The sequence below is a fragment of the Podarcis erhardii genome (assembly GCF_964252035.2).
Source record: "Podarcis erhardii genome assembly, chromosome: 14".
Taxonomy (NCBI): domain Eukaryota; kingdom Metazoa; phylum Chordata; class Lepidosauria; order Squamata; family Lacertidae; genus Podarcis; species Podarcis erhardii.
Genome location: NC_138503.1, coordinates 19,325,272 through 19,386,219, shown reverse-complemented (window position 1 = coordinate 19,386,219; position 60,948 = coordinate 19,325,272). Strand labels below are relative to the sequence as shown.

The following is a 60,948-nucleotide window of genomic DNA, read 5'->3' as shown; positions in this document are numbered from 1 at the left end:
TTTCTAAAAAACAAATAAATTCTTGACTAGAGTAGAAAGACCCTGGAGATGTGAAGACTGAGGAAAAACAAGGGGGGAAATGGAAATATTGGAGTGGGATGGGAAGAAGAGGGACAGGGATGTTTTCTCCCTTGAGAACCTATTTTTTCACACAGAAGAACAGGACATTTTGAGGAACCATGAAAAGCAGCTCCATTGAAATGTGTTCCTTTTTTAAAAAAATAATGAAATGCTTTTTAAGGCAAGGTTTTAAATATTTATGTGTAAGCCAATCTACAGCAGGGATGGGAAATTTGTGGGCCTTCAAACTCTCAGCACCCCTAGCTGGCATTGGCAATGGTCAGGGTTGATGGGAGTTGTAGTCCAAACCTAAAATATACTGTAGTGATAAATGACAACACTCAAATCCAGAAGCATTTCTGCAACTAGAGGGTGCTGCTATCTTCATGAGAAGACCATACACTTTATTTTGTTTACTTTACTACAAAATTTGTGGTTCTTATTTTCAACTTTTATTTCCCCCCTACTTCTCAGGTGGCAAAAAAGTAAGATACATGTGCATAAAGTACAGCAGTTTGCATCTCTCTCTAGAATTGGGTATATCTGCCACATGATATAGCTTTGTGTGCCAAGTTACGAATTATGCATTTTATGTTGTTAAAGCAGTAAAAATACATTTGGGTTTCATAAGAAAATAAATATTGCATATATTTCAAATGTCCTCAAAAATTACGCCACCCTCTTCCTTGCAAAACAACACACACATTACATTTTTCCAGAGCTTTAACATTTCCATAAATTTTACACCTCTACTCTGAAGTGACGAACTCTGATCCCACTGTTACAAGACTGCAGTGCGGGAAGAGGGAGAGAAGGAAAGACTAAAATCTTTGGTGTTAAAAGGAAATGGTTCCTCTGTTGTATTTTGCTCACATAGCAATGCCAATCTTTTTAAAAAACAAAACAATGCGAGGCATTATTGGAGCAGAAGTAATTTACAATATAATCTGTTTGCTTATTGAGAATGGCAGAAGGGCTGAAAGTCTGAGAAACATGAGGAAAACGATGACTTCATCTGTACTCAGGCAACGCATCAAAGCCGCACACTGTTAGATGAGATGCACATCACTCCTCTAAAGCTGTTTGGTTTCCTAGAGCATGAATGTTCAGCTTTGGTGTGCCTCTGACAAAATGCGTACACTCAGTGCCCATGGCGACCATAAGGGGAAAGTGTGCTACGTGCAGCTGTGTCTCATATGGAAGTTTACAACATATTCCGCATTAGTCCGCTGCACCGAAATAGCAAAGGGCTCGAAAGGGTGGAAGGTGAATGCAACCAGGCGTCGGACGGTGTGATTGATGGGCCGGCCCAGGAGTCCCGCTTGGATTTCAAACTTTAGAAGCCCGGAATCTCGGGCATAGAACCTGCAAGGGAGACAGACAGACAGACAGACAATGATGCTCATAGGCCAGTCTTAACTACATGAAACTGAGTAAGAGGAAATCTACTGTGACTGAGCAGGCAAAGAAAGATGCCATGTTGTTTTGACTAGTGATAAAAAGAAAAAGCAGGCATTACGACAGAATTGCGAGAAAGTTATCATAAATGCAGTTCGGAAGAAGTCAAGGCCAGCTTTTCAGAAAATGAACTGTAAGGGGCCTAAAGGACATTATGGGTTAGCTAGTGAATGGCCCATGAAATGGTGGAAACCTATAATGAATGAGACCATAAAGACGGGCTGCAGCAGGGCGAGCGCAGATTGATGCTCCCCTCCCGACAGCTAGCAGTTCTGTATCCTTTTGCTCCTTGGTCTGCAGAGCCTAACAGTATTTGCTGTTTGGCTGCCAGGCATTCAAACATGTTTGAAATGAGAGGAGCATTAAGAGGCCCATCTTGCCAACCTGATGCCCACAGGAAACGTACAAGCAGAACCTTGAAACGACTCAATAAGATCTGAGCAAACTCAGTAAACTCAGTAGACACAGAATGCTGTCTGATTTGGGGTTGTGAGGGTGAGAGGCAGGATGGGGCAGAAAAGCAGAGCGAGTGGGTGGAGGAATTCAGCAGAGTAATCTAGAAAAAGGCATGGCATTCTACACTGAAACATACTGCGGAAGGTCCCACTTATTATTATGCCAGAAGATGTGGTGATAACTACAATGGGAAAGTCTCATAAGGCAGTCCATTCCATACCTTGTAGGAATTAGGTCTTTATCGCAGCAACTAACCTCTGGAACTGCCTCTTTCTACATAGCAGGCAGGCACCCATCTCAGTTGCCTTTTTGGCCCGTAGTGGAGATCTTCCTTTCTCAACAAATTTTTGAAGTGGATGTCTTTATCCCAGTCTATATCTGCACTGGATTTGCCCCACGTTGCCCTGCCGGGCGGGCCACATACGGAATTGTTTTTACAGGTGGAATTGTTTTAATTGTTGCTGTTTTTTACTGTGAAATTGCTTTGAGGCACTTTACAGGAAGCAATTCATAAAAGAAACCAAAGAAAGGGAGAGCTGGGTTTCTGCGGCAGACACTGCAGTTTATTCCTCGGCAGATGAAATCAGTGCAGAAAGTGCTCCCCAAAGGTAGAAAGTTTGAAAATTGCAGCTGTACAATATAAGCAAAAGGCACAGGCCAACCGTGTCCTGGGGGAGTTGCGGCTGCAACTGCAACGAGTTGCTTCTCCCCTGCTTTCAGCTCATGTCTCCCTCCTATAGAAGTGAGCGCCATGTGCTTCCCCCAGCAGGATGTTGGTTCCTGGGCCAACCACTTCAGCTACTGAATGGGACCAAGGATGCTCTTTCAATAGGTAGACACCCCTCCAGGTTTGGATAAGGCAGCCAGCTGAATTCCTCACATTCTCTCTGCATTGCCATTGTTCGTTCTCTCTGTGTCTCCTCTTGAAAGCCCCAGCTAGCCTGACAATTAAAGGAAACAGACTGGGTGGAAGAGCAACAATCTTGATAGCTGGCATTCTAAAGGGTTTCCTCCTCCACAGGAGCAGCCTTCTGAACTGGGGGTGGCGGGGAGAGAAGGGGGGGAGGGAGAAGAGAAAAGGAAGTGGAGCTAGTGTTGTTTCCACCCCCCTCCCATGTAAAGCATGGGTCTGCTGCCTGCTCCTCTCATTCCAATTCAGGGCAATTTACCATACTCAAGAAGAACGCCCTGTAATCTCCAAGATGGGCTCCGTATTTTTAAATCTATTTTTGAAGAGTGCTCTGCAATCAGAGGCCATTTCCACAGACTCACATGCGGTGGTTAAATTAGATGCTGAAATGCAAGATGCGTGTCAATAAGAACAGTAATATTGAGCATCTCCCCCACCCCACCCCCAAGCCAATTGTTAAGAAAATGGAAAGTTGTTTTGCTTCTTAAAAGAAATTCTCCCAAGTAGGTTGCCTATTAAACTTTCCTTTATGTCTCCCAAGCTTTCTAACGGTGACAGTGGCTGAAGACGGGGAAGCCACACCATTGCTTGTGCCCCTATTCCCTCTGTGTCCCCACCTCAAAGCTTCATCCTTGAACTAGGGAACTCCTGAAAAACAACACTTCAAGTGGGGCAGTCTGGGAGGGGCCAGAATCTCTCCAGTCATCCCACCACCTGGCACAGGTGTTAGAAGAAGCAAAATGTGGTCGTTCTGCCAGCTGCAGCCTGGTATAAGAGAAACACTGTGTGGTCATGGGAGGGCAGGGGGAGAAACCAACGGCACAGTGGCCGCGTGGCATGGAGCAATCCCACAATGCAGAAGAGCAAGAACAGCAGCAATTCTCTTTGTGGAGGAAAAAGAGGGGGGGGGGGAGGCCAGTGTGTGATGGGAGAGGGTACAAAGCTGCCAGCCTGTTAATTTGATTAACTGGCCCCTGTGAAGGGGCCGAGATGGCACAGCTGAAGGCAAAAGGTTGACGCTGGCACAGTGGCGATGTTGTCATCACAGCCCACCAGCATCAAGAGCGTGCAAAAGAAAAAAGAGTAGATTCAGGCAAGCTGAAAGTGGCCAGGGATAAGTTTCTCTCTCTCTCATAACTAGATCTCGGCAATATCCAACAAAAGTGAATGCTGGCATATGCAGGTCAGGTGAAAGAAAGTGGGGTGGGGGGTGGGTTTCACATACAGCATAGTTAAAACTAAGGAATTTGTTGCCACAAGAACAAATGATGGCCATCAACTTGGATGGCCTTAAAAGAAGATTGGACAAATCCATGGAGGACAAGACTATCAATGTCCACTAGCCACAATGGCTTTGTTCTCCCTCTGCTGTGGGAGGCAGAATGTCCCTGAGCTGCGGGGAATCATAGGTGGGGAAAGGGCTGTGATGCTCAGGTCCATGGGCTTCTGGTTGACCACTGTGAGAACTGGGTGCTGAATGGCCCAATGGCTTTGGCCCAATTCAGCAGGGCTCTTTTTATGTCAGTTTCTCACTCAAGAGCACAACAGTAGCTCCCCTGAAGTCTGCTGTTGCCTGTGAGCCCTACTTTTCTGGCTCCCAGGATGCATTTGGTTGGCCTCCGGGGGGAAACAGGATGCCTGGTGAGATGACCTTTGGTGTGATGCAGCTGGACTCTTTCTATGTCCTGCGTCTGGAATTTTCATCACCCGTTTGAAGCTCCATTAGAATGCACATCTTTGATTCTCAAGTTAAAGCTGAAAGGGTGGAATTCATCTTCTTTGCAAACATGTTTCATTTGGGATCGGCCCTCCAAAGAGGAATGCCTTGAGAAGTATTATACATCCCCTTCAGTTTGGGCCAGTCACTCTTCCTGCCGGTATAACTCCCTGAGGACCAGAAGGTCCCAAGATTAATCTCTAGAATCTCTAGAGTCGAAATGTTTCTTTAGCAGCACCTCCAGGATCTAGGGAGAGCTGAAGCCAGTAAGAACAGGCAGTACTGGGCTAGGTGAGAATAAAGCAACTCCACAGCTCAGGAGTAGCAGACAGGCTTCTCAAGTTCAATTGCCAGCATCTCCAGGTTACAAAGGTAGGAAAGACCTCTGCGAAAGACGTCTGGAGAGCCATTCTCAGTCTGTGTAGACTATTCTGGGCTAGCTGGATCTGTCATGTGTTCACAGGTGTTAATTTAAGGGAAATCCACAAGCAAATCCTCCTAATTTAGAGGCATCAGCAAAGTCAGCTGATTTTGGGGTACCGTGAAAGGGCAGCAATACCAACCAATTATGTAGCAATTGATCATTACTACTGAGAGTACCCCATCTGTAAATTCTGTCTCAGGCACCAAACTTGCTTGGTTAGGCAAGTCTCTCAAAGACTCAGGGTGCATTTTTCTGTCCCCTCTCTGCCCCTCCAACTGAAGGTTCTTCTGTGTGGTCAGCAACTCCCGAAGACACAAGAACCACTCAAGAGCTCCAAAATGCTACATATTGCCTCTAGCCCTATACAACACCAGCTGACAAACTATGTGAAAATGGCTAACTGCTTTGTTTACAGAAGCTCATTAGTGAGAATATCTGCATTTTGTCGGGAGAAAAAATATGTTGCCACCTACAGCCCAGTGGAGCCTTCCTATAGCATCAAGGACAGCAGCAGAAAAACTGAAAAGAAAGATGGGATGACTCATATACATTAAGTGCTCTTATGACTGGGAGGCACACTGAACAGGGTTAGATGGTTCAAACACTCCCCCAAAACTGCAGAGAGAGCAAAGGAGGCACTATCATATCGTGGACAGGAAGGAAATCAATTTGATAAAAATTCCCAAAAAATTCATTGGATGGCTTTCAAACCACTATCCACCTCTCCAGATCACAGAGTGTGGTTGGGGACATGCCAACTCCTGTATGCAGGTCACATCTGGCCAAAATTTCATATTGCCCTCTGGGGGGCCTAGTTGTCCAGGGGAGCAGAAAGGGCATTGATGTCCTATGCAAGGCATCTGAGTGGGAAATGTCTCAGTAGAGTTGTGATCCTGGCAAATATCCAAAAAGTAGCCTATGCATTTTGCAACTGCATGCATGAAGTTTTGGGGATGCAATTGCTTTTTTTAAATCTGAAAATTTAAGGAGCTGCAAGGCAGAGCTTGCAGTTCAGCTGCGCGTTGACTGAGTGGTGGTTGCTGATTTTCCTTTTGCACAGAGGGTGCTGGAAAACTCTTTCTTTTCAAGCATTATAAAAAATAAAATCTATGAAGAAAAATGGAAGGTAAAACGAGTGGCTTTTCTAAGGATGCCTCTGTTTCCATGGGAAATAGCTTTGCGGGTATGTTGGCGCATAATTCTGTGTTTGCTAAGGGAGTGTTTGTATGTGGATTTGACCCTGCTCACTTTGGGAATGTGGCCCGGGCAACTTTCCACCATGGTAACGTAGCCCCCAAAAACATTATCCTACTTCCGGTTTGGATCGCCAGCAGGATGGGAGCGCGGTGAAGTTGCAGCGCAACTCCGCTGAACTGCACGGGGCTATTGAGGGGCAACGCAAAGGCACTGCGACCCCAAAAACCTCAAGGGGGGCCCCCTTGAGGGAAGCGCAAACGGCAGCGTCGGAGGGGTCCTGGAGTTCTTCTGGGTTTTTCCTGCTTCGTGGAGGAAACCTGGGTATGACGGGACCGAGCGACGCATATTCGGTAAGTCCTGCGGGCCCCGTGCAGCGATGCCTCTAGCTCTCACTGAGAGTGGCGACAAATCTCCGTAACCTTAAGAACAGTCGCCCTCGGGACTGAGTGTTAAATATTGGAGCTATTTCGGACAATAGAGCCCAAGGAGCGATGGATGTTAACAGATTAAGTTAAGGAGCCCGACCTGTATTTCGGATCTAAGATGGCGCTGGGACTAGCACCGGAGGAGTGAAACAAAGAAACTTTTACTCACCCGCTGTATAACGTGGAAGGGATAGTCCCCGCTGGAAGTGTCACGGGGCAAAAGTAACCAAGCAGAAAAGTAACTGATTTAGAAAGAAATCTTAGAGACTTTGCATCGATAGAGACTCTGTATCGTTATCGGCAGTTCAGGGGGGCATTAGAAAGGACGGTTTATAAAGAAAGCTGGCAAGAGTGTAAGGAAGCGATATTTTGGAAGCTGAAAAAAGTAGAAGGGGAGAGGAAGGGGAGAGGAAAAAGTGGATAAGAACGAAGGGGTGACTCCCCCTCCCATTGCTTCGCTAGCGGTTCCGGCTTTCTTCCGCCCCGTTTTCATATTCGGCAAACTGCGGGAGGACAGTCACTCGTAAAAACTTGCACATAAACAACACCCCAGTATCTATTCTCGCTGGGCAGCTATTTCGCCGGACTTTAAGTACCCCCGCTGAACGATAAAGGACACAGCAACATATTGAGAATTAATCCGCGTAGTGAAGACCAGCACGCGCAGTGAAGACCTAGTTCTCCTTTTTTTTTTCTCCCCATGGCGGATCGTCATACCTCGAGAGACTGAACTCTCTCCTCCTCCTCGGCCATCCCCCTCCCCCCCCCTGACGTGCTTAAAAATCGGAAAAAAGACGTTTTATTTTTCCTTCCCCCCCCCTTGGTCTTTTCCTCTCTTCTCTCTCCCCCTTTTTGCCCCCTGTCTTCTTTTTCTTCTTCTTCTTTTCTTTTTCTTTTTTTTTTTTTTTCCCTCCAGGTTTCCCCTCTCTTAATTACAGTACCTCTACATATATGTACGATTATAAACTGTGATTGTATGCTTTAACCTCAAAAAGGGAATTGAATTAGAGCCGGTTGGGACAGGCTACCATACATAAGATTTAGTAACGATATTTTGCCCTGCCCAAAGGGCAGTTTAGTATCTCCCACCGAGATTATTAAGTATCCAAGATTGTACGCCCCCTAGGGGAGAGCCAAAAGACTATCAAATTTCTGTACAATTGAAAGTGTGAGGGAGGGAGGATGTGGGCTGGGCAGATGGCGGGAAAGGATGGGAAGAAGTCAACAGGAACACCAATAGAGAGGAAATCCTCAAAACAAGAGGAAATCAGAGATCTAGATGCTCTGTGGCTGAAAATAAAAGAGGAATTTAGACAGAATGAGACACACATAGAAAAAAAGTTAGGAGAGATGCAGGAATCTTTTGATAAGAAGTTAGAGGGGATCGTAGGGGAAATGTCAAACAGAATAAATGAACTCACGACTCGAACAAAATCCCTAGAAGACTCAAATAAAAAAATACAAAAGGAGATGAAGGACCAGAGAAAAGAAGCTGTGAGATTGAAGGAAAATTTCGGAGAGTTAAGTAAGAGCCAAGACCAAGTTTTGGATAATTTAGCAATGATGGAAATGAAACAAAAACAGTTAAATCTAAAATTCAGAGGAGTGGGAGAAGAGACGGAGGAAGATATCGGAAAGAAAATGATCCAAGAACTGGCGAAATGGCTTGCACTGAGTGAAGAGGAAGTTGCCCAATCGATAGAAAATGTATTCAGGATAAAAATAAGACCCAAACATAACAGACTGAAAAAGGCCCCAGGGGATTGCTTAGTGATTTTTAAATCAATAGAGATGAGAAACATAATCTTAAGGGAAAGTTACCAGAAGAAATTGGTAATTGATGGAAGACCAATCATCATCTTCAAAGAAATACCAATTAGACTCCTCCGTAAGAGAGAGGGTTACAAACAGATAGTCAACATTTTAAAAAGGAATGGTATACAACACAGATGGGAATTCCCTGAAGGGATTTCCTTTTTCTACAAGGGGAAAAGATTCAGGATAACGGACAATCAGGAAATCAGTAAATTTCTACGCAGATATGATAAGGATCTCGGGGGGGTGGAGGAGAAGGTCGGAGGGAGGAGTGGAGAAGGAGAAGTGACGGCCGGTGCAGGAATGGAGGGAAGGGAGAGGGAGGGTGGGGGGTTGGGGGGAGGGGGGGAGGGGGAGGGGGAGGAGACAGAGGGGGAAGAAGCAGGCCAGGAGGAAGAAGAAACAGAGGACAAAACCACCCGAATCTAATTTGATAATTTACTACTGTTAGATTACTGACTTATTGTTAGTTAAAAGGGACAATGAATCTTAAGATTCTAACATGGAATGTAAACGGTCTGAACGAAAAAACCAAAAGGAATAAAATTGTAAATGTGTTGAAAAAGAAAAAATTGGATGTAATCTGTATTCAAGAGACCCATGTAGCCAAAAGGCACAAGCATGTTCTAGTAAATAAGAGATTAGGAATAGAATTTATAAATTCTACGGCAGAGAAAAAAAAAGGAGTAATAACATATGTCAATGAAAAATGGGAACCTAAACTGATCTATAAGGATGAAGAGGGAAGGATTTTGGGGATCCAAATTAACTTTCAGGGGGAAAAGATTAATGTGATAAACATATATGCTCCAAACTCAAATAGGTCAGAATGTTTTAGGAAATTAGAACAAGTGATCTTAGATTTAGGAAATGACAAGATAATATTGTCGGGAGACCTCAACGCGGTGCCGGTTCCAGAAATAGATAGGCAATCAGATAAGGGAAAGCGAAACCAAGGAAAGTTACCTAAATCATTTCAGGACTTGGAAGAAAATATGGATTTAATAGATATATGGAGGCACAAGCATCCAACAGAAAAGCAATTTACCTTTTTCTCAGAAGTACACAAAAGCTGGGGTAGAATAGATCAAGTCTGGATCTCGAGGGAACTCACCTTAAGGACCACGAAATGTGAAATCCAACCGAGAACTCTCTCGGACCACAATTCTATAACATTGGAAATAAAAGGTACACTACAGGGGGGCTTTAGATGGAGGTTGAACGAATATTTATTAGACAATGATGAGATCATCGAAAAAGCCAAAGCCACCTTAAAAGAATATTTCGACTTAAACCTTAATACAGGAACAAACATGGAAGTGGTGTGGGACGCCAGCAAAGCGGTTTTAAGAGGTTTCTTTATCCAGCAAAATAACTATAGGAAGAAAATAAGACAGCAAAAGAAGGAGGAAGTTCTCAAACAGCTAAGGGAGTGTGAGAAAAAATTAATAGAAAATCCGAAAGACGAACATAGCCTACAAACAATGAAACTACTACAAACACAATACTCGATGTTAACGAATCAAGAAATCGAATGGAAAATCAAGTCAATGAGGCAAAGATACTTTGAATCGGCAAATAAAACAGGGAAATTTTTGGCCTGGCAGCTGAGAAAAAGACAAAAGCAAAATGTGATAAACAAAATAATGGTGGAGGAAGAACTGATAGTAGATCCAAAAAGAATACAAAATAACTTTCTTAAATTTTATGAGGAGCTGTACAAGAAAGGGGAAGAGGACCCAATTAAAATAGAAAGATACTTAGCGAACTGCAAAGGGAAGATTGTCACAGAAGAAGAAAGAGCCCAATTAAATAGACCCATAAATATAGAAGAGATACAGAATGCAATAAAAAAAATGAAATTAGGTAAGGCACCAGGACCGGATGGTCTCTCGGCCAAATATTATAAAGTTTTGGGAAATCAATTGACATCTGCGCTCTGTGATACTATGAATAACATCTTGAGAGGAGGGAAAATACCCGAATCTTGGAGGGAAGCCTTTATAACATTAATTCATAAAGCAGACACAGATAAATTGAATATGAAGAACTATAGGCCAATATCTTTGCTTAACAATGACTATAAAATTTACGCGGATATTATGGCAAACAGACTGAAAAAATGTTTAACAAACTTAATTCAAAAAGATCAATCGGGCTTCCTGCCAAATAGGCTCTTGAAAGACAACGTGAGACAGGTCATAAACATAATCGAACACCTGGAGATCAATAATGACATCCCAGCGGCTTTGGTTTTCATAGATGCTGAGAAGGCGTTTGACAACGTCTCCTGGTCATTCCTATTAAAATCTATAGAAAAGGTAGGGATAGAGGGTGAATTTATGAAAGGAATACAGGCAGTATACTCGACTCAATCCGCCAAACTGGTAATAAATAATAATCTTACAAATACATTCAAAATTGAGAAAGGAACTAGGCAGGGGTGCCCCCTCTCCCCGCTCCTATTTATTATAGTGTTAGAAGTTTTGGCAAATAAAATAAGATCAACGCCTGAGATACAAGGGATAAAAATAGGGTCTAAGGAGTATAAACTGAAAGCTTATGCGGACGACCTGATGTTATCCCTGGAAGAGCCGCAAGGAAGTTTGGGCAGAGCACTGGAGGTCATAGATGAGTATGGCAGGCTATCTGGTTTTAAATTGAATAAATCCAAAACTAGAATGATGATAAAGAACCTGGGCAGAGACACAAAAGAAAATCTGGAGAGACAGTATGGAATCAAAGTGACAAAAAAAATAAAGTATTTAGGAATATGGCTCACACCAAAAAATATAAATTTAATTGAAGATAACTATTCGGCAACGTGGAACAAAATCAAAAAAGACCTGGATGTTTGGAGTAGAGTTAACCTTTCATGGCTGGGCAGGATGGAAGCTATAAAAATGAATACACTCCCTAAGATGCTGTTTTTGTTTCAAAATATTCCTGTTATTAGAGGATCCAAAATATTCAAAGACTGGCAGAAAACCCTCTCGAGATTTATATGGCGGGGAAGAAGACCAAGGATTAGGTTTAAACTACTCACGGACCGAAAAGAGAGAGGAGGGCTGGCTGTCCCTAACATGAAACTATATTACGAAGCGGCTAGTTTGTGCTGGGTTAAAGATTGGATAACCTTGGAAAACACAGACTTATTAGACCTCGAAGGGGCAGACAATAGGTTTGGCTGGCATGCCTACCTTTGGTCGAATAAAGAGAAAGCTCATAAAGGTTTCTCGAACCACATCATCAGAGGACCCCTGTATGAAGTCTGGGAAAAAAACAAAAAATTGCTCGAAGGGAAAACACCCTGGTGGCTATCCCCAACAAATATCTTGACAATTAAAAAAATAAATCAGGAAGATCAGAGACTGACATATGAAGACCTACTAGTCAAATCCCAAAACGGCTGGAAACTAAGACCATATGAGGAGTTAAAAGAGAAGCTGACGGGTTGGATACAGTACCATCAGATCAACGCAAGATGGACGCAGGATAAAAAAGCAGGAATGAGTGAAAAGAAATCAAAATTCCAGATTGAAATAATTGAAAGTAATTCTAAATTATTGTCTAAAATGTACAATATATTACTAGAGTGGGATACAAAAGACGAAGAAATTAAGGAAGTCATGGTCAAGTGGGCGATAGATCTGGGGCATAACATAGAATACGAGAAGTGGACAAAATTGTGGAGTGAGGGTATAAAATTCACGGCAAGCGCTGCAATTAGAGAAAATATAGAAAAGATGATTTACCGATGGTACTTAACACCAGAAAAATTAAGTAGAATGTACAAGACTGGAAACAAGGCCTGTTGGAGATGTAAAATAAAAGAAGGTAATTTCATACATATGTGGTGGGCATGTGAGGTAACGAAAAAATTTTGGAATCAGATATATGACGAGTTAAAAAAAATACTCAGATACACATTCCCAAAAAGACCAGAGGCCTTTTTACTTGGGATGGTTGGAGATGAGATAAAAAATGAAGACAAAACCCTATTCCAATATTCAACAGCAGCGGCCAGAATGCTAATCGCCCAAAATTGGAAAGGTACAAACATACCAACAGTGAGGGATTGGCAAACTAAACTATATGACTTCATCGAATTAGCAAAAATGACGCAAAGAATTAGAAATCAAAAAAATGCAAAGTTAAATGACGATTGGAACAAATTTATGGTTTATATTGAAAGTAATTTTAGAAACTTACCAACTATAGCAGGTTCAGTTTAAAACTTCCGGTGTACAAGATAGATACCAACACCAGCGGTTAAAAGGAATCTAGTAAAACTGGGAACCCGAATTCAGTAGGGAAGGAGGTCAGGCGATATGTGTCAATTGTTGTATATTCTATGTTTCTTTTCCACACCTTTTTGTATTTTTCTAGGCCTTTTTGCCTTTTTTCTTTGTGCTTGTTTTTCTTTTTAAACTCACTTGTTATTGGGATAGTGAGTAGTTGCACTATGTGTTCTTTTTTTTCCTTTTTTTCTTTTTGTTTTTCCTTTAAATGTTTTTTCGTCTTTTCTGTTTTGATGAAGTTTGTGTTATGTTAAAAGTTACTTAATAAAAAGAATTTAAAAAAAAAAAAAACATTATCCTACCCACCCAAGAGAGTCTGGGTAAGAGGAGGGAATCAATGCTGGCATGGGTGAGTAACAATGGTTCTTATAAGACACCTAGTAGCATCACAACAAGCAACATCTGAATGTAAGTGAACAGTGAAAGCTAGATCAGACTAAGGCTCATGTAAGCCAGCAGCCAGCCTTCCCCTTCACAATGCGCTAGATATACAAAGGTCTTGTGTAGTAGACATAAAAACATGGACCGTCATGGGGGCACACCACATACCTGATAGGGTGGTCCCCACACGTCTTGGGGCGCTCCATGACAGACACCCACTTGTCGTCGTAACTGAAGAGGGAGAGGTCGAGGTAGGGGCTGCCACTGTAGGACTGAGCGCTGATGGGAAGCTGCCCCAGCAGCCGCCGCACGGCTTCCGTGTGCCCACCGTACTTTGCATTCACAATGGTGTCCTTGAATCTGAAGGCAACAGGCAGGTTGGCGGTATAGAGATAAAAGGCACGGAACAAAAATCACCACCACCCACAACACTAAGTCTTAGCCTTGGAAGAAGCAGAGATAGAAAGATACAAAAGGAAGGGAGGGATCCATGTTTCAGTGGAGCATATCCCTGCCACATCAAGCTAAAAATATCTGAGGAAGCAGCAATGGGAAGAACCTCTGCCCAAGGCATTAGAAAGTTGCTGCCAGTTGCTGTACAGAGCACTGTCGCATCCAAATCATACATTTAAAGAAATATGATGCCCCTTTGACAGCCCTGGCTTCCCCCAAAGAATCCTGGGGACTGCAGTTTCTTCAGAGTGTTTAAAGCAGGGGTTGGCAAGGTTTATCTTGCCTGGACCGGATCAGTCCCACGGAGATCCCTCTGTGGGCCAGATCGCACGTGCGGAATTTTCAGTGTCTGCATGTGAACAGACGCAATTTTTGGCATCTGTGTCCGTGGAGACGCAATTTTGGGTGCCGCAGAAGTGAGTTCCTGTGCCGTGCTGCTTTAGCATAGCACATGAGCGGGCAGCTCGGTTCAGAAGGGGCTCGGGAGCCGGTCAAACGACCTCCACGGGCCGCTTCTGGCTTCTGGACCTTAGGTTACTGACCCCTGGCTTAGAGTTTATAGAAGACCCCTTGCTGAGCCACAATTCTCAGCACTTCTACTGCAATTTCAAGGATTTCTTTTTTGGCGGGTGTGTGTGAAAAGCTAGCAGTTTCATATGCCAGTTACAGTGGTACCTTGGTTGTCGAACTGAATCCATTCTGGGAGTCTGTTCGACTCCCAAAACAGTTAAAAAACCAAGGTGTGGCTTCCAATTGGCTGCAGAAGCATCTTGTACTCAAGTAGAAGATGCGCTAGACATTCGGCTTCCAAAAAATATTTGCAAACCGGAACACTTACTTCCAGGTTTGTGGCGTTCGGGAGCCAATTTGTTTGGTAACTAAGCCGTTCGAGAAGAAAGGTACGACTGTATAGCAGGAGTTGGGGACCCCGTGACCCTCTAGATGCTGTTAGACTCCCAAGTCCCAGCAGCCCCAGTCAGTGAAGCCAATGGTCAGGGATGATGGAAGATGTAATCCAACAACATCTGGCGAGCCAAGGATTCTCCACTCGAGTTACACAGTATTTTTTTTTTCCTGACAAACAACCCGCATTTTAAGCAGCAATTGTTTGGTGCAACTGTGTTCAAAGTGTGCTCGTTCCCTGGAAGTACATTATGGGGTCCTCAGTGAGAAGATGAGCAATGGAGAAGATTCCCTGAAAGACAGTGAGCCTATCCTTATGGCTCATTTCCCTGCAACAGCTCACCACAGGCGTACTACTCTGGCCAAGTTCTAAGGTGCAGACTCACTTTACACAGGGCAACAATAAGACGCAACGTGTTCAGGCAGGATGCCAAACAAAGTGAGTGGGAGTCCTAAAGCACTATCCAAAATCCTCTGCAACAGACCTGAGGTTCCATGTCAATGCAGATGTCTCCAGGGAGGGACCCCAACAGATAAAATCAAGGTGGAAGGAGGTTCCTGATGCTACTGCATGAGCCAATCACTTAAATGCATATGCATTCAATTTAGGTGCCTTTTTTATTTTGCTTCTTCACAACAAGATAAAAGCACATAAAAAAAGCAGCACAGCCACTGCACATTGTTGAAAGGAGAAGCAACCTTTAATATATTCTTTTGCAGATTCCATTAAAGTAACACATGCAACCCAAAGCTGTTTTTAAAGAAATCCTAAGAGCTAGCAAAAATGGGGCCCTGCACCTATGATGGTAGCATACAAGAGTCAGAGGATTACTCTGCAGTCTTGCTGAAGGCAGAGTTAAGTTTGGATACTTGAGGAAGGCTCACTCCCCTTCTGACTGGCCATCATTATTGCACCCCCCTAAAAGTTTGATCCTGCCTCTAGAAGAGTTAACCCTTGCTAGTATGCTCCACTCTGATGAGCATGAGGTCAAAGACCTGTCATCAACCTACAGCTTTACTGATCTACACTGACTCCCACCAATTAATCAACTAAAGCTTTAGCTGATTAATCTAAAAGTCAAAGCTTTCAGCCTTGCAATAATTAAAAGCCTTTATAACAAACTGGCTGCCTTATTCCCCTTAAACAGCACTCATATTTTGCTTTCTGGAGGTAGCCTTGAATTTAACGGATACAGATTGGCTCCTTCCCAGGTTCAAGAGCTCCTAAGATACATAATACAGCAGAAACTAGAAATGTGGGAGGAAAGGGATGGATTAGGAACCCATCAAATTAATACAGGTTTTCTCTAAGAGCTACATGAAAGTGGAAAAGTTTAAAGCTACAGATGGCTCCTCCAAGGTCGAAAGATGATGGGGAAAACCACCCTCAGATGCTGTTTAGATTATGTAAAGATGAGGGACAGGCAGGTGGAGGCAAAGAAGACCTTGTTCTTGTTGAGCTGCCTAGAAAATGCTTTCCAGTACACAGTCTAAAGTAGTTTTCTTGCCTTGGAGATAGAAGAGAGTGTTATGCTCTCGTCACTGGACTCAAGTGTACAATTCACAAATAATCATTATTTGCCTTATTGTGCCATATGCATGGACTTTGCTGGCTCTCATGCCACCCACCCTTCTTATATAGACTCCCAGCTAGAACATCTCTCTTCCAGAATTCCTTTGGTATACCCCGGTCTTCCTCAAGCCAGACAAAGGGCCATAATAATGCAGTGGCTAGAGTAGAGGCTAGCAGAAAGTAGATCTGCTAGTCCTCTGGGCGATCTGCAGGACAGCAGGAGTTTCTCACTCTCAATAGTTGAATAGTGTGTGTGTGTGTGTGTGTGTATGTGTATGTGTATGTGTATGGCCTGGCTGGCCGTTTGCTAATTGCTTCTGTCTCAGCCTCAGTGTTCCTCACTTGTAAAACAGGAGTCTTAATTGGTTCCCTTTGATCTCATCTTTGTGTAGTTCTGCTGTCTGATTTTATTCTAATCCATCCCCCCTCAAATCTACAGAGTTGCTATAAAATAACAAAACAGGTCAACACCAGTCATGTTAAGCAATTATCATAAAGCAATTCTAAGCATAAAACGAACCTTTTAAAAGTAATTCATATACAATGTAAAAGGCAGCAGGTGAAACATAATCAGCAACAGGCCACAACTCATCCAAAAGCGTGAATAAAAATATTAATCTTAAACTGGCACTAAAGCCAGGTAGAGTTGGCACCGATGCATCTTTGTGGGGAGGGTATTCCAGAGGCAGGGATGCACCACAGAGAAGGCCATTTCCCACATCACCACACCTTCCACTTCACCTGGCAGTGCAACCACAAGAGGGCCTGCCATGCTGATCTTTAAGCCTGGGCAGGTTGGTACAGATAAAGGTATTATGGCCCAAGTCATTCAGGGGGTCCAGAGTCAATGTTAACACTGTGAACTGGGATCAGAAACACACAGGCAACCTTTTCAGGTTCTTTGGAACTAGTGCTATGTGGTCCCAATGGGTTGTGCCACTCAGCTAACCACATTCTGGATGAGCTGCAGTTTCCAGTCAGTCTTCAAGAACAGCCCCAAGTAGTGTATGTTACAGTTATCCAGTCAGGTGGCTACTGCAACATGAAACAGTGTTTTTGTGCTACAATTAATAAGTAAATTTCAGTTGCATATACATGTTATCCCAATATTTGCCTCTTGGGGTACAGGAGGTAATCAGCTCCACCCTAGGCCACCATTTGCCCATGGCTCCACTCCCGTTGTACACACTATGGTTCTGGTTGAGGGACCTCAGTCTGGTAAAAAGCAACAATGAACAAACCCTTGCCTCTGCCATGAACTTACAAGCTGGCCTTAGGTAACCCAGCATCCCCAGCCTCACTTTCCGCAATATGAGGACAAAACTACTGGCTTACCCTATAAAGCTGTTTAAGGATGACTGATAATGTATGTAAAGCACTTGGAACATGTTAAAGCACTACACTGAGGGTATCTAATGTGCTGACAGACTACAACTCCCATTATCCCTGACCACTGGCCACATTAGTTGGGGTAATGGGAGCTGAAGTCCAGCAACATCTGGGGGGCACCATGTTGGTTATCCCAGCACTACATAAATGCTTGCTATCATCATCATCATTCCTATTAAACCCATGTACACCAATGGCACTATAGCAATAAATTTAGTTGAGCCAGAGAGCTCGATATGAAGCCAGTTTTTAGCCTCTCCAGCTTCACTGGCTTTGCAAACTGACTGGGCAACCATGCACGGTCCAAAGGGCTCACCGGCGTTGGATTTGCCTGGCGAAATTGTTGCTTGAGGCCGAGCAGGGGAACTGGACCGCCTCGCTGTGCAGTGTGGCATTCCGGAAAAGGTCGCAGAAGTTCTCGAAGAGTTCCAGCAGCTCGTCCGACGTGTTCTCAAATACAGCAATCACCTCGGTGGTCACCATGTTGTACACAACAAAAAACGAAGGCTGAGCAGGAGGAAGCAGAATTGACGTCAGCCAGCTGAGCCCAGGTGGAAGACACAAAGGCCATGTTAAGCGAGCAACTTGCACCACCAAGCCATTAAACCAACCAAGATACGACGCTGTTTTGTGGCTGGATGGGAGGATTCTGCATTTCACCTGCCAAGTTCATTGTAACTTCCAGCCATCGCAATGGGCGACAGATTAACTATGCTATTAACTACCGTCAAATTATTAACAAAGCAATGTGAAATTCCTCCAATTCTTGTTTTGTTTATTTCAAACTGGACACATCAATGTTGCTCTTTCCTTTCTCTGCCAAACATAAAATGTTTTTTCAGAGTGGCAGATTTAATTTTAGCTCCTGCTGCGAAGTGATTTTTAAGCCAGGTGGTGGCTGGCAATGAATTATTTCCCCCTGTATATGCAGAAAGGTGAGAGTTGGTAGGCTTTATTTGGGGAGGGGCTGGGGGGGACACTTATTTTCTTTCCCTGTCTTAATATTTCCAACATGCCGAGAGGAACCTTTTAAAGCGCATTGTGCTCCACTGTTGCCTGTAAATGGTGTACCCTTCAGGGTCCCCCGCTGCTGGGGAAATGAAAGACTGAGCGCCATTAACTATTTCTTTTGAATTACTTGCGTTCTTATCCAAGAATGTCCAAAAGCTGCATTTTGGTTTTGCAATCAGTCACCTAGGTACTTGTGAAGAAATCTTTCCCTAGGTAACATGCTATGGACAAAAGATCAGGTCTATGTTTATTTCTGCATGTCTACAGACCGATTACTCAAGTCTGCACTGAGTTTGGCATCTCCAGAATCCTTGCATCCGCTTTTCTTTTTATAAAGGAAAAGTTTCAAGTCCATGAAAAGTCATGGAGGGAGGAAGGAATGCAGCTTGTTGTTGTAGCCACCATGCCAGGGTCAATTGCCTGCTACTGGCAATCTAAGCCCTACCCTCCACATCCTCTCTTGCTGTTTCTCTGCTACTCCAATCACTGTCAAAGATTGGGGGGGGGGGGGTTTGCAGGGAGGTGGAGAGTGAAATCCTGAAAGCACCATCTAGCTTTCCTGGACCTGCATATTCAACCTTTAGTGGAACCAGTGACATCTCAGATATAATACAACAGATAAGGTATGGGGAACCTTTGACCCTCTAGATATTGCTGAACTGAAACACTGATAAGTCTCTGGCCATGCCTGATATGGCGGATGTGAGTTGTACTTCAACAACACCTGAAGGCTCAAAGGTTCCCCACCCTTACAATAGGTGCTTGCAACTTTTGGACGACCAACTTTCACTTAGCACTCTTTATCATAATAAATGTGAAAGACCACTAATGGATCCCACACAACAACGAAGACCAACACTTCACATTGATTACTCAACAAAATGTATCTGGAAGTGCCCAAGAACCCTATTGATTTCCCCTTGGGAAAACTCAAATCTTGCAGGGAAGTGCTAGGTCCAACCCAGTGTCTTACAGATGCAGCTTATTGACCTCAAAAAGGCAGGATTCTGGAGAGTGCAGAAGAAGCCCCAATAAATACCTCTCCCTTCTTTCCTGGAAAACCACAACTTTTCAGCCAGCTTATTCCACTGATTCTAAAGAACCTTACATTGAGCCTACCAATAAGTTGCTTCTTGTCCTGTGTATAACAGAGCTCACATTCTCCAATAGCCTTTCCAACAAATATGTTAAATTTAATCAGCATGCGCTTCCATTAGCAATTTTAATCTGGCATCCAGGTTACATATATCCAGGCCTTTTTACGGCCTTTCCACCCAACCACCACCCACAGCTTGCATACTAGACTTTGTCTCATTCTTGCAATATTCCTATGAATCCCTACACAAAGCCAGTCCTGTCAACCAGTACTATACACAGCAGCAGAGATATTAATTGATCTCAGTAGAGTTGTAGGTTGAAAAAAGAAAGTGACAAGTCCACGCAAAGCGTTGTGGCTAAAGAGGCATTTGAACCCATGTCTCAACCTAACCCTGACCACTGCACCATACCAGCCCTCTCTCTAAGGGAAACATTTGTATACCAAGAACTGTGGGCCTTTGGTGACCCATTGCCACACTACTAACTTGCATTCATCTTGTAGGCCTATGCACACTTTACCAGGAAGCAAGCCACATAGCACTTACTTCCAGGTAAAGGTGGACAAAATCAGACTGTATGGTTGTCATTCATGGAAACTCTTACACCAGTCATTTATCTGAAAAGGTCAATCAGTGGACTCAACGGTCAAATTTAACGACTGAAGAGCAAGGTGACTGACTGCAAGATAACAACCCAAATTGATCAACCAGCACAAAGATCAACCTTTTCAATCCCCTGACCCATTTTTAAGTCTAACCTGCAACACAGGCCTACTTTCAATGTCCATGTTTCCCTGTGCCCACTTTTCTTCCTCCTCTCTCACTCGCTGCCCTTCTCCTCTCCCTGTCTCTTAAAAACACTTCAGTAAAAAAAAAGAAAATTGTCTATCTGCTGGGACCCATTGCACAACTGAGTGAGTCACAACCAAACTAATGACTAATGAACCTAAACCCCTAAGCCCCTATAACAGATCGTAAAATGATAGAACCATGGTAATCAATGAAGCAACTGTTAAAGGTAGCACTTTAAAACAATTTTAGCAGGAGTTTAAACCCACCAGAGATTAAAGAGAGAACAGTGCTGGTGCTAAGCCAGCCTCCCTGGAAAATGAATTGCACAAGTGGGGTGCCACAAGGCCCTGAGAAAGCCCAGCCATGGCTCAGCCTACCAGATGTTAGGTTGACAAGAAGACAGTGTTCCTCAATCTTAGGTCCCCAGATGTTGCTAGCTTCCAGATCAAATCATGCCCAGCCAGCTTAACCAATGGTCAGGGATGGTGGGGACCCAAGATATTTTTTTATTTTTTTTTAAGTCTTAAGTCTCAGTGGCAAACAACCACATACAGTGGTGCCCCGCAAGATGAACGCCTCGCAAGACGGAAAACCCGCTAGACGAAAGGGTTTTCCGTTTTGGAGGCACTTCGCAAAACGAATTTCCCTAAGGGCTTGCTTTGCAAGACGAAAATGTCTTGCGAGTTCCTGCGGGTTTTTTCCCCTTTTTTCCCCCTTTTCCTAAGCCCTAAGCCGCTTATCAGCTGATCCGCTAAAAGCCGCTAAGCCACTAATAGCGCTAATCCGCTAATAGGGATGCTTCGCAAGACGAAAAAACCGCTATACGAAGAGCCTCACGGAACGGATTAATTTCGTCTTGCGAGGCACCACTGTAGTACAATTCTGTTCTGTGTTTTTTTTCTTACATTTATACCCCACCTTCCATCCATCGTGGGACCCAAGGCAACATACATGTGGCTCCCAGGTGCTCATGCACCCACCACTGAACAAACCCAGACCTGAATAGCTTCTGCAAGGTGGCAGCCCCATGTGCCCTCAGATCATGCCCTATATTAGAACATTAATGCTGCCATTTGACTTGCAGCTAATAAGAGTTTCTTAGCTCCGCTGACATCTTTCCACTTTGCAACCTACTGCAGTTCTGTTTCATGTTGTATCCCTCATCGCTCATTGTGCATGGGTGAGGGTATGAAGAAAGTATCAGTGCCGAGCAGGTTGATGTGGGGGAACAGACCCCATTCCCGGACACCTGGGTCCCAGGTCGTGTAGGGCTTGAAACACAAGCTCCAGCACTTTGATTTGTGCTTGGAAATGGAAAAAGGACCCTCGTGCAACTATTCCAACAGGCAGCAAAGAGTGGAGTAGCCAGGAAGGACTGTAATTCAGTGGCTTTGCATACAGAAGGTCCAAGGTTCATTCCCCAGCCTCACCAGGTAGAACTGGTAGAGACTCCTGCTAGAAACCAGCCTCTGCCAGTCAGTGTAGATAATACTGAGTTAGATGGGCCAATCGTCAGACTTGGCATAAGTAGCTTTGTATGTTTCTGTGAAGCACTGTTTCAACCCATTCTTGGCTTGGCTGGGAAGGGAAAAAGAGCTCCAGATGAATCAAAGTAACAGGCCATCAATCTTGCCTAATGGAAGGAGAGGCATGACTCACAATTGGCTAGGCTGATTTAAAGTAATAATAATAAAGGAGCAAGGGGGGGAAATCAAAATTTTAACCTTTCTACACCAATCAACATCACAAACAGGAAAGAAAAGAAAGAAACTAAAACCAGCCCACCCAGCAGCATGAACATGCATGCCTCCTTTCTTCAGCTGTTTCCCACTCTATTTAATAGTACAGGGCTCTTGCTCCATTTTGGAAAGGAAGCTGCTGCAGATTTCATAAGAGACAGTTGTGAAAGAGTCACCATCAGAATGCTACAGCATAGGCTCCCCAGCTGAGTGGTTGCAATGAGAAGCCACATTTTTATAGGTAGCCTTTTTGGCTAAAAAGCAGGGTACAAATGTTTTCACTAAATAATATATACGATTGCAGGTTTCCCCCCTTTTCACAGACTAGTGAAATTTACATTTGAGGACACTATTTCCTTTAGTTCCAGCAGCCAAACAGTATCACTTGGTCCATATAGGATTCAAGTTTATATGTTTCTAGAACCTTTGTTCAATGAGCGTTCAGGAACACAATAGTAACTATAAATACACAAACACACAACACGGCCATTGAAGCAAAGTGGAGAGATGCAATAGGAACAGGGCTCCAGGAATATGAATTATATTGAGTGCAGGTTAAATGACAACTTTAATTTAAATTCTTGTAACTGAAGGAAGGAGAAATGTCATTTTTATTTCAAATATCCTGGACTGGTTCTAAGGGTTAGGAACCTGACTAGGAACTTGACTATATAAAATACAGTGGCTGGAGGGATAAGCAACATGGGAGGGCTATTGCCTTTGTCCCTGGATGCTTCCCAGAAGCATCTTGCCAGCTACTATTGGAAATAGAATGGTGGAATAGAATGACCCTCAACCTGATCCAGGAGCTCTCTCCTTGTCAGGTAAAGGTAAAGGGACCCCTGACCATTAGGTCCAGTCATGGCTGACTCTGGGGTTGCGGCGCTCATCTCGCTTTATTGGCTGAGGGAGCAGGCGTACAGCTTCCGGGTTATGTGGCCAGCATGACTAAGCCTCTTCTGGCAAACCAGAGCAGTGCACAGAAATGCCATTTACCTTCCCGCTGGAGAGGTACCTATTTATCTACTTGCACTTTGACGTGCTTTCGAACTGCTAGGTTGGCAGGAGCAGGGACTGAGCAACGGGAGCTCACCCCATCGTGGGGATCTGAACCGCCGACCTTCTGATCGGCAAGTCCTAGGCTCTGTGGTTTAACCCACAGCGCCACCCGCGTCTCTCTCCTTGTTACTCACACACAAAAACTCAAAACAGCCTGGTCGACAGGATTTCTTAGAACAATATCAGAGTTTCAATATCCTGCCAGAATAGCTCCCACAAAGGCAAGCTCCATACCTGTGAAGGGTCTGTCACCCGTAATGTGACCACATCTTCACTTGTGTATTTGATGAAGAGATGGTTCTCATCCAAGAGCTGCATCTTCCACATGCGAAGCTGCCTCAGCTGGTCAAAATACTGGAAGAACCTCCTTTTAGCTATAGCACTCCCATCCTGCTCTGCCCTTCGCCACAAGTAGACCAGCAGCCTGTGCTTCAGAGAATTTATGAATGGTTCTTTGTATGGGTTCGCCATGCCTGTCTGAGAATCCCGCTGAACCTCTGGATAGACAGCAGAGAGTGTGAGGAGGTCATCTTCATAGCAAAAGCGGCCTATCGTTCGTACATCAATAAAGGTGCCCTCAGGTGTTACCTGAAATACATGGATGGTTTGCTGCTGTACAGACAGAATGGCCAGGATATTTTTATAAAGGTAGAGCCCTTGGTTGTGGGACAATATGACTTTATCACATTTGAACGTCCTGGTATCGCAAAGCCTGCCTGTGTGAAGGTCTATGATGTGCAAAGAGTAATCTTCCAAAGGTGACCTGGGGTTAGGAGTCACTGATTCACTGTTGCGGTAAACCTCAAAAAAGGGAGGGTGGGGCTCCTCAGGCAAATAGGCAGCAGAGCCAACAATGACATAGCGACAATCATCTGTGAACAAGCTACATTCACGGTTCAAGTGCTCGCCATTAGAGGCCACGTTGGTAATGTGAAGGAGAACAAAGAAACGTTCAAAGAGTCGCCCACGGATGTTGATGGACCGCTGGTCATTGCCGTTAGCCAAGATCTCCCCATCGTAGCCCTGGAGGAGGTCCTCTGCTGCCTGGCACCCTTGATACTCATAGATCTCCAGTGAAGTCTGATCTGAGGAGAAGGCAATGAAGTACCTTCCATCAGGGGAGAACTTCCGTAAGAAGCAGGGTGGTTTTTCAACATTAACCACGGTAAAATTGGGGAAGACATTTTGGTGGAAGATGCGCACCTGGTGCCAGTGGGTGCCAGTCTTGCCAGAGGTGATCCTTCGACGTTCTAGACGGTAGATGACGTTCTGGTTCTGGATCCGACGAGGCCTGATAGTTGGGGCCTCATGATCCATAATATCTTCAAGTGGAAAAAGTCCCAGGGTGGCTAGAATCTGACAGAGTCAAAAGGCATATCATGCTGTCCAAGAAAAGAAGGGTGTGGTTGCTGTGAGAATCAAATTGTAGAGATCAAAGGAAATAGAAGTCAGTGTTAGATTCACACACAGCATCTCTTTAAGAATAAATATATCATGGTTCATATAACAACAATAAATACTATAGGTAAATCTAGTATGTCAAATGGGGTGAGGTAGGACTCTGGCCCATGAAAGCTTATGAAACAATACCTCTGTTAGCTTAAAGGTGGCATAACACTCTGTCCCATGGATGGAAAACCTATGGCTCTTGAGATGTTGCTGGACTCCAATTCTCATCAGTTCCAGCAAGCACAGCCAATGGTCTGGGATAATGGGATTTGTAGCCACATCTCAAAGTTCCCCATCAATGTTCTGCCCAGTTCTTTGTATTGAGTGCCAAAGGAATGTCTGCCTACGCACTGGCCAGCAGCTGTTTACATGTATTCAATATACAAAGCCTGAAGGGGATACCTGGGCTTTAACAAAACACATATGAGAACTGATCATTGCCTTATTCTTTCTGGGAAAGCCAGAATTGTAATAATACATTTGTTACAAACATTTAAAATTTTGCAAGAAGGAATTGGCGAGTAAGAAAACTTCTTCCCACTTCAATATTTCTATGCACTCTTGCAGTAAAGTAACAGATGATCTGGCCCAACAGAACAGCTAGGCAGCTATATCTATTAATACAGTGTCTCAGGAAATACGAGCTGAAATGAAACATGAAGATTCTCTGGAGTGACATGTATGTATCATGAAAATGAATGCCTGCTATTATACAACAAAAAGTACTCTAGAAACAACAGCAGCACAGAACCAAATTACATCATTCTAACATATTACACTAGAAGCAAGCTTTAACAAAAAAATATCTTCATGGTGCCATGCAAGAGATGCTGAGGTTAGAGATGACAGCAAAACTGCAGAAGCATGGATTTCCAATGCTTTTCAGAGTTCAGGACCCCCTCTTTTACAACTTGACCACTAGAGAAAGGATTAGGCTGAGTCTAGTGAGTGGCCCAAGGTCACCCAGCCAGATTCAGGGTTCAATGGGGATTTAAATCCTGGTCACCTGGCTCCAAGTCCAAATACTCTTATCTAGTGTTCCCCAAAGATCTGACAGAAAAGTGTGCCTTGGTAGAACTAAACTTGTGTGTGTGTGTGTGTAGCATTTATGGAAAATAGCCATAGCACCGTGGCAGTGCACATCCTTTGAATTCAAAGAGTCCCGGACTCAAACACTCACATCTGAAGATAGGTTTGGAAAGATCTGTCTGCAACCTTGGCGAACCAATGGTTTGACTCAGTATAGGGCACCTTCCTAGGTAATCAGCCACCCTCAATGACGCTCAACCCACCTTGGTTTCTACAAAAAGTCACTGTTCCAGGCCAGCCAAAGGATTAGAAGGAGGAAATGAAGGCACAGCAACTCCTGCAGAGATGTAACACGCAGCCTCCTCTAAGGATGGGCGGTTCTGCGCATCTCTATATTGTGAAGCAGACATGGGCAAGCAGCAGATGCTGGTTCGAAGGAAACACGGGCTGAGGACAGCCAAGCCTGAACAGAGACAGTGGGCATCCTCCTCCTCCACGGGTAGCTGTGCGACTTCTGGGAACTTTCAAGCATTAGATTTATTTATGAATTGTTTTTTTGGGGGGGCACCCTCGACACGATACTGGCTAAATTGCTCAAAGATGGTCTTTCAAAGGGATTTCTAGGTGCTGCTTCCCCGGGTAGACACTGAACGTTTCAACTTCCTTGCTATTTTGGGCAGGTGCGGACCCGAGGCCACGGCGAGGGGCGAGGGGAGCAGCGCCAACTCTCCCCTCCCAGCCAACCCTTCCCGCCCCCAAACTCGGGCTTCCGCGGGTGCGACGGAAGGGTCGAGCAGGGAGAGGTCCCGCCTCGCCGCTTCCCACCCAGGCCTCCCCTGACGGGGGAAGAACAGCAGCCCGCCTCCACAACTCACTCCGCGGAGGCCGCCGCCATGTTTCCGCCGAAGAAAGAGGAGGAGGAGGAGAGGGTGAGTGACGTCAGGCACTACCAACGAGTCCCCATAGCCTACCGCACCGCGAGCGGAAGGAGCGTAGCCGCAGTAAAGCGGAGACTTACCCAGGAACCACCGAGCGACAAGCGTCAGAGGACAGAGTGTCGACCGCTCTGGTTTGGTTTTCGGCGGCTGCTGTTCTCTGTGTTTCCGCAGCGGCCCCTGGCGGACGGAGGTCGCGAGGCTGGCGCCTCGGTACCCCGCTGCCTCCGCCTCCTCCCGCTTGGCTGCCATGGCAACCGCATCCTCGCCTAAGGCGGCGCCATGGCAACCAGCTTCCTAGGAGGGAGGGCTCCTCGCGGCAAACGTGGAGCATCCCTCTCTCCTCCCCATGGCGACTTAGTCATGACGCCTGCTCCGCCATACCCTAGCAGGGGGCATGAGCACCACCATGTTCTCCACTGACGTGGCCACCATCAGAACTGGGGCTGCGTACGGTACCCGCCCCATAAAGGAGCCTTTGGTGGGCCATTTCTGCCCCACCTCCCGGTGCAGCATGGGGAGGAGGAAGCCTGATGCCAGTCCCCCCCCCCGAGGTTGCCATGCCAACTGCTCTCACCAGTTGGGTGCCTTACCACAGCCTAGTAGGGTGCCATGGCAACCTTAGGTACCATGGCAACGTCTCTCCCCACAACCAACCACAAAGCACACACATCTCCACAAACAGGTCATGAGGGCAACAATGACTCTACTGCACCCCAAAAAAAGGCACTGGGACACCCCAGATGCACAGTGGGACTACTACTAACCCGGTGGGAGCCTCCAGGCACTGTGACAACTTGTTTCTCCGGAAAAGCTTCAGCATGCATGTCAGAAATAATTTCTGATGTCCAAATGTCGTCCCTGTGGGAACAGTACAAAAACTGATTTTCTCCCTCAGGATGAAAAAATACATACTTACATATCTTCTGAGAGGCCCCTGGCTTTGAAGCTTGAGAGAATACACAGACTATTCTATTTTCCACTGAGGAAACTCCTAAACAAATACTGCAAGCTCTTTGCACTGCAAAAATTTTGGGGGCTTGTTCTAAGGCAAGAGTGGGCAACTTCAGGCCCAGGGCCAAATGCGGCCCTCGGGGCTTGAATATCTGGCCCTCTCCCTAGCCACACCTTTCACCGGTCCTGCTTGGCGTTCTCCTCAGGTGTTTTTTCTGCTGGCTGGACTATGTCCTTGAACTCAGCTAATGCCTCTTACTTGTCTAGATGGAAGGAGAAAGTGTAGAAACTGGCTTACTGTAAAATGTCCACACATTGCTTTGGCTATTTTTGCCTCTGGCCACACCTGCCAGAAGGCTGCACTGCAGGAAAAGTAGCCCTCAAACTGAAACAGGTTACCCATCCCTCTTCTAAGGTGTGCACACTGCCTTCACATGGGGCATTGAACTGACGTCTTGGGCCCCATTATTGTTCCACCTGCATGTACCCTGGGACATACCCAACACTGTGTATCAAAGGGAAATTGTAAGCTGAGGATGGTAAGGTGCCTTTTCACTTCTCTGTCATGACCAGTGTTATCTTGAGAAGTCCTTGTTTAGTTTTCTGGGAACTCCAGGGTTACTGGAAGTGGAACACAGTTTGAAAACCATGTTGACCCTTGCTTCTGGATAGATCTCAGTTTTTACTAACCATTTGAGTTGTTGGGCAGTTGCCCCTTTTGTCGTCGCTGCGGCTTTGTGATGGGAAACATAGCTTCAGTTCTATCGGCTGAACATCTTCCAGTTCTTAAAAGAATGAAATAGCCTTGGCCATGGCCAAATTTTAGACCTTAACAAACAGCACCCATTCCAAAGGCGTATAGTAACTGGCAATGTAAGCAATACATTATATCGGTGATAGAGAGCCTGTGGTCCGCCAGATGGTGACACAGAGAGAAGCAGAGAGAAAATATGATGGCACAGTGAGTGTTAGCCAAACAGGTTACTGATTACCAATTACTGTTTTTTATATATTTTTAGAAATTTTTGTGGTTGAAATGCCTGACCGAACGAAAATGGTATGTTTATCCAGTTGTCAGTTACCACCAGTATTGGTAACAAGAGACAAGGACATAGAATGCCTTTTCAATGCTTTATTCACACTTTGATTAATACACTTCTCATATGGAATACATTACTTCAATGTACACAACCTATGCTAAAAATAATCCAACATATTAAGCAAACAGCAGAAATCTACACTATTTGGTTGATGAAGTCAACTAATAGGTAGGAGGAGTCTTACCAAGCCAGAAGGTGTTGTGTGATCAGATGCAATAAAGTCTCCTCTTAAATGGTCAGTTGTGACTAAATGCTCCTCAAAGCCCCAATACTTGCCATTTTAGGTTTTTGCTCCTCCCTTTCTTGCTCTGGGAATCTCCCACCCTTTTGCTACCATATGGCATACAAGAGACTTGTGCCCAACTTGTGTTTTCCCCAATGTGTCAAGTCTTCATACTATCTTGTTTTGACTAAATGTATGACTAAACTTGTTTTTTTACTATTTAATTTGTTTTTCTATCACCCTTCTACATATCTTTCCACTAGCAGCCCTAATATCTTTCCTGTTTCCTGCTGTCATCTGCTCATAAATGGCCATGCTTCAGTTGACCTGACCCATCCCAACTATTTCATCATCTATATCCTTAACTTACCCCACAATTACGGTACTTTCGCTGGAAGCCTTTCCCATAGCTGGTATCTTTCTAATATCATTTTTAAAGGCTTCCTATCAAAAGCATATTTCTGAAGTCTTTCTTTTGAAGTCCTCCCTAATATCATGCATATGAAGCATCACAATGGATCAGTTACCCTCTCAAAAGCTGCTAAGGACTTTCTTGATGGCTTTTGCAAACAACATGACCCAGCACTCCTCAATCAAAGATGGCCACATGTTCTTGATTAACGGAGCTTCAAGTTCATCTGCTAGTCTTTTATCTGTCTGATTTTCTTCTTAATCCAGCATGTTAGGGAAATAAAGGCTATAATGAGTCCTATTTCAAGGACACAAATCAAAATCACTCAGGGAGAATGGCGTGGTGTGTGCGCGCACACACACCAATACACACCCACACCCACACCCACACACAGAGAGAGAGAGAGAGAGAGAGAGAGAGAGAGAGTGTTCTATGCAATCTTGTAAATTCTGCCCACTTTTGGCTCTGGCCCTACCTACTGCATGTGCCCTCCGCCCCCCCCCCCAAAAAAAAGTATCCCCAAGGGAATGTGGCCCTCAGCAGATAAGAAAAGGTTCCCCTAGCATTGCATAGGCTACAAAGGCTTTTACAAACAGTTCTTACAAACTGTTCCACCCGTGCACATGCAAGTGATGGAATATAAGAGCTACTACACGTGCATGATATCATTTTGGATATTTTTCTATTTAAGTGGTCAATAAACACTTGCAGAGGGTGAGAAAAGAAGTATCTCTGATTCTGTGCTTTTAAATAGGCATATATTCCCCAGAATCAAGCACCATCCACCTAGGAAAATATTGCTTTCATGATTTGTCTAGTTAGACAAATTGCAGGAACAAAGACTGTTATCCAAATAGGCATGCTGAACCAAAGGATCGGGATATGGTGTTTAGGGTACAATCCTATGCTCCAGATATGGCAGCTGGGGAACTTTAGGATCTGGAAGAAGCTGCTACACTGGTGTATCCAGAGATATGCCTCTACTAGGGAAAATACACCATTGCAATTTCAGAAATAAAGCAGCTGAATGTTACACCTGCATATCCTTACCACTCAGGCAGTTCTGCTGTGAAGGACCCAAAACAGTGGTAATGTGTGTGATAGGAACATAGGAAGCTGCCTTGTACCGTTGAGTCATTGGTCCATCTAGCTCAGTATTGTCCACTCTGACTGGCAGCAGCTCTTCAAGATTTCAGACTATGGTCTCTCCCACAGAGAGCAGAGCGAAGCAGAGACACAGCCCTTCCCAGTCAAATCCAGGCTGTGCTCTAGACTCTTCCAACTACAATGGCATTATGTTCTGCTGCACTGTTGCAGTGGGACAGGGTTGGGCACAAATGGAGCACCACTGTTTAATGGAGAGCCAGTAACATCACTTCCCAGGGCACACCTCTGAGTCCACCAGAACTCTTCAACAGACTGCATTGTAAACAAAGCAGAAGACGCACACATGCAGGAGTGTGGTTTGGAGGCTGACTTGGAGCTGAAGCCACAATGTCTTCATTGGTCAAAAATTCAAAATGACCTACAACACTTGGGTGTGTGTGTTAAGGATCTGGACAACTGGCTAGAAAAGGTTAATCACTGTTGGTCTAAAGCTCTCCAAGAAATGGTTCGCTGCAATATTTGGGCATTTTAAAAGAGATGTGATCTGGACTTACCAAGGTTCCCAAAATTTATGTTTGCGATTCATGTAGGGCCCACTTTGTAGACTATTGGGATTTCATGCCTTGTGAAAACAGAACAGCAAAAGCCACTTTGCTGTCTGTTCTGTCAACAGATCGAGATTTTCCATAAGTTTGGGAATAAGTGTTGCAACTTGAATTCTTCTTTCAGTGCTTGGGAAATATGTTTTAGTGGGAGGTTAGACAAATCAATATCCCTGCTGTTTCCTGAGTGTTTGGATCCAACTTAAAACTCCATGGGTTCCCCTGCATTGACTGAAAGTAGCTGAAATCAAAGAGTTCCATTTTTGGAATGTTATGAAATAAGACAACCATGGGACCCAGTATGGTGTTAGCAACCCTAGGAACAACCAGTTCGAGATCTGCCTTGCTGTCACAGTAAATAACCAGCAAACTTTTCTCCATCCCATCCCATTCCTCCCGAGCCTTTTCAATTATTGGTGGGAGGCCTATTTACTCTTGACCTCATGCCTAGCGTTGTTGACATGAAATGAGATTTCCTACATCTGCACACACACACAACCATATCTTGTTGTTAGGATCAGTGGCGTAGCGTGGGTTGTCAGCACCCGGGGCAAGGCAAGTAATTTGTGCCCCCTAACCTGTGGATTTGCGCCCCCTAACCCTAACCCCCAGATGTTGCGCCCGGTGCGCCCGGCCCCCCCTGCACCCCCCACGCTACGCCACTGGTTAGGGTTCCTATCCTCAGTTGTGTGTGTCAGTGCAGAGTGCTGACCTTGGAAAGAAGAAAGCTGTTTTCAGTTCAGCAAGCGGGCATGAGGAAGATGTAATTTTCTGTTGTGGCACCAAGGATGTAGAACGCCTGAGATCTTCCTTTTCATTGGGCAGTGAAAACATTTATTGCAGCAGGCTTTGAGGGTGGCTTTTAATTTGCTCACATTGTACCATATTGGGGCTGCATTGAAAGGTGGGTGCAGAAATAAATGCTAATTCTGCTTTTGTACAAAAGGTAAATTTGCAAACACACACAGAGAGAGGCACTATCCACCTTCAAGACAAGCAAAAGTATCAGTATTCAAGGACACATTCCAGCCTGGAAAAATGTGTGAAGCCATTGGTGTAGATGTAGAAAAGGTGTGTTCTGGGGAGAGTCCCAAGGGCCAGACTGAGGGGAGAGTCCATCCCAGGACTGAGGTTCCCCATCGCTGTCTCATATTGTTGATTTGTGCATTTGTAAAAAAAAAATGTTGGATGTTTTGAATAGAATAGAGTTGATGCACGAACAATACCTTCTTACGACAGTTTCACAGCTCTCTGCATCCTTGAGTGGCTGCAGGGTGAGCTTATTTGAGTTAGAATCTCATTGCGGATCTGTATTATGTGCTTATTTTCAGATATTCATGGGTAGCAAAGAGGAACTCACGTTGCCATGGGCGTAGCCAGGGGGGCAGGGGGGCAGCTGATTAAGAATTGACATAGGGTGTTTTTTCAGATGTAACTCACTAGAACTCAGTTCCAGCAACTCTCCGATGGTGGCCATTGCCATTATAAGAGAACAAGAAAGGCACTGACGGTGAGCTCTGGCACCTCTTTTTCTAGAAAAATAGCACTGAATGGATGGATCTGTTAATTCGGTTCTCTCAGTTTCTACTTTTCCCAGCATTAAATTCAGTTATCCATATTTCTGTAGCGATTTATTATTTTGTAAAAATACATATGAGAATCAGTATTTTAGTGCAAATGTCTGGTACTAAACATATTTCTGTAGGCAGTTTTGACTATTGTACACATTTTTGCAAGCAATTTCCCCAATTATTTATTCAAGGCGTTTTTATATTGCTTCACCATTAGCATTTCTAATGGTATAGTGTGTTATATTTCACAAATATATTCATGGTTGTTCACAATTTCCCTTAATGTATAATTTTTTGAAAGCATTCGTTAGAGATCTGTATCTGAAAATTCTGATAACTGCACATTTTGAAGGGCGCCTGTGTTTCAGTTAATCCCCTTCCCCATTTGCTAATTTGGTAGATTCACCTTCAAATGTCAGCTGAATCAAATTTTCCCCTCTTTGTTACTCCAGATAGTATCTTCAGTTACAGTAGATCCACAGACATCTGTTCCCCCCTGAATTTTGAAATAAGAGACAAGCACTCTCGATAAACGACTGCCGGAACACCTTGAAACAAAGAACACCAGCCCTCAGTGCCAAAGGAAATGATGGAGAGATGTGAGATTTTGCGGAAGGGAGATGATGTGGGGAGATCATAAGCAAAGCCTCTCTGGTTATGTACTTAATTTGTTCCGGAGGTCCGTTCTTAACCTGAAACTGTTCTTAACCTGAAGCCCCACTTTAGCTAATGGGGCCTCCTGCTGCTGCCGCGCCGCCACCACATGATTTCTGTTCTCATCCTGAAGCAAAGTTCTTAACCCGAGGTACTATTTCTGGGTTAGCGGAGTCTGTAACCTGAAGCGTATGTAACCCGAGGTAGCACTGTAGCATTAATGTCGGAAGGCCTGGAAATATCCATGTGGAAGATGTTGCAGGCGGAGGAAACACTGTTCCTCGCCCGTCTGCGGCTTCATTTCATTCTGCTATTCATGCACTGCTCAACCAAGGACAGTGAAGTACTTCTCTAGTATAGCTGCAGTTGACCTCGCTCATTTACCCTGACATGCGCTACCCTCATGCCGTAAACCACAGGGTGCGCCATGCTTGTTTGAAGCTGCTTTCTCCATCCCCTACCAAAGCAAGCTTCTTCCATGAGAGCAGAGTGAGAGGGTGAAAACCAGCCTAGGGCCCCTGTTACTGAGGAATTCACCCAGCGACAGATATATTATTCCCCAGGTTCCGTGGCCTGATGGTAAGAGGGCCTGGTTTCGTCCTCAGCTCAATCTCTCTTGTTCAAAAAAGGTTTCTCAGGAAGGGAAACAGCAGCCAGCTCCCCAACAAATGATATCCGAGAGCTATGAAAAAGGGGAAAAAGGGTTCTTTCCTCAAACAGATGTGGCAGGTTCAGGGACAAACAAGCAGCAAAAGGTCAGGCCTCTTACACCTCTGACAATTTTCTTCCTCCTCTCCCATCTCTGGCACTGGGAGAGAGGGTCCATGCAAAGCAATGCAGCTCCCAGCCAATTTCTATCGCAATCATTATGAGGGTCTGACCTGTCTTTTCTTCAGCCACCCCCAATTATAAGGCTGCTGCAAGCTAGACTAAAGCTTATGCCATCTTGCAGTACTCCAGGTAAGACATTATGAGCTTGTGGGGTGGAAGGGGGGCAGGGAGAGGTTGTATATGGATTAGCACTGGTCTGGAGGAGTGCTTTATTCATTGCATTTATATTCTGCTTTTCTTCCAAGGCATTCAAGGTGGTGCACATGTTTCCTATGCTCCCCTTTGCAGACCCTCCAAGTGTCCCTATTTTCCAGGGATAGCCCCGGATTTAAAGAAGCTGTCCCGGTCTCTGATTTGATCCTGGAATGTCCCCCTTTTCCTTGTTGTTGTTGTTGTTTAGTCGTTAAGTCGTGCCTGACTCTTCGTGACCCCATGGACCAGAGCACGCCAGGCACTCCTGTCTTCCACTGCCTCCCGCAGCTTGGTCAAACTCAGGCTGGTAGCTTCAAGAACTCAGGCTGGTAGCTTTGAGAACACTGTCCAACCATCTCATCCTCTGTCATCCCCCTCTCCTTGTGCCCTCAATCTTTCCCAACATCAGAGTCTTTTCCAGGGAGTCTTCTCTTCTCATGAGGTGGCCAAAGTATTGGAGCCTCAGCTCACGATCTGTCCTTCCAGTGAGAACTCAGGGCTGATTTCTTTAAGAATGGATAGGTTTGATCTTCTTGCAAACCCTTTTCCTTAAGACATCCCTATTTTCATCAGAGAAATGTTGGAAGGTACAGACTTATGCAATCCCCAAGCCAAGGAGAAAAGTAACTATACAGCCTTTAGAAGACATCTGAAGGCAGCAGAAGTTTCTTTAATGTTTAATGTTTTGCTGTGTTTTTATATATGTTGGAAGCCTCCCAGAGTGACTTGGGCAACCCAATCAGATGGGAAGGTTACAAATAAATTGTTGTTGTTGTTGTTTTTATTATTTTCGATGTCCCTATTTTCATCAGAGAAATGTTGGAGGGTGTGTCTCACTCTCCCCACAATAATTCTGTGAGGTAGGTCAGGCTGAGAGACTGTGGCTGGCCCAAGGTCTCCGAGTGAGCTTTGTGGCTGAATGGGGATTTGAACCTAACTCTCTAACCACTACACCACAAAGGCTATATAGCAGCTGTGAATATAAAGAACCTCCTTATACAACCACCTTAATTTCCAAAATGGGGGGAAACAGGAACCACACTAGGAGATTCAAGCTGGACTCCATCCCATGCTGACCTTGAGCAGAAGCAGACAGGGTGTGATGGAGCAAAGCAGGCCTCAGCTGCAGAACTTCAGAGAATACCAAGGAAGCAACTGATTCTGCCGTCGGAGGCTAAACCGAGATCCTTTATTCTTGTGCATCCAGCCTACTTGTCCCAAATTTCTGCACCTCCTCAGGTGCAGTGTTAACTGGTAGCCATTGGTGGGGCAGAAAGCAGGGAAGTCAAGGATAGGTGGAGGAAGAGCCAAGGACACAGCCAGCTAATTCTAGTTTAGCTCCATCCTTCTCCCTGCTGAGTTCTGCAAGGGACTTAGGAGGAAGGAGTCGGCAGGCAGTGACAACCTGTGGGCAGGTTGTAAGCAAGAAGGCAGGTGGGTTGGGGGCTGGCTTAAGGCTAACTGAGCTTGGTGGGGTGCTGCCCCATTCACTCTAATGGGCCCAGCCTTCACTAAGGACTTGGAGCCTACTCAGGATTGTGACTCCTCATTGTCTCCTCATTGTCAGTCTCTTTAGTTAACAAGTAGTCTAATGGGCTTGTGAAGTGTGGTGTGTTTTGTGGGGTTTGCGTTCTGCAGGGCAGGGTACAGCTTTAAGAGTCAGTGCCTCTGAAGGTCTCAGTTCAGCAGGGCTTGGCTCAAGGGTACAGCTGCCACTTGCCTTACTTTAACAAAGGCCACCTGGTCGCAATCTACCCCACTATGGTGTAATGTCTTGCATATTCCTGTTTAAATCATAGTAATTCTTTCCGAATGGCCACCGACAAATATAAATCAGTAAAGGCAAACTTATGCCAATGGGTGCCCTCTGTGCTTGATGGTACGTAAGATGCTAACCCTACCTGGCCAACAAGCTCACCTAGGATGCTGCAGCCCGGATTGGTACCCAACACCTCGGCTTCTGGTGCTGCTGGTCCAACTAATCTGGCTGGCTTTTCCTCATGTGGTTGAGAGCCAGTGTCTGAGCTGCTGCTCAAGATGAGCTCCTGAAGCACTTGTTCATTCCCAACCTAACCTATTGTTGGTAGATGCTGAGTTTTCAAAGCTTCCACGGCCAGGAGTAGCCAGGGCCTAATTTAAGAGCTGAGCCTTACTCAAAGAGCTTTGGTTCCTCATGCCGGAGTTTTATTTCTCCATAGATAATAGAGCAGATTCTTTGTTTGGCTGTAAGAAGCTGCAGCTGCCTTTTGACACAATTCAACCCCAGTCTCTCTTTTTTGCGTCCTTCAGTAAATCAAAACAGGCACTGAGAGTCTCCGTTCTCTTAGTGTGGAGAGCTGAGGGTAAAAGCTACAATGGATTCCATCTAGCCACCGTCAACAGCCTCTCCTCAAAACATGTGCTTACAGGAGTCTTTGTCAACCTGGCACAACTCTGAGGTTTCAGACTGCAGCTGCCGCCAGCCCCAGCCTGCATGGGACACAGCCTGATTTACCACTCCAGGGCTCTAGCACTTCATTTCCATCTGTTGCATGTGTAGTTGCAGTTTGACACTGAGCTGGTCTGATTATAGAAGCAGGAGACACAATCTGCTCCTTGCTGGATCCAAAGCCGTGACTTGGGGGCTTGCCTGGAATCCGAATAGAGAAGCAAAATGTTGTGGGGTTCATGCTGTGAGCCCGCCCCCCCCCCCCCCCCCGGTCTTCAAGTTGCATAATATATGTGTAAATAAAGTCATTCATGTGAAAGACACCACAGTTTTCTTTGACCCTCACTCCAAGGAAACTGAAAGCCAGGAATGTAAGAAAGTGAAATGCTTCTGGGAAATGATTTATAATGAGATGAAAAAGATGTTGAAATATACATTTGTAAAAAAAAACCAGAAGCATTTCTACTTGGTATTGTGGGCACTGATATTAATAGACAAGATAAAAAAATGTTTTTATATGCAACAACTGCAGCAAGAGTATTATTGGCACAGAAATGGAAGCAGGAAGAACTACCGACGAAAGAGGAAAAGCAGACAAAATTAATGGACTATGCAAAATTGGGTAAGATTGAAAGATTGGAGTAAATATGCAAGATATTTGAAAGACAATTGTAATCAATTGACTACTTGTAGGATTACAAGAAGTTTTGTAAGGAGAACTACAGTATATGAAATATTGCAGAAAAGACTTATGAGAATGGATTTTAAGTTACTGATTATTAAAAGTAATAGTTATGATAACAAATGTAAGATTAAGAGAGGAGGTTTGAAAATCGTAAGACGTGGTTGATGGAAGTCTCAGGCTAAAATAGCAAAAATGATGTATAAGATGAGATGAGATGATTTTTTCTGTTTGGAAAATATATGTAAAAACCAATAGATAGATAAATAGATAGATGATAGATAGATAGATAGATAGATAGATAGATAGATAGATAGGAAACTGAAAGCCTGGAGAAAGTGCTTAGAATCCCTGAAGTCTCTTACCATGCAGAGATTGGAACAACGTGTAACAACAACAATGTCCAGCGTGAGGGTGCACTCCAAACCTTCTCCGTGCTGAGTTGGGGTTGGGGGCTAGATTGTTCTAGGATGTCTCATTATGGCGTTGGGCCTGACTTGGGCCTGGTACAGTGATTTCTCCTTAGCCCAGGCTGCTGTTCATGGCACAACTGTGGATGCCCTGCCAAGCAACATCCGGGGTGGAATCTACACACATATAAAAAAAAATTGCGAAAATGCTTTAAAAAAAAACATTTTGAAAAATATATTGAATTCGCCATAGCTCACCATCGCCATCTAGTGCCACGTTTGCATAATTCACTCTACAACACGCTTAAAACGTTTAATTTACAGCTGTGTAGCTGAGTCCCAGGTTTGGCTTGTGTGTCCTTAGCAACTCACCCTGTGTTGTTGTTGTTTTTGCTTTGCTTTGGCACCCGAGCCCTCAGTAGATCAGACAGTAATTAAAAAGCCCAATGCGGTCCTAATTGTTAGCACACGTAAGGGTCCAACACTGCCGATCTGTCCATTAAAAGTTCTCCGTACCGTTTCACCGACGCATGCACTTTGAAGGTCAGAAGGGACCACTAGGCGCGTCAGGGCTTGCGCCTTGTGTAATGTAGGCAATTGAATTGCTTCCAATTGTTACAATATCAAGGCCACTAAATTGTGTTTGGCTAACAATGTGTCTGTTGGCTCAAGTCCTGTGAGTCAATAGCATCGGTGGGAGTTAGGGCAGCGTAAGCCGTGTTGTTAGAACAGGTGCACAAAACAATGAGCCACAGACTGGGATGAATTTGTCACAGAGGGAGATACATTCCTGGCCCTGTGGCAACCGATATTATACCACCAAAGGTCCCTTTCTTGCCTCTCTGATTGTCTGTCTCTAGTGCATCCTTATTGCATTGCAAGCCGTGCTTTTCGTCAGAATCGTTTCCAGATGAGCGCAACCTGCGGGTCCTCCATTGTCACAGGATCATTCTAGGAAGGCACCTCCTCATTCTTAATAGTTTCTAAGCCCACAAATGGCTCCATCAAATACAGTAGTTATTATTTTTAAGATAATGCTCCTTGGCTCAATTCCCTCCTCCTGGAATATCAATGAGAAGGATACGCATTAAGCACGAAGAAGGCTCCTCTAATGCTTTGCGTCCTGTTCTTATAGCTATAAAATGGCAATGGGGAACCTTGGGCTTAGGGAACAGAATGAGGCCCCCTATGCCTCTTTGTCAGGCCCTTGGGACCTTTCCCATGCCACATACCTAGTGATGGGGGAGAAGTTCGATTCAGTTTGCTTTTAAAGACAAACTTACAGAATTTAGCCTTTTCCAAACTACACATGAGCCCAAACTCAGCCAGCCTTTGAAATCTGCACTTCTCTGAATTTTGCAAAGCAATTCTCCAGCTGCATAATGTATACACAAAATTCATGTGCTAGGGTAAAGTATACCCTCCAACATTTCTCTGAAGAAAATCGGGACATCTTAAGGAAAAGCAGGATATCCCAGGATCAAATCAGAAACTGGAACGGCTTCAGTAAATCCAGGGCTGTCCACGGAAAATAAGGACACTTATAGGGTCTGGTATGAGTACATGAAGAACTCCTTAAAGAATGCTTCTTTGTGCAAAAATGTGCATATTAGCCAAAAATGCATACAAAAATGTGTATGTTAGGAGAAATTTGTATGAAAATGCTGAGGACTTTAAAAAAAAGCATTCACAAACAGAGGTGGAGATTGGGATGAACTGAACTTGAGACTGGAATAGGGGTCTCATAAGAACTTTAAACATCTTTATCAAGCTGCATCTCACAGAATTATTTGGGGGAAGCCACGACTGTTTAAAGTGGTACAACAGTTATTTATGTGTATTGTATGAATGTAGCCCTAGTCTTTGTTGTTTAGTCATTTAGTCGTGTCCGACTCTTCAGGACCCTATGGACCAGAGCACGCCAGGCAGTCCTGTCTTCCACTGCCTCCTGCAGTTTGGTCAAACTCATGCTGGTAGCTTCGAGAACACTGTCCAACCATCTCGTCCTCTGTCGTCCCCTTCTCCTTGTGCCCTCCATCTTTCCCAACATCAGGGTCTTTTCCAGGGAGTCTTCTCTTCTCATGAGGTGGCCAAAGTATTGGAGTCTCAGCTTCAGGATCTGTCCTTCCAGTGAGCACTCAGGGCTGATTTCCTTAAGAATGGAGAGGTTTGATCTTCTTGCAGTCCATGGGACTCTCAAGAGTCTCCTCCAGCACCATAATTCAAAAGCATCAATTCTTTGGCGATCAGCCTTCATTATGGTCCAGCTCTCACTTCCATACATCACTGCTGGGAAAACCATAGCTTTAACTGTACGGACCTTTGTTGGCAAGATGATGTCTCTGCTTTTTAAGATGCTGTCTAGGTTTGTCGTAGCCCTAGTCTAACCACCGCTAAAGCATATCAGGACGAATGCTCAGTAAACAGGTCATCTGGGAGAGCCCTTAGCCTACTGCATGGAGGTCACAGCCGCAGCTGTGTCTGAGTGTGCATGCATGTGCACTGTAGCAGGGCACATGTGCATGGTTGCAGCCTCTGCATGTTGCCCCCAACATCCTCTCCAGGTTGCAGATGTGCCCTGAAAGGTTGGTGACCCTTGACAGAAAAATATGGCAGATGGAACTGCTTTGCCTCCACCCACTATAAACAGAGAAATGTGTGGGAACTATGGCAACAGAAAGGGGAAACAATAAGAAGAAGAAAGGAGGAGACTAATCAGTCAGAAAGGGAGCAAGGGGCAGGGGATGTTCCTCCAAATTTCCCCCCACTACCCCATTTGCTTCCCCAGGTTTCAGACAAATATATTAACATCTAAAGATACATAAAGGTATTTGAGATAGTTTTAAATTCCAAGTGCATCTCCCATTTTTCCACTCTTGATTAGGGACAGGAAGAAATTCGATTCAGTTCACATTGAAAGGTGAAGCTATCTAAATCACATTTTCTGAAAAATGTGAGACTTGAAACGCAGCCCTCCTTAGAAATTTGCACTTGTCTGAATTTTGTGGGGCTACCTTTGAAGTTGTCCCGGAAAATGCAACTAATCCAGAATGCGGCAACTAGACTGGTGACTGGGAGTGGCTGCCAACACCATATAACGCTGGTCCTGAATGACCTTCATTGGCTCCCTGTATGTTTCTGAGCACAATTCAAAGTGTTGGTGCTGACCTTTAAAGCTCTAAATGGCCTTGGCCCAGTATACCCCCATCATCCAGTCCGGACACTGAGGTCCAGCTCCAAGGGCCTTCTGCCAGTTCCCTCACTGTGAGAAGTGAAGCTACAGGGAACCAGGCAGAGGGCCTTCTTGGTAGTGGTGCCCACCCTGTGGAATGCCCTCCCACCAGATGTCAAAAAAATAAACAACTACAGTCATGCCTCATGTTACGTCCGCTTCAGGTTGCGTGTTTTCATCTTGTGTCCGGTGGCAACCTGGAAGTACTGGAATAGGTTACTTCTGGGTTTCGCCGCTCACGCATGTGCAGAAGCACCAAATTGCGCTGTGCACCTGTGCAGATGTGGCGCTTTGAGTTGTGGGCTTTTTATGTTACGGATGGGCCTTCAGAACGGATCCCATCCATAACATGAGGTACCACTGTATCTGACTTTTAGAAGACATCTGAAGGCAGCCCTGTTTCGGGAAGTTTTTAATGTTTGATGTTTCATTGTGCTTTTAATTCTGTTGGGAGCTGCCCATAGTGGCTGGGGAAACCCAGCCAGATGGGTTGAGTATAAATACATTATTATTATCATTTTCTCCAGCCAAACGAAAATGTGACTCTGGCCATTTGACTGGGCTCTGCTGACCCCTAATTGTGGATGGGCAACTTCAAGGACCCTCCTCAAGGCCTCTCTCTTCTGATGGCTCATACCTTCTGTTCCGTAGGACACAGCCAGATCTTTTGAGAGCCAGTGTTCCCAGTCCTATTACCTCTGAACATGAGCTTTCCATGCAGAAAGACAGTTGGGTTTGCCCTGTGCAGAAAGGGGTGGGCATGAGGGAGCAATGAGCGCATTTCATAGAGGGTGAGTTTGGAAAAGCTCTTTTCAGATTTGCCCTGAAATCCAGAGCTGGCATGCAGCAGGGCTTTTAGCTGCACTTTCTTCTCCGTCCTTTTGCATTAACAACATAGGAGAGAGAGGGAGGAGAGAGAGAAATGGGAGCCAAGAGGGGTGCTGGAGGCAGAGGTGCTCGCCATCTCCCCTTCAGTTCCTCCTTTCTCCCTCTTCCCCCCTTTAAAAGGGAGAATGTCAGGGGTCTCTCGAGTTCCATTTACTGGCTGCTGGCCTGTCCATTTTCTCTCCCAGGCTCGAGTGGCTTATTATGCATTCCCAGCACCAGCCATCCAGGCACTCAATGCTCCTTTATAAGTGGAGTAAATACAAAAGAGATGGGGGCCGGCGGCATTGTGGTGCGGGGAGAAAAATCCAAGGATTGGATTTTATTTAATTATTTTTATTGACTGGTAAGTGGGACTGGAGTGCCTGTTCCCTCTTCGGAGGATGGTGCGAGGGAGATATCGCTGTGTGTATAGATCTTCACCACCATAGGTGATGGCTCATGGCTTTCAGAAGAGAAATCTGACCACTTAAGGTGAGCTCCATCATGTCCAGAAGACATCAGCTTTTGGAAATCAGCTGCCTGGGCAGGAGGGATGGGCTACTGTTTTCACATCCAGCTTGGGTATGGGGCTTCCTGGAGGTATCTGATTGGCTACTGTGGGAAGCACTAGGACCACACCCAGTGGCATAGCGGGGGTTGCCAACACCCAGGGCTGTGCAGAGGGCAGGGGGTAAGAGGAAGGGAAATGGATGGAGTATGCATGCACATTCAACTGCCTAACAGCATCTGTGTTACACAAGAGATGGCATCCACAGAAATAAGAAAAGAAGAGTTGTTCCATTGTCTGCAGAGGTCACTTCCTGGTTCACATGGAGAAGCTGTCTTCAACAGAGCCTAGTAATGGAACTGTGCAGCTGTATTGAGTCAGCACCAGGTGTTGAAATTATGCACCCCTAACAATTTTGTGCCCAGGGAAGCTGCCCCTGTGACCCCACCCCATGCCATGCCACTGTCCACACCATATGTTTAAGCTCTGTGTTGCTACTTTAAACAGTCACAGGTTCCAAAGAGCATTCTGGCAGCAGTAGTTTGTTGAGGGTGACTATTTGAAGTGGTATCATTGTGCTTTCAATCCATGTTGTGACTGTGACCTAGATGGACCTTTGACCTGATCCATCAAGGTTCCTGTCACAGAGTGGGTGCCTTGAAGATCATCTAGTTCAAGCAAGGGAACCTTGGGCCCTCCAGTTCTCACTGAACTACAACCCCCATCACCTCATGTTTGCTAGGGCTGATGGGAGTTTGCAGTAGAGCAAAACTCCAGAGGTCCAAAGGTTCCCCCTTCCTGATCTAATTCAACCGAACTGTTCAATGCAGGACCACAATTCAGAATCCAACTAGAGCATGAGCATAGCAGCCATTCAAGACTGCAGTGGCCATCACTTGGGAACGCAGCTCAGTAAAAGCCTTTCTTGAGGAAACTGGTAGGAGTTTGATCAGATAACTAGCTCTAAAATGCTAGGCCCTCCAACTGTCCCTATTTTCCTTTACATAAGCTGCCCTGGTTTCTGATGTGATCCCAGAATGTCTCCCTTTTCCTTAGGACGTCCCTATTTTCATCTTAGAAATACCGGAGGGTATGGAGTTATCCAAACCCCGAGCCATCTGAAGGCAGCCCTGCATAGGGAAGTTTTTCAATGTTTAATGTTTTATTACGTTTGTATATATGTTGCAAGGTGCCCAGAGTGGCTGCGGCAACCCAGTCAGATGGGTGGGGTATAAATAGTAACATTACTATTATGGATTAGTAAAGGGACCCCTGACCATTAGGTCCAGTCGTGACCGACTCTGGGGTTGCAGTGCTCATCTTGCTTTATTGGCCGAGGGAGCCAGCGTTTGCCTGCAGACAGCTTCCGGGTCTTGTGGCCAGCATGACTAAGCCGCTTCTAGCAAACCAGAGCAGTACATGGAAACGCCGTTTACCTTCCCGCCAGAGCGGTACCTATTTATCTACTTGCACTTTGCTGTGCTTTCAAACTGCTAGGTTGGCAGGAGACTATTATGGATTAAAGGTAAAGGTAAAGGTACCTGCTGGTAAGCGGTCCCTATTTATCTACTTGCACCCGGAGGTGCTTTCGAACTGCTAGGTTGGGGCATCCCTATTTTCATGGGAGAAATATAGGAGGGTATGGCACGCTCTGTTCTCCAGAGTGGATACCAAGTGGGAAATTGGGTGTTTCTAGTTAGTTGCAGGTCCCTTCTGTGCAATAAATAAAAAAATTTAATGTACACTTTGATGCCAGGTCTGGATGAGCCTTCAGAAGCCCACTGTCTCTGAGTGAGGAGGTCTAGCTTAGCTGCCTTGACTAATGGTCATCACCACTAGCGGCTTTCTCTGCATGAATCGGTCTAATCCTTTTGTAGTTGGTCCTTCATGACACAGGAGCCTTTGTAGAGGAAGATCTTTGGGTCCCTCTTAAGGGTGCCCAAAAGACACAGACCACAGCCGTGCTTTGAGACAAATGCCGGGGAGACGCCTCGGCTGCGTCTGTTGCCTCGCGTGTCCAATAAAGGGCAGAGGAGGAAGGGAATTGGCCATCAACGCTTGTGCCTTGCTGGGGCTCCGGGGGAAAGTGCTTTTCTTCACACAAGGCCGGCAATGAAATTAGAGGTAATTGTGAGGCCTGAAGATTCAATAAAACCCAGGGAGGATGTCAGGTGAGAGAAGGGGGCTGTGCAGCCATTTCTGTAAATTGAACAGATGTTCCCTGCCTGTGCCAATAATCAGTTACTGATGACGCTGTTAAACAAACAACACCGAGGCAGCCTCGGGTGCTCTGATGCTGATAGGGGACATCTGTTAGCACCACCTTTGAACTTTTTTTCGCGGCAAGGAGGGGGAGCCGTGCAGGCTTCGCTCGCTCGAACTGGGTTTAATGAGGCCTGGCACCATTAAGTAAAGCTACCCAGCCGCTACCTCGGCTGGGGCGGGGGGGGGGAGAGAAGGAGAAAAGGGCTGCCGTTGTGGGGCTGGCGTCACACCTCTGTTGACACTCATCTGGGGCAGGAAAAGTTAAGGGCAGCCTCAGAGCAGTGGGGAAGGGGGAGGAAAAGGGGAGGCTGGAAACAGTGGGCCTTGCATGCTTGAAATGCATGAGACTCTTCCAGCCTCAGCTTCCCAAAGAGAAAGATGTTGCCAGCAAGAGCTGCAGGTCTTTCTGGTTAAGGTGCAAAGAGCTGAGGGGAGTTTGGAAATGGGACACAGTAGTCAGGGCAGAGAAGAGAGCGAGTCATTTCCCTCTACTTCCAGTGTTCAGGGGGCAAGTGGAGGGAAATGACTCGCTCTCTTCTTTGCCCTATTGTGTCCCATTTCCAAACTCCCCTACTTGGAGATGCTGGGAACTGGAACTGGGACCTTCCGCTCCACCAATGACGTCCTTCCTTTGCTGCCAAAGTAGGGAGCTGTTTGCTGAAGACCTACACTGGCTCCCAATACATTCCCGAGCACAGTTCAAAGTGTTGGTGCTGACCTTTAAAGCTCTAAACAGCCTTGGACCTGTATACCTGAAGGAGAATCTCCACCCCCATCGTTCAGCCTGGACACTGTGATCAAACTCCAAGGGCCTCACTGTGAGATTTGAAGTTACAGGAAACCAGGTAGAGGGCCTTCTCGGTAGCGGCACCCACCCTGTGGAACACCCTCCCAGAAGATGTCAAGGAAATAAGAAACTATACAACCTTTAGAAGACATCTGAAGGCAGCCCTGTACTGGGAAGTTTTTAATGTTTGATGTTTTATTATGTTTCTGTGTATGCTGAAAGCTGCTCAGAGTGGCTGGGACAACCCAGTCAAATGGGCAGGGAGGAGGAGGAGGAGGAGGAGGAGGAGGAGGAAGAAGAAGAAGAAGAAGAAGAAGAAGAAGAAGAAGAAGAAGAAGAAGATCTGAGGAGACAGTGCAGCCCCACAGCTCCATTAGAAACACAGGGAGCTGACAAGACCAGACAATCAGTCCATTTAGTGCAGCGCTGTCGACACTGGCTGGAAGCAGCTCCGCAGGCTTTCAAACAGGGGTCTCCTCATGCCATAAACTCATCAATTGGCTTTAGTCATAACTTTCTCCTGCTCTTGGGCACTGCCAGACAGTCATCATTTTGTAGGTGGGGTTCAGTTGCCTACCAGCAGGTTCAGGTGGTACAATTAAAGTGGATTCTTGCTTACCAAAGTGCTTCAGAAAAACAACAACCCACCATCTTTCTTGCAGTAAGGAAAGCGATAGGGGAGAGTTGCTGGAAAGTGTGGGGTTACATTTGCTCAAGGAGGCATGTAGCAGAGGTGGTTTTAGGGTAGCGAGACTAGTTGGCCAGTGCCATAGGGGATGCTGCAACAGTGATGTCGAATGGAGCACAAGAGGCAGGTATCTGCATGCACCAAATTTCAGTGTCGCACACGTCACTGCTGAAATTTGAGAGCCCAAAGGCTGCCACTGCCTGTAGCAGCCATCTTGCAATATATTTTAAAGCCAAGCTAGTGGCCATCACTGTCTCTTGTGGGAGTGAGTTCCACAGTCCTGAATCGTCCAACATTCAGTTTCATTGGGTGTCCATGAGTTCTAGTATTAAAAGAGTTGGAGAAAAACTTTTCTGTATTGGCTTTCTTCATGTCCTGCACCAATTTTATAAGCTTCTAGCATGCAACCTCTCACTCGCCTTTCCTGTAAACTAAAAATTCTGAAGTGCTGCAATCTTTCCATGTACGGGAGTCGCTCCATCGCCTTGATCACTTTGACTGCCCTTTTCTGATGCCTTTTTCCAACTCTGCAGTTTCCTTTTTGAGGTGAGGTAAGTGGAATTTGGGTCTGATGCAACGGAGCTCATTTTTCTGTCCTTCAGTCTTCAGCCAATCACAGCCGAGTGATTCATATTCAACCACAGATGCGTATCAAGAGACCACGGGCAATACTTCAACAGAAATGTTCCTCTCATAAAAAAACAAGATTTCATTCTGTAAATGGAAGCTGTCAACTCACAAATGTAAAAGCTTGTTTTCCAAGAAATCCTAAGATGGTGTCAATCAGTGCTTCAGGTTGGATGATGTCTGCCTGGCTCAATTGTTGTTATAGCCTGTGTGTGAGTGTGAGTGTGTGTGTGTGTGTGTGTGTGTGAGAGAGAGAGAGAGAGAGAGAGAGAGAGAGAGAGAGAGAGAATATATTGGTAAAGAGAGAGGAGGAGACACTGTTCATCATCTAGAGCTATTAATTATTAAATCAAATTTTATTTGTTTTAGCCATCGGTTATAACAAAGTTTCATTTGGAAATGATGCACAGCAGGGTATAAAAAGAGCAAGAGAGAGAGAGATAGAAAGAGAGAACAAATGACACAGAGCTCCAAAATAAATAGCCAAACAAACCATATGGCAATCAAACATTAAATGCAAGAAAATTGAGCACATTTGGTTAGAAAGAGAAAGAAAGAGAGAGAGAGATCCATTGTACCAGCCTCCCGTGACTGAAAGATGGATAGTTTGATGGTCTGGTTTTGCATATGTCGTGACTGGCAGGGAGAACGTATCATGAATGATTAAAAACAACGACTATCCTTAAAGCAGCAGTGGCCGTTGCCCATTGAGACTAGTAGGTGGAAGGAAGAGAGGCCAGCGGTTAGATGAAGCTACGGCCAATGACAGGCAGGGATAACTAATTCTAGTGTTGTCTCCATCCTCACCACTGTCTAGGGCAAAAAAGGAGGCTAAAAGCCACAGTCACACTATGCATTTAAAGCACTATGGTACCACTTTAAACAGTCATGGCTCCCCCCTCACCAATAATTTTGGGAGCTGTACTTTAAGGGTGTTAAGAGTTGCCAAGATGCCCTTATCCTGCTCCCAATGCTACAGTTCCCAGAACCACATACAAGCAGGGATAGACTGTTGAACCACTCTGGGAATTGTAGCTCTGTGAGGGAGTCTCCTAATAACTCTCAGCTCCCAGAATTGGCCTAAGGAGTGGGAAGGTGGTGCTGGCTAAGGTCATTGGCTGAAGCAAGTGGTTCCCATTTGCCCTGTGCCAACAGGAATAAAATATGGGGTTGATAACATTACATGGTGCATACACACCATTTGAATGGCAATGCCCATCAACCTGGGGGGGGGGCAGGCCCCTCAAATATTTTATGGAGTGGTGAGGGGGCTTTGAGGCTTAGGAGTTGGCACCTATTCTCTGCCTTAAAGCTGTCTGCCCCACACTTAGAATGGATGTAAGCTTTACAGTCAAGAATTTCGTGTAGTAGGAAATAAACAAAATGCAACCATTAACTGAGGCTAAATGGTTATAGCAGAGTAAGTCTTGACAAATTTAAGTCTGGACTTACTCATGAGTAAACATGCAAAGAGCTTGCACTTTAACAATGGAAAAGAGGAGGGGAAACACTGGTGATTATTTCATTTATGTAAAAGATTTTGCTACTTCTTGTCAGGCAATTGTCCCCCAAAGTGCTTTACAATAAAACAGACATACAAGTCAATAATAACAAAAACCACCACCACCACCACAAGATTTTGCTTCCAACAAAAATACAAATAAAACAAAGCAAAAAACAAACAAACCATCACAGATTAAAAGCTTCCCAAAACAGGGCTGCCTTCAGATGTCTACGGAAATTTATATAGTTGTTTAACTCTTATAAAACACAACAGAAACCACCAGGCACTAAAAGAATCAGTTTCATAATCCTAAAAATAAATGGAAAAATGAAATCGCCGCATGCACATACCCCTCCCTTTAACCAGTACTTGATTTCTCTGGTAATGGATTCAGAAGCTGACGTATTAACCTGGGACACCTCAGGGCTTGAGAGATTTTCCCAGCACAGCAGTTGCAACCTGATGACAGAATTAAGACAAACAGGCCTTGCGTTCCCGTTTTCTTCCTCGTAATTAATTGGGATCCACCTTAGCGATATCAGTTTAACTACTGAAGAGCATCTGCTAAATGCATAGTATGTGGATGGAAAACAAACAATCACTGCCAGGTTTAGAGAGGAAAAGAGGGAAATGAATGAAGAGAGAGCACATGGACTCACGAGCTTTAGCGAGGTTCACAAAGAGAACCTAGTCTTAACTTTCTGAACCTAGGCTGAATAGTTCACACATTTAGTCTCGCCCATGCCAGGAAAGCACGGACCTGTGTCTAGAAATGCGAAGGAAAAGGTAAGTGTAGATAAGCCCTAACAGTCTCCTTCTGGTCAAAGCAAGAGAGTTGCTTTGACCAGAGAACTGGGGAAGGTGGTGGTAGAACAAGCAGAAGTTCTTAGCTTCAAGCCCCAGAATCTTCAGGTAGAACTAGCAATGTCAACTTCCTGAAATCTCGATCAAAAAATCTACCTTTCTTTCAGGTGATGGTGGTGCAGAGGTAGTTATGCAGCCAACCTTAATCCTTTGTTTTGGACTCCCTAGAAACAAGCCTTTGATTTTGGGGCGATCATTTTATGGTAGCTTCAGTGAGTACATTGCTGCTTTCAGATGTATGTCTTCTTCATCGTAGGTGTTACTTATCCAAAGTAGTCCTCTGCAATGTTCTCCCCCCTGGAAAAAAAAGGTGAATCCAGAATAAACCACAGAAATCAAAGCAGCTTTCCTCAAATTGCTTTAGTTTTCTGATAGAATACCTAAATATTCCTATCCACAGGGCACAGCTACACCACAGAGTGAATGTTGTTTAACATTCCTTCTCCATAGAGAACTCTGAAGCAGGTCAGGGAGGTCTAACTAGATTCTTAGCACCTTCAATGAACTACATTTCCCAGCATTACTGAGGGGTGGGAAAGAAGCCATGGCAGTTAAACTAATGAAAAACTGATAGAAGCTGGTCGTGAAGATGTGCCTACAGAATCTTTACTGCTCTTTACTGCTAGACTCCCGACACCCTGTCTCGAGTCAGAAATATACTGCAAAGATAATCAAAACCTACCAGGCAAGAGGAAGGACTTCAGAATGCCACAAAAGCATTGATCTAGTTATAGGTAGGTAGCTGTGTTGGTCTGCCGTAGTCGGGGGGGGGGGGATTCCTTCCAGTAGCAACTTAGTTGGTCTCTGAGGTGCTACTGGAAGGATTTTTGTTTGTTTGTTTCAACTACAGCAGACCAACACAGCTACCTACCTGTAACTAACTTAGTTGGTCTCTAAGGTGCTACTGGAAGGAAATTTTTTTGTTTTGTTTCGACAAAAGCATTGAGTGTGTCTTCCGCACCGTAGCAGAGAAAATATAGCTTTCACTGAGATTTGCCCAGAAAGACGTTTGGACAAACACCATCAAGCAGCTGAGATCACTTCATTGGGGAAATGGCAGTTTCCTTGCCAAAATCTTAGGCTGTCTGCCTCCCAAGGATCACATTCTCAGAACAGGGCTCAGCTTTCTAAATTACATTTCTACCAGATGCTGCAAATCTTAACCACCTGAAGGAGTGCCCAACAGGCTTAAGAAAACTTTTGATTCCTCTGCCTACTGAGTCATCTGCCATTCTGTTCTGTCACATCCTTTCTTTACCCAGGCAAGTTGCAGAAGTGCACGTGGTCCCACAGGTAACAGAGCATACATGGCATGCACCCTCTCAAGAAAGGATGTAACTGAGTGGTACAGCAGCTGCTTTCTATACACAAGCCCTCAGGTTCCATTCCCAGCATCTCCAGGCAGGGCCGAGGATGTTGCCTGCCAATGACACCACAAAGCCACTGCCAGAATAGACAAGAGTGAACTTGATGGACCAATGCTCTGATTCAATATAAAGCAGCTTCTTTGGTCCCTATGAGCATGACCAGAAGCAGTAATCAGGACTCCAACACAAGCAGGGTCCGAATGGTTTTCCTCTTGATCAGTATATCCTCCAACATTTCTCCAATGAAAATAGAGGCATCCTATTCTATTATTATTATTATTATTCCCCTCCCATCTTATGTGGGTGGTGCTGTGGTCTAAACCACTGAGCCTCTTGGGCTTGCTGATTGGAAGGTCAGCAGGTTCGAATCTCTGCTCCTGTTGCTCTGTCCCAACTCCTGCCAACCTAGCAGTTCGAAAGTAAGCCAGTGCAAGTAGATAAATAGGTACTGCTGCGGTGGGATGGTAAACAGTGTTTCAATGAGCTTTGGCTTCCATCACAGTGTTCCATCGAGCCAGAAGAAGTTTAGTCATCTTGGCCACATGACCCGGAAAGCTGTCTGTGGACAAACGCTGGCTCCCTTGGCCTGAAAGCGAGATGAGCGCCTCACCTTTGACTGGACTTAACCATCCAGGGGTCCTTTACTTTTACCTTTTACCTATCTTACTGGGCTGCCCCAGCCACTCTAGGCAGCTTTTAACTTATAATTTTTTAAAATAAAACATTAAACATTAAAGAAACGTTCCTATACAGGGCTGCCTTCAGATGTCTTCTAGAGGTTGCATAGCTACTTATCTCCTTGGCTTGGAGGTCATGTAACTCCATATACCATCCAATATTTCTCCAATGAAAATAGGGACGTCCTAAGGGAAAGCGGGACATTCCAGGATCCAATCAGAAACTGGGATGACTTCCGGGTTAGTGCCATCGGCAATGGCGGAATTCCTCTGACTGAGAGGAATTTGCTTCGTGAAAATTTGGGTCTGGCCGCCACGGCGAAGGCGGAGACCCACTATAAATCACAGGCGGGTGAAGCCTGTGAACGTGGGATTCGGCTGGCACCTTCTGCGCCCCCCCCTACTCGCAGGGAAACCCAGTTTCAGGGATCCAGAGCGACGTAGGGTGAGTGGCACGGTACTTCGAACCGACTGCTTCCTTCACGGAGCGAAGCCGCACAGCTGTTGCCAGAGAGCGCTGACTTTTTCCTGTGGACAATTTGACTTTAAAGCAACTACCCGTGAGTAGAGTGGAGAATTGGACTTTTAAAAACGTCTTAATTTGGCATCGAACGGGGGAGGTTCAAAACAGGAAGTCCGCCTTCCCCTTTTGTAAATAGACTGAAGCAAAGAGACTGTAAGCTAAAGTCTTGGAAAGCCTATCTTAAAAGACTAAATTTCCATCAGTAAAAACCATCTAAACCCCCCCCCCCCTTGGAAGCAGGAGAAGAGGGGGGAAGTGTGGATCGTATATGCCTGCAGGAGAGAGCGAAGGAAGTTAGAATACTACCGCTCTGAACCTGGTCTGGGGCTGACATCAAGACTGACGTGCTTTGAAATGTTTACGCACTGCAAATAGAACGTTTTTTGACAGCTTGCTAAATAAGAGAGATACTTTGTTTAGACTGTCTCTGTCTGACTTAAAAAAAAAAAGTAACTGAAACTGTAACTAATTAACTTTACTGCTTGAACTGCATTTTAAAAGGGGACATTACGGACTGTTACAAATTGCAACTGTTTCCCTCTAGAGGAAGTTTAAACTCAATATGGAGGCCAAATGGCCGAAATATTGGGAAATTTTGGAACAAGATGGAGACAGGGTAAAATTGCAGAGTTTTGAAAATTAAAAAACAAAGTGCGAGATTGGCATCATTATTACCAAATAATGGAGGCATATAATTTGGATAAAAAAGTTGGCTTCCAGGTGGAAAAATCAAAATTGGAAACAGAATTGTTAGATCCCAAAACTAAGAATTTGTCAAGAATGTATAATTTGCTGTTGAAATGGAACACTCAGGATGAAACGGTGAAATCTGCTATGATTAAATGGGCACAAGATGTTGGACATAACATTATGATGGCTGACTGGGAACAGTTATGGACCACAGGTATGAAATTTACGGCATGTAATGCCCTAAGAGAGAATTTAATGAAAATGATTTACAGGTGGTACATGACACCAGTCAAGCTTGCAAAAATTTACCATTTGCCCGAAAATAAATGTTGGAAATGTAATGAGACTGAAGGTACTTTCTTTCACCTTTGGTGGACATGCCCAAGGATTAAGACATTCTGGGAGATGATTTACAATGAAATGAAAAAGGTATTTAAATATACCTTTCTGAAGAAACCAGAGGCCTTTCTCCTGGGCATGGTCGGCCAATTGGTGCCAAAGAAGGACAGAACTTTCTTTATGTATGCAACAACAGCAGCAAGAATACTCATCGCGAAGTATTGGAAGACACAAGATTTACCCACCTGGGAAGAATGGCAGATGAAGTTGATGGACTATATGGAATTGGCGGAAATGACTGGCAGAATCCGAGACCAGGGAGAAGAGTCGGTGGAAGAAGATTGGAAAAAATTTAAAGATTATTTACAGAAATATTGTAAAATTAATGAGCTATAGAAAAATGGTGGAATGAAGTTATATGGCTTTGGCAGAAATGTTATAAGGAGCTAGGTACAGATAGATTGTTAATGGGGAAAAACAAGGTTAGAATATGTTAAGATTAATTACAGGACAGAAAATAGAATATGTTAAGATTAATTACAGGACAGAAAATAGATGAAGATGGAAAGGAATTGCTGAAACAGTTAATTGAAGTGGAATACAAAAAGGGAGGCATGAGGAAGTCAATGAAACAAGTGAATGAAAGTTAAGATTGAAAATATTGGAAGTGTTTTTAATTGTTGTTGTTTTGTTTTGTTAATTTAATGTTTTATGTAGTGTTTTTGTTTCTGTTTTTGTATTTTATTATGTTGATTTGTTTAATTCTTTTTCTTTCTTTTTGTAATCTTTAAACTCTTAATAAATATTATTATTATTTAAAAAAAAAAACAATCAGAAACTGGGATGGCTTCTGTCCCTGGAAAATAGGGACACCTGGAGGGTCTGGGTGTCCCACCTGCCCTGCTCCTTTCCCAGGTAAAACCTGCTCTTTAGTGCTAAATTGGAGTAAACATCAATCTGGAGAAAAAGCACATTGCTGATTGCTCTGATTGAGCGCTAAAGAGCTGTTTTCCCCAGGAGAAAGCAATAGATCAAGAGGAAGTATGGATAAGCCCTGGATCTGGAGGTGAAAGCCATGGAGTTGCAAAGCTCCTCACCCAACACTGAGCCTGTTAGGCAAGAGTCCCTTGAGCCTTAGGTACACATTCCACCCCTGCAAAGAATCTGGGGACTCCAGGGCCTGCTTGCCCCCAAAGCAGGGCCCAGAGCAGATGCTAACAGAGGGAGGATGGAGTGTTTGGCTCCAGACTTGGACGGGCTACCCTTTTAAGGCTCTCCACTCATCAGGAAGGCTGCAGGACCCAAGAGAGAGAAAAGGCTCTAGATCTCAAGAGTATTCAGATAACCTCAGAGGTAAAATTCAGAGTTCCTAGTGAGGAGCGATTGATCATTAAACCAATCTGAAAATTGTAGCTTTGGGAGGGCGGCGGGGTCTCCGAACAACTCTCAGCACCCTATAGAAGCTACAGCTCCCAGGATGCTTTGGGGCAAGCCATGACTATTAAAATGGTATCTTACTGCTTTAAATGTAAGGTGCAAACATGGCCCTGCTTTGGGTTTATATTAGAACTCCAGAAACTACAAGCGAGAGAGACACTGATAGATTTGAAGAACAGAGGCAGGGTGCCTCTGAGCACATGCTAAGCCTAGGAAATTGCTTTCAGTAACAGAACTCAGCTACATTCACATTCCATTTAAAACACATCGAGAGGGTCACAGGTTTCTCCACACCTGCTTTGTGGGCTGTCTGCTTTGCACTCTGTTCCATAGCTTCCAGGCTGGCCCTCCCACTAGCTGCTGGGCGAAGGGGAATAAGTCATCTCTGTTCATCTGCTCTGCTTTCTTGGGGTACCTTAGCTCCTATTGAGACACACTGTTTGAATGTCAAGGGTTATCAATCATTTAAAATACAACACCAAACAGGCCATTAGAAGCATTGCCTCCAGATAACCCATACCATTATCTCTACTCAAGGAGAACTTAAGAGCCAAGAATCACAGCAGCGGGTGTGATCACAGCAGTGATCCCAAGGGTACCAGTGTGGTGTACTGGTTAGGGCAGGGGTTAGCAAACTTTTTCAGCAGGGGGCTGGTCCACTGTCCCTCAGATCTTTGGAAAAAATAAGGAACGAATTCCTATGCCCCACAAATAACCCAGAGATGCATTTTAAATAAAAGGGCACATTCTACTCATGTAAAAACACGCTGATTCCCGGACCGTCAGTGGACCGGATTGAGAAGGCGATTGGGCCAGATCCAGCCCCCAGGCCTTAGTTTGCCTACCCATGGGTTAGGGTGCCATGCTAGGACCTGGGAGAGCAGGATTCAAATCCCCACTTGACTTGATCCAGAATCATAAAACTGAAGAGCTGGAAGGGATCACAAGGGTAATCCAGTCTACCCCCTTGCAATGCAGGAATATGCATCTCTCCCATACGGGGATTGAACCTGCAACCTTGGCGTTAACAGCACCACGCTCCAACCAACTGAGCTATCCACTATGCATGGGTAGTGGAGAATTGTGTGCTCCACCTTGAGCTACTTGGAGAAAAAGGTGGGCTACAAATGCAATAAATAAATCAGACAGGCCAGCCCCTGCCCCCACAACTTATGTCATATACAGTGGTACCTCGGGTTAAGTACTTAATTCGTTCCGGAGGTCCGTTCTTAACCTGAAACTGTTTTTCACCCGAAGCACCACTTTAGCTAATGGGGCCTCCTGCTGCCACTGCGCTGCCGGAGCACAATTTCTGTTCTCATCCTGAAGCAAAGTTCTTAACCCGAGGTACTATTTCTGGGTTAGTGGAGTCTGTAACCTGAAGCGTATGTAACCCGAGGTACCACTGTACTTTGGACTCAGCTACATTAGTAAAAAAAAGTGTTTTGAATGTGTTATAAATATGCAACACCAGATGGCGCTGGTTGTAAAAAAAAATCGATTTGATTTTCCATAACGTTTTTTTTTTTTTGTTATAACGATTTAATTTCTGACTTTTTTATAGAATTTCCGTGTAGATCCACCCAATGTTGATGCATTTGGCATTCCCCTATTCCTGTCAGCTGTTATGCAGATTACATCAGGGCATTCCACTGCATCCTTACTCACTTACTCTCAAGACAAGAAGGAATAAAGGAAGTTGTCTTAAACAGACTTTTGGTCCGTCTACTATTGTGGATGCTGACTGACAGTGGCAGCCCAGTTACTGAGACAGGGGCCATTTCTGGCCCTACCTGGAGATGCTGTGAAATGGACCTGGAACCTTCTACACCCAAAGCATGTGCTCTGCTGCTGAGCTACAGCTCCCTCCCCTGACCCACCCTACCCCTAAATGCTAGGAAGCTGCCTTACATAGTTAGACTGTTGGTCCATCTAGGTTAGCACCGTTAACACTGACCGGCAGCAGCTTTCTAGGATTTCGGGAAGGGAATATTTGCCAGCTCTACCTTGAGATGCCAGGGCTTGAAGCTGGAACCTTCTGCACGCCTAGCAGATGCTCCACCAATGAGCTGCTGCCTTTCCCATTGAAATAAACACTGCCAGCTGCCAACATTAATGTGAATATGCTAATCACATGTTGGCAGAGCAGGGAGGGGGGGAAATCAAGGTTTCCCGGGGGCCTCCTTGCATCGAATGGCATCAGCAGCCAACGTGACAGTTTGATTATCAAAAGCACCCTCCAGTCCTCTTTCCAGGGCACTAGTGTACCCTGGAACACCATTTAAGAACATAAGAAGAGCCTGCTGGATCAGGCCAATGGCCCACCTAGTCCAACATCCTGTTCTCTCAGCAGATGCCTGAGGGGAACCAGCAGGCAGGATTCAAGCGCAAGAACACTCTCCCCGCCTGTGGTTTCTAGCAACTGGCATTCAGAAGCCTTGCTGCCCCTAAATGTGGAGGCAGAGCACTGGCATTATGGTTAGTAGCCTCCAGTAGCTCTCTCCTCCACGAATTTGTCTAATCCAGTGGCATAGTGTGGGGTGGTCCACAGGGGTGGTTGCCATGGGTGCAAAATTTGTGAGAGGTGCAAAATTTCAACACCCAGTGCTGCCTCAATGCAGCTACGCGCTTCCATCGCTGGGCTCCATGCGAACCAAAAGGTGACCTCTCCAGACAACGGAAAAGCTCTTCCTTTCTTATCCCCGTGGTTGCAATCTCCTTGGTAACACAGATGCCTTAGGCAGTTGAATGTGCATATGTACTCTGTCCGTTTCCCCCCCTTCCACCCACTCTATCTCTACGTGGCCACAGGTGCTAGCAACCCATGTTATGCCACTGGTCTAATCCTCTTTTAAAGCCATCCAAGACAGAGGCCATCATTGCCTCCTGTAGGAGGGAGTTCCGTACTTCATGAAGAAATAAGGGCAGCCCCTTTTATGCTGCTCTTGTATGTCCTGGGTGGGAACATACCCAGCATGTCCAATGGGTGAACTAGCCTGTTTTGCTGTTGCTTCATAGAAGCAGGACAGGTTGATGGGGAAAGAGAGAAGCAGAGAGTGTTTGGAGTATCCACTTACTACCTAATGCTTCACAGAGACATAAGTGATGAAGGTCAAGTGCTTGGAGCTTCTGAAATGTGAAGTGCAGCGGTGGCTGTTGGCCATTGGAACTGGAAGGGCGGAAAACAGGGAAGCCAACTGTAGGTGGAGCTAGAGCCAATGACAGGTAAAGTCATAGAATCATAGAACTGTAGAATTGGAAGGTACACCAAGGGTCATCTACTTCAACCCCCTGCAATGCAGGAATCTCAGCTAACACGTCCATCACAGACGGCCACCCAATCTCTGCTTGAAAACCTCCAATGAAGGGGAGTCCACAACTTCCTGAGGGAGACACCTTCCACTGTTCCAACAGCTCTTACTGTTTGAAAGTCGTCGTCCCCCATATGTTTGGTTGGAATCTCCTTTCTTGTAACTTGAAGCCCTTGGTCCAAGTCTACCATTCAGAGCAGGAGAAAACAAGCTTGCTCCCTCTTCTGTGTGACAGCCCTTGAGATATTTGAAGGTGACTATTGTATGGGATGCGGGTGGCGCTGTGAGTTAAACCACAGAGCCTAGGACTTGCTGATCAGAAGGTTGGCGGTTTGAATCCCCGTGACGGGGTGAGCTCCCGTTGCTCGGTCCCTGCTCCTGCCAACGTAGCAGTTCAAAAGCACATCAAAGTGCAAGTAGATAAATAGGTACCACTCCAGCGGGAAGGTAAGCGGCATTTCCGTGCGCTGCTCTGGTTTGCCAGAAGCGGCTTAGTCATGCTGGCCACATGACCCAGAAGCTGTACGCCGGCTCCCTCGGCCAGTAAAGCGAGATGAGTGCCGCAACCCCAGAGTCGGCCACGACTGGACCTGATGGTCAGGGGTCCCTTTACCTTTACCTATTGTATCTCCTCTCAGTCCTTCTTTTGCAGGCTAAACGTATAGAGCTCCTTCAACCATTCCTCATAAGGTATGGTTTGGTCAACTATTAGTCAACCAATTCTAGGTTTGTTCTCATCCTGTTGAGTTCCACAACAGCAACTGAGACTAAGGAGAAGGAAGCAGTGGCACCCACTGGTGTGACTGTACAGGTAGGCAAGTGGAAGCTGCCTGAAGTTGGTGAGGAACTTCTCAACTCACCCAAATGGACCAGCCTTCACTGTGGAGGTGATGCAAGAGGGAGAAACCATTATCCTCATCAGTGAACTTCACACAGATGGTTTTCCTGTGGCTGAACGTGGTTGATGTTCAGAGTTAACAAGGGTTGTATGATTAATTCTGACCTCACACCCTGGCAACATCCCTAACTTGTAGAGCTGCAACGATGCCAACAGGATAGGTATTTGGCCATCTATGTGTGTGTTCTGGCTCTCATGCGTTGCTTTTTCTATGGCCTATGGATTACGTTTAAGTAGCACAACATGGTTGAAAGCCAAATTGTTAATTCCTTTGGCTGCCATCCTATGTCGATGGCTGGTACTTAAGTCGCACAGAACTCAAGGAAGCCTAACTGAGCCTGGGAGTGAAGCCATCATGATTTGTAAAATTTTGGACTAAGTTCACCATGCTAAGAAGCTAGTGCTAAAAGTGAAGGAGAAGAAAAGAAGATTGTTCTTGGTGGGATCCTCTACACATGTTTTTATTTTGTTTTGTTTTAATTTTAATGCATTTATATTCTGCCTTTCTCCCAAATTAGGATTCAAGGCAGTTTCCAACATTTAGAAACATCATTATAAAATGCCAAGTAAGAACAACAAACTGGTCAAAAACAATAATTAGAATGCAACAGAACACATTCAGAAGCAGCAACGAAAATGCAGTTTGCCCTGACAGCAGCCCAGGGATTTTAACCTTAGTTTTCAAAGTTCTGCCTGATGGTGGAAGGATAGCAAAGGGGGACCCAATCTAACCTCTCTTGGGAAGGAATGGGTTGCCTTTAGTGTAACTTCTACTCAGAGTAGACCCATTGAAATTAGAGGACATGGCTAACTGTGGCTCTACCCTTAGTATAACTTAGCTGAATACACCCAACTGATTGACCTCTGAATGAAGCCAGACAGGATGTTATGTGGCACTTGCTACTACTTTAGGATTGTGGAAGCCAGCATTCCAACAATCAGAGAACTTAGCCTGTTTGATTATGAAGTGTCCAGCTTACCTCTTGGTGAGATCTAGAGAGAAATGGCATATATATGCAGTGATGTGAGTGCAGGGGTCAAGCATTTCCAAAAACCCAAGAACCAGTTGTAGAGGACCTGCCATTGGCTGCAGGTTTCTTCTTTTGAGATGGCATTTGTGCAACCCATTCATCATCACGCCGACTGCACACTGAGCGCATTCAGCCACCAAAGCTAATGCATACCAAGCCACATCCTTGGTAATCAGCGCAGTCCTGGGGGAGCAATTTGCACCTATTCTTTGCCGTTTACAACTGTGGCCCGACAGTGTGTGTTTTGACCTGTGAAGCCCTAGCTGGCTGCCCGCCTGCCTCTGTATCAGCAGGGCTCAAAGTAGAACCTGTTATAAGAATTTTAAGGTCTTAAGTTATATAATAAATGTTCATAAATGTACCAAGCAAACACGTACATAAATATATAAACCACATGTCTGGAGCAGTACAGGAATACAGTCCTGAAACCATTTTGACTCCCAAACTGACCAAATGTTTCTCTGCAAGGAGGGAGAGGGAACCTTCTCATTGTCTCAGGAATTAAAGGTAAAGGTAAAGGGACCCCTGACCATTAGGTCTAGTCGTGGCTGACTCTGGGGTTGCGGTGCTCATCTTGCTTTATTGGCCGAGGGAGCCAGGGTACAGCTTCCGGGTCATGTGGCCAGCATGACTAAGCCGCTTCTGGCAAACCAGAGCAGCGCACAGAAACGCCGTTTACCTTCCCGCTGGAGCGGTACCTATTTATCTACTTGCACTTTGACATGCTTTCGAACTGCTAGGTTGGCAGGACCAGGGACTGAGCAATGGGAGCTCACCCCGTCGCGGGGATTTGAACCACCGACCTTCTGATCAGCAAGCCCTAGGCTCTGTGGTTTAACCCACAGTGCCACCCGTGTCCCTGTCTCAGGAATTAAGTGATTACCATCTCAAAGGAATGGCCAGACTACCAGGCAGTTGTTTCGGCAACTTACTTGGGAATAAGCCCCAGTGAATTCAACAGGACTTACTTCTGAGTAGTTAAGATCTCCCTGTAAGTTGTCAAGACTGCTTTTGACTATGAGAAGCTCCTGGAAGCATCACCTTCCGACTACCAGCTCCCCCCATCATACCAGTGTGACAATAGTGGTTACAGCATCTTGCAATCCGTTTGGATGACAGGCAGCCTAGAAGCAGCCTAGTGAGGATGGCACATGTTCAGTGGGCATGGAAAGCTGACTGACTGCTGGGAGCAAACACAGAAAACATGGGGAGGGGAGCAGGGTTGTTGGAACAGCTGGAAATCTGAACAGGGACAAGTCTACACTGCACTGTTCTGTTGCATGTCTCACTGCTTTTATGGTAATTTTAATTGACTTAGTCATTTATATGGTTTCTGGGGAGGGGTTAATTAGAAAATGAAATTTTCTTTATATCCTTCAACAGAACTACATCACATATACTTAAATATAACATAGATATTTTTTTTTAAACTGCAATACAGATATTGGTCAAGAAAAGATAGTAATACAGAACATAAGTTGAGAGCAGCCACTGTCCTTATAACCCGTCCTTGATAGCAATATATTTTCCTATTACAGTGGTACCTCAGGTTACATACGCTTCAGGTTACATACGCTTCAGGTTACATACGCTT

The 60,948-nt window shown here is 45.1% G+C and overlaps 1 protein-coding gene and 1 long non-coding RNA gene across 9 annotated transcripts; one reads left to right on the top strand and one right to left on the bottom strand.

Annotated features, from left to right (window-relative positions):
* Positions 1-765: 765 nt before the first annotated feature.
* DET1 (DET1 partner of COP1 E3 ubiquitin ligase) lies at positions 766-28,466 on the bottom strand. 7 transcript variants are annotated; one of them, XM_081839004.1, is made up of 5 exons: positions 25,902-26,507; positions 23,395-24,569; positions 17,779-17,969; positions 13,313-13,504; positions 766-1,425 (listed from the first exon to the last, which is right to left on the bottom strand). In XM_081839004.1, exons 2-5 carry the CDS (start codon positions 24,475-24,477, stop codon positions 1,236-1,238), a joined length of 1,656 nt encoding a protein of 551 aa, XP_081695130.1. In that variant the 5' UTR covers positions 24,478-24,569; positions 25,902-26,507; the 3' UTR covers positions 766-1,235. The 7 variants fall into 7 exon arrangements, with proteins under 7 accessions (XP_081695130.1, XP_081695131.1, XP_081695128.1 ...); XM_081839002.1 differs by lacking the exons at positions 766-1,425; positions 25,902-26,507 and adding exons at positions 2,412-2,915; positions 28,218-28,466; XM_081839001.1 differs by lacking the exons at positions 766-1,425; positions 25,902-26,507 and adding exons at positions 2,412-2,915; positions 26,657-27,734.
* On the top strand, positions 27,883-36,896 carry LOC309328999. Of its 2 annotated transcripts, none has more exons than XR_014151000.1 (3): positions 27,883-28,066; positions 32,995-33,141; positions 36,509-36,896. It is a non-coding gene; the product is annotated as an uncharacterized lncRNA (long non-coding RNA). The 2 variants fall into 2 exon arrangements; XR_014151001.1 differs by lacking the exon at positions 27,883-28,066 and adding an exon at positions 32,299-32,481.
* The last annotated feature ends 24,052 nt before the right edge of the window (positions 36,897-60,948 follow it).

Coding starts and splice junctions, on each gene's coding strand:
- DET1 (XM_081839002.1), bottom strand. CDS start 24,477: ATGGATCATGAGGCCCCAACTATCAGGCCTCGTCGGATCCAGAACCAG. Junction 17,970..23,394: donor GGGTGACAGACCCTTCACAG/GTATGGAGCTTG, acceptor CCTCCTGCTCAG/CCTTCGTTTTTTGTTGTGTA. Junction 2,916..13,312: donor TGTGGGGACCACCCTATCAG/GTATGTGGTGTG, acceptor TTTAATTGTCAG/GCTAGCTGGGGCTTTCAAGA.